Raw genomic sequence first — 70293 nt, forward strand, 5'->3', positions numbered from 1 at the left:
CTGATTGGGGAGATGTAATTGCTGCCTCCCGGAGGATGTGAGATCTTTGATAAGACAGGAGGCAGATCAGAGAGATCAGATGTGGGGATGGGTTGGGAAGAACCTGGGAATGAGGTCGTGGGTTGGGGTGGAGCTCAGAGGGACCTGCACCCCAAAAGTCTCACTCCTGACTCATTCCCTGCCCCTCTTCTGGTCCTGCAGGTCCAGGAGCAGAAAAAGCTCCATTTCCACGAGGGGTTCAGGGAGGGATTTCCACCTGCTGAAGATGAAGGACAAATTGTCACTTGTTTTAAGGAAAGGTTGGAGAATTCCAGAATCACTGAGGTGGGGAAAGACCTCCAAGTTGGAAATCAACCTTTGCCCCATCCCCACCTTGTCTCTCAGTGCCACCTCCAGGTGGTCCTTGGGCATCTCCAGGGGTGGAGACTCCACCACCTCCCTGGGCAGCCCCTTCCAAGGTCTCCCCACCCTTTCCACAAAGAAATTCCTCCTCATGTCCCACCTGCCCCTCCCCTGGCACAGCCTGAGGCCCTTTGCCCTTGGCCTGTCCCTGTTCCCTGGCAGAAGATCCCACCCTTGCCCTGGATCCCTCAGGGATTGCAAAGCCAGAAGGTCCCCCCTGAGCCTCCTTTTCTCCAGCCTGAGCCCCCCCAGCTCCCTCAGGAGTTCTCCAGACCCTCCTCCTGCTGCTCCAGCCCCTCAGTGTCTCTCTTGGAGAACCACCACAAGACTCTCATCCTTCTTCTTTCATTTTCTTTCCTCTTTCCACACCATGGGAACCCTCCTGGGTCTCTTCTCCCCTTCATGTCCATCCCTGGGGAGCTCCTGCTCACCAAACCCATTTGGATCCCTCAGGGGGTTGCAGAGCCAGAAGGTCCCCCCTGGGAGAAGATCCCACCCTTCCCCTGGATCCCTCAGGGATTGCAGAGCCAGAAGGTCCCCCCTGAGCCTCCTTTTCTCCAGGCTGAGCCCCCCCAGCTCCCTCAGGAGTTCTCCAGACCCTTCCCCAGCTCTTCTCCCTTCCCTGGATTTTCTCCATGACCTTCCTGAATTCAGGAACTCAGACCTGGACACAGCACTGGATGTTCCCTCCTCAGTGCCCAGCCCAGATGGACAATCCCTCTGGTCCTGTGGCCACACCATGGCTGGTCCAACCCAGCTGCCATTGGCCTTTTTGCCCCCTCAGCTGCTCCTCAGAGGACAGTCTGGACATCACATACAAGTCTTTGCACACCTGGGACACACCATGCCCACAAAATGCCACCTTGGCTCTTCCTGAGCGTGGAGCTTCTTGCACAAGGCAATGTCTGCCCTCCCAAAGCCTCACTGAGGTTTTTTGGAGAAGAACCATCAGCCTTTCAGCCAAGAACTTGGAGCTTGTTCCCTTTTGGATGAAGCTGATCCCTGTTGGTTGCACTGCCTGAAGCACAGCCACGTTTTTTGGGGGTCCTTCAGCATTTATTGCCCCGTCACACCTTCAAACAACCCCCAACCTTCTCCACCTAAACCAAATTTTGAGATGTTTTGATTTCCAGCCTGAAAAACTGAGAGTTTCTCAAATAGTGCTGCAACCTCCTGCCAGTTTGGCCTTTGCTGCTGCTCTTTCCTCCTTCACCTGCCCTTTGAGAGCCTCCCACAAGACATTTCCCACCTTTCTCCCTCAGAGTTTCCCTTTTTGCCTCTCTGAGTTACTCCTCTGCCTTCTCCCTCTGTTCTGGTGCTTATCATGGAATGCTTTGGACTGGAAGGGACCTCAAAGACCATCCAGGTACCTCATTTCCTTGCCAAGGTAACACCCCCCATGCCCTTGCCAACCTACTTTCTCTTGGCACCACTAATTATCATTGATTAGGGATAACTGGTGCCCCAAAGTGCCCCAACCTGTCTAAGGCCACTCCATCCACAAGGGTGGATCTAAGCCTTGGCCACACCTAATTATTATTAGTCTCATTACTCACAACCTCTCATTAGAGTGCCAATATTGCACAGTAAGCTGAATTTCTGATGAGGGCAGGGAGACCAGGGCATGGCACAGCCACGGTGGCTTTGAAGTGTTGGAATCCCTTCTCAGGGTGTGATGGAAGTTGGAATCATGCAATGGTTGGGTTGGAAGGATCTTAAAGATCAGCCATGGGCAGGGAGACCTTTCACTGTCCCAGGTGGCTCCAATCTGGCCTTGGACACTTCCAGGGATGGGGCAGCCACAGATTCTTCTCTGGGCAACCTGTGCCAGGACCTGCCCACCCTCACAGGGGTGGGTTTTTCCCCAATATCCAATAGAACTCAGCTCATGGAATCCTGGAATGCTTTGGAATGGAAGGGACTTTAAATCCCATCTCATCCCACTCCTTGCCATGGGCAGGGACACCTTCTGGTGTCCCAGGTGGCTCCAGCCTGGCCTTGGACACTTCCAGGGATGGGGCAGCCACAGATTCTTCTCTGCCCAACCTGTGCCAGGGCCTGCCCACCCTCCCAGGACAGGATTTATCCCCAATATCTCATCTAAACCAGCACATGGAATCTTGGAATGCTTTGGGTTGGAAGGGACTTTAAAGCCCATCTCATCCCACTCCTTGCCATGAGCAGGGACACCTTCTGGTATCTCAGGTGGCTCCAATCTGGCCTTGGGCACTCCAGGGATGGAGCAGCCACAGCTTCTGTGCCCAACCTGTGCCAGGGCCTGCCCACCCTCATGGGGAGGATTTATCCCAATATCCCATCTAGACCAGCACATGGAGTCCTGGAATGGTTTGGGTTGGAAGGAACATTAAAGATCATCTTGTCCCACCTCCTGCCATGGGCAGGGACACCTTTCACTATCCAAGGTTGGTCCAACCTGGCCTTGGACACTTCCAGGGATGTGGCAGCCACAGCTTGTCTGGGCACCCTGTTCCAGGGCCTGCCCACCCTCACAGGGAAGAACTTCTTCCCAAAATCCAGCCTAAAATTCCCCTCTTTCTGCTTGAACCCATTCCCCCTTTTTGTATCATTCCAGGTCCTGATGAAGTTACTGGAAACCAGGAGCACTTTTTACTCCAGCTCAAGTTTCACCCTCGTTGACCTGAGCTGGACAAATCAGCCCCAAACCAACATTTGAAGCTGGAAAGAACCTGCCACCACAGTTCCAAAATTTCCTCTGGAGAACAGGACTCTGGGATAAGAACCTTCTTTCCCTCTCTAAGCTCAGCCATAAATTCATTTCAAAGTGTTCTGTGCCACCAACTCAGCATTAATTCAGTTTAACAGCCTTGAAGGAGCTCCAAGTCAAGAGCCAATTTCTCTTGCCAAGATTAGCAGGTTTAATGAGGTCATTTAATTAATATCCTTAGAATTAATGGATTGTTAAGTGGGATCTCAGCACCACACCTGTGTGAGCCAATGAGGTGCCACAGGAATGGGAATCCACTCAACAGGATCTGCACATGCCACGGCCACCAACAAAGGCTTCACAAGGATTCTTTGCAAGGGTGGAACTTCTCAAACACTCCCCACCAAATAACCCCAAACCAGGACTTGTGAGCACCCACCTTATTAAGAAACTCTCTCATGGGCATCTCTTCCATACCTGGATTTGAAGGAGATCCTGCTCAACCCCAACCCCTTCTGCCCCCTCTGAGGGGCACAGAAATGCTGTTCCAGTACCTGAACATGCAGCTGACACTGCCAAGAGTGTGTCACACCAGGCCCTGGTCACCTCTGCAAACCTCTTGGTTCCAGCTGAGGTTCCTCCTCATGTTGGAATCCCAGAATCATTGGAAAAGCCCTCCAAGGTCACCGAGTCCAAACTGTGCCCCATCCCCACCTTGTCACTCAGTGCCACCTCCAGGTGTTCCTTGGACACCTCCAGGGGTGGGGACTCCACCACCTCCCTGGGCAGCCCCTTCCAAGGCCTCCCCACCCTTTCCACAAAGAAATTCCTCCTCATGTCCCACCTGCCCCTCCCCTGGCACAGCCTGAGGCCCTTTGCCCTTGGCCTGTCCCTGTTCCCTGGCAGAAGATCCCACCCTTGCCCTTGGCCTGTCCCTGTTCCCTGGCAGAAGATCCCACCCTTGCCCTTGGCCTGTCCCTCTTCCCTGGCAGAAGATCCCACCCTTGCCCTTGGCCTGTCCCTCTTCCCTGGCAGAAGATCCCACCCTTGCCCTGGATCCCTCAGGGATTGCAGAGCCAGAAGGTTCCCCCTGAGCCTCCTTTTCTCCAGCCTGAGCCCCCCCAGCTCCCTCAGGAGTTCTCCAGATCCTCCTCCTGCTGCTCCAGCCCCTCAGTGTCTCTCTTGGACAATAAACACCCACCACAAGACTCTCATCCTTCCTCTTTGGTTTTCTTCCCTCTTTCCACACCATGTGAGCCCTCCTGGGTCTCTTCTCCCCTTCATGTCCATCCCTGGGGAGCTCCTGCTCACCAAACCTGTTTGGATCCCTCAGGGAGTGTCAGAGAGCCAGAAGGTCCCCCCTGGCAGAAGATCCCACCCTTGCCCTTGGCCTGTCCCTGTTCCCTGGCAGAAGATCCCACCCTTGCCCTTGGCCTGTCCCTCTTCCCTGGCAGAAGATCCCACCCTTCCCCTGGATCCCTCAGGGATTGCAGAGCCAGAAGGTCCCCCCTGAGCCTCCTTTTCTCCAGGCTGACGCCCCCCCACCCCTCTCAGGAGTTCTCCAGACCCTTCCCAGCTCTTCTCCCTTCTCTGAACACCCTCCACCCCCTCAATGCCTTCCTTGACATCTTCTCAGCAGCTCCGACACACGAAGAAGGTTCAAATCTCCTTGTCAAAGTCTCCATCTCATGGGGAGGGTTGGGTGGGGCTGAGCTGATTCATTGAACCTTATCAAAGCTCCTCCATCAGCCTTTCCCACACCTGGGGGCTTCAGGTGACCCAGTAGCTCTCAGGATCCTCCAACCTTTTGCTTGGTCAAGGTGACTCTGACCTGGAAAACACATTTGAGGGGCATTTGAAGCCCAAGAGGGCCACATTGTCCTGCTTTTATACAAGTGCAAATCACACCCAGGCAGCCACCCCATAATTCCAGCTTGGGCTGCAATTCCACATCCCCTCAGGTTGGGTTGAGGGCATTAAAGACCATTAGTTGTGGTCTGTTTGGAAGATGAAAGGTGACATTGTCATCCTTCCTGAGCCCATTTGGTGGTGGGGAGGAATTCTCCAGTTTCAGGGTTGTTTGGGGGTGTAATTAGTTAATCAGCACCTTCATTAAACTGGAGTTGGAAAATATCCCCAAACCCCTGCAGAGGAAAGGAAATCACAGAATCCTAGAATGGATTGGGTTGGAAAAGACCTCTGAGATCATCAAGTCCAACCCTTGGTCCAACTCCAGTCCCTTTACCAGATCATGGCACTCAGTGTCACGTCCAGTGTCACCTTAAACACCTCCAGGGATGGGGAATCCACCAACAGAGAATCATAGAATGGATTGGGTTGGAAAAGACCTCCAAGATCATCAAGTCCAACCCTTGGTCCAACTCCAGTCCATTTACCAGATCATGGCACTCAGTGCCACGGCCAAGCTCAGCTGAAAAACCTCCAGGGATGGGGAATCCACCCCCTCTCTGGGCAGCCCATTCCAATCCCTGAGCACTCTCTCTGCAAAGAAGTTTTTTTCTGATCTCCAACTTCAATTTCCCCTGGCAGAGCTTGAGCCCATCGTGCCCCCTTGTCCTATTGCTGAGTGCCTGGGAGAAGAGACCAACCCCCAGCTGGCCACAACTTCCCTTCAGGCAGTTCCAGACAGTGCTGAGGTCACCTCTGAGCCTCCTCTTCTCCAGGCTGAGCCCCCCCAGCTCCCTCAGCCTCTCCCCACAGCACTTGTGCTCCAGTCCCTTCTCCAGCCTCGTTGCTCTTCTCAGTTGGGTTGGGAGAGACCTCTGAGGTCATCAAATCCAACCTTGATCCAACCCCACTGGGATCACTCTGGCACTCTGTGCCCTGGGCTGGTGATCACAGTGGGGTTGGATCAAGACATGGTGGATCAAGACATGGTGGATTCTCTGTCCCTGGAGGTGGGTTCTCTGTGTCTGGCCCCGCTCCAGCCCCTCAATCTCTTTCCTCACCTGAGGGGCCCAGAACTGAACACAACACTCAAGGTGTGGCCTCCCCAAGGCAGAGTCCAGGGGAAGGGTCACTGCCCTGTCCCTGCTGGCCACGCTGGTTTGGATCCAGGCCAGGATCCCATTGGCCTTCTTGGCCACCTGGGCACACTCTTGGCTCCTGTTGAGTTTCCTGTCCCTCAAGTCCCCCCAGGTCCCTCTGCCTGTCCCTCTCCAGCCACTCTGTGCCCAGCCTGGAGCGCTGCAGGGGTTGGGGTGGCCAAAGGGCAGGACCTGCACTTGGCCTTGTTGAACTTCATCCCATTGGAATCAGCCCATCCCTCAAGTCCATCCAGATCCCTCAGCAGAGCCCTCCTGCCCTCCATCCTGTCCAGGTCCCTCTCCAGATCCCCCCATCCTGCCCAGGTCCTTCTCCTGATTTTTTCAGCCTGTCCAGGTCCTTCTCCAGATCCCCCCATCCTCTCCAGATCCTTCTCCAGATCCCCACATTCTGTCCAGGTCCTTCTCCAGATCCTTCTCCAGATCCCCCCATCCTGTCCAGGTCCCTCTCCAGATCTCTCCATCCTGTCCAGGTCCTTCTCCAGATCCCCCCATTCTGTCCAGATCCTTCTCCAGATCCCCCCACCCTGTCCAGGTCCTTCTCCAGATCCCCCCATCCTGTCCAGGTCCTTCTCCTGATCCCTCCATCCTATCCAGGTCCTTCTCCAGATCCCCCCACCCTGTCCAGGTCCTTCTCCTGATCCCTCCATCCTGTCCAGGTCCTTCTCCAGATCTCCCCATCCTGTCCAGGTCCTTCTCCAGATCTCCCCATCCTGTCCAGGTCCTTCTCCTGATCCCCCCATCCTGTCCAGATCCTTCTCCAGATCCTTCTCCAGATCCCTCCAGCCGGTCCAGGTCCTTCTCCAGATCCCCCCATTCTTTCCAGGTCCTTCTCCAGGTCCCTCCAGCCTGTCCAGATCCCTCTGCAGATCCCTCCTCCCTTCCACCAGGTCAACACTCCCTCCCAACTTGGTGTCATCAGCAAATTTGCTGCTGATGGACTCAATCCCCTCATCTAAATTTTTTTTTTTTCTCTTCCAAGCCTGGAATTGCCCTGATCAAACCTATGGAAAAATTAATTTTTTTTTTCCTCTTCCAAGCCTGGAATTGCCCTGATCAAACCTATGGAAAAATTAATTTTTTTTTCCACTTCCAAGCCTGGAATTGCCCTGATCAAACCTATGGAAAAATTAATTTTTTTTTTCCTCTTCCAAGCCTGGAATTGCCCTGATCAAACCCACGGAAAGATGAAGGTTGAGGATGATGTTCTGCTCCAAAGTGTGGCAATAATGCAGAGTATTTCCTTCCAGCCAAGTGATCTTGGAGGCCAATTATGACAAATTATAGCCCAGGTAGGAGCAGGAGCAGCAACTTCCTGGGGGAGATTTAATCTCATCATGCAAAGCATCTCCCTGAGGATCAGAGCCCAGAATGGCACCTCTAAAACCAGAAAATCAATTTGCCGACAACAACAACAACAACAACAACAACAACAACAACATCAACAACATCAACATCATCATCAACATCATCATCATCATCATCTTCATCATCAACACCATTTTCATGCCAGGAAAAGAAAAAAAAATTGAGGAATTTTTCCAAGAGGGTTTGGAAATGGTTGATGGGAGGTGAGTTTGGGGCTCCTCAGCTGCTTTCCTGGATGAGGAGCAATAAATTGTTGGGAGGAAAAAAGCAAAATCCCTGAGGGGTTTTTTGGTTTGGGCTTTCAGGAGGGGTTTGTCTTTCAGCCCAGGAGGGAGGATGAGTTTGGGTTATCTTTGAAAGATCCCTTTGATGGGAGGCAGGAGGAGCTTCAAGGGTTGGGAAAGGAGCTGTTGGACTTTCGCCAGTCGGGTTTGCATTTCAGGTCTTGCATTTCTGAGAGGGTTTCAGAGGCCAAAAAAAAGGTGTGAGATTCCATCAAATTTCAACTTTCAGGGCAAAGCCCCAGTTGGAGAAGCCAAACTGGAGGGATGGACAAACCACCGGGGGGTTAAAAACTTGATTCCCAAGCGTGTTTTTTTTCTCTGCCCTGGAAAAGCCTCAAAGGCAACGGAATGAAGTTCTTGGGAGCTTTCCTGAAATATTTGGGTTTGGTAACTCCTTTAATTGCTTCAGCTGCCAAGCACTGTAATTAGTAGTTGCTTTGAATTCCCACAAATTAAATGAGTCACCTTGGCCCGAGCAGTTTCCTGTCATTGGCTGTGCACATTCCTCTGGCCATTATATCGATTCCATGGGCAGGAAATGGAAATAAAATCATTTGTTTGGGGGTTTTATGTATGTATTTATTTATTTATTTATTTATTGGTTTGTCTATCTATCTATCTATCTATCTATCTATCTATCTATCTATTTATATATTTTATTTATCTATCTATTTATTCAATTTATTTATCTATCTATTTTATTTATGTCTTTATCTATTTATCTATTTATCTTATTTATCAATCTATTTATCTTATTTATTTATCTATAAAGTTTATCTATCTATCAATCTATCTGCTTATCTATTTTATTTATCTATTTATCTATTTTATTTATTTATCTATCTATTTATTTAATTTATTTATCTATCTATTTTATTTGTTTCTTTATCTATTTATCTATTTATGTTATTTATTTATTTATCTATATATCTATTTACCTATTTATCTATTTTATCTATCTGTCTATCTATTTATCTATTTTATTTATTTATCTATCTATCTATTTATTTATTTATTTAATCTATCTATTTATTTAATTTATTTATTTATCTAATTTTTTATTTATTTATTTATTTAATTGATTTATTTGGCTATTTATCTATTTATCTTTTTTATTTATCTATATATCTATTTATCTATTTATCTATTTTATTTATCTATCTATTTATCTATTTTATTTATTTACCTATCTATTTATTTATTTGTCTATTTATTTATTTATTTATCTTATTTCTGTATTTATTTATTTGGCTAATTATCTATTTATCTTATTTATTTATCTTATTTATTTATCTTATTTATCTATCTATTTACCTATTTTATGTGGGTGTTTATTTATCCATTTATTTATGTGGGTATTTATTTATTTATTTATTTATTTAGCTTTTATTTATTTGGCTATTTATCTATTTATCTTATTTATTTATCTATATATCTATATATCTATTTATCTATTTTATTTATCTATCTATTTATCTGTTTTATTTATTTATCTATCTATTTATCTATTTATTTATTTATCTTATTTCTGTCTTTATTTATTTATTTGGCTAATTATCTATTTATCTTATTTATTTATCTTATTTATTTATCTTATTTATCTATCTATCTATTTACCTATTTTATGTGGGTGTTTATTTATTCATTTATTTATGTGGGTATTTATTTATTTATTTATTTGGCTATTTATCTATTTATCTTATTTATTTATCTATATATCTATTTATCTATTTATCTATTTTATTTATCTATCTATTTATGTATTTGTCTATTTATTTATTTATTTATCTTATTTCTGTATTTATTTATTTATTTTGCTAATTATCTATTTATCTTATTTATTTATCTTATTTATTTATCTTACTTATCTATCTATCTATTTACCTATTTTATGTGGGTGTTTATTTATTCATTTATTTATGTGGGTATTATTTATTTATTTATTTATTTATTTATTTATTTATTTATTTATGTGGGTGTTTGTTTGTTTGTTTATTTATTTATTTATTTATTTATTTATTTATCTGCCCAAAGCTCAATTCCAAGACACAAATCCAAGTCCCCAAACCTCAGAGAAGTGACCACACAAGGACCAAAGGGGAACATCTGCCCAAAAATCAATCCCAAGACACAAATCCAGTCCCTCAAACCCCAGAGAAGTGACCAAAGGGGAACATCTGCCCAAAAATCAATTCCAAGACAAAAATCCAGTCCCTCAAACCCAGAGAAGTGACCACAGAAAGACCCAAATGAGAAAATCTGCCCAAAACTCAATTCCAAGACACAAATCCAGGCCCCAAACCTCAGAGAAGTGACCAAAGGAGAAAATCTGCCCAAAGCTCAATTCCAAGACACAAATCCAGTCCCTCAAACTCAAAGAAGTGACCACACAAGGACCAAAGGAGAAAATGTGCCCAAAACTCAATTCCAAGACACAAATCCAATCCCAAAAACTCAGAGAAGTGACCACACAAAGACCAAAGGAGAAAATCTGCCCAAAAATCAATCCCAAGACACAAATCCAAGTCCCCAAACCCAGAGAAGTGACCAAAGGAGAAAATCTGCCCAAAACTCAATTCCAAGACACAAATCCAAGTCCAGAACCCCAGAGAAGTGACCACACAAAGACCTTCTGCCCAAAGCTCAATTCCAAGACACAAATCCAAGTCCCCAAACCCAGACAAGTGACCACACAAGGACCAAAGGGGAACATCTGCCCAAAGCTCAATTTCAAGACACAAATCCAGGCCCCAAACCCAGAGAAGTGACCACAGAAAGACCAAAGGAGAAAATCTGCCCAAAACTCAATTCCAAGATACAAATCCAGTCCCAAAAACTCAGGGAAGTGACCACACAAAGACCAAAGGAGAAAATCTGCCCAAAACTCAATTCCAAGACACAAATCCAAGTCCCTCAAACTCAAAGAAGTGACCACACAAAGACCAAAGGGGAACATCTGCCCAAAACTCAATTCCAAGACACAAATGCAGTCCCAAAAATCCAGAGAAGTGACCACACAAGGACCAAAGGAGAAAATCTGCCCAAAACTCAATTCCAAGACACAAATCCAAGTCCCCAAACCTGGAGAAGTGACCACACAAGGACCAAAGGGGAAAATCTGCCCAAAAATCAATCCCAAGACACAAATCCAGCCCCCCAAGCCCCAGAGAAGTGACCACAGAAAGACCTGCCCAAAGCTCAATTCCAAGACACAAATCCAAGTCCCCAAACCCAGAGAAATGACCACAGAAAGACCCAAATGAGAAAATCTGCCCAAAACTCAATTCCAAGACACCAATCCAGTCCCTCACACCCAGAGAAATAACCACACAAAGACCTTCTGCCCAAAACTCAATTCCAAGACACAAATGCAGTCCCAAAAACTCAGGGAAGTGACCACACAAAGACCAAAGGGGAAAATCTGCCCAAAACTCAATTCCAAGACACAAATCCAGTCCCTCAAAGCCAGAGAAGTGACCACAGAAAGACCTTCTGCCCAAAGCTCAATTCCAAGACACAAATCCAAGTCCAGAACCCCAGAGAAGTGACCACACAAAGGCCTTCTGCCCAAAGCTTAATTCCAAGACACAAATCCAGTTCCTCAAACCCAGAGAAGTGACCACAGAAAGACCAAAGGAGAAAATGTGCCCAAAACTCAATTCCAAGATACAAATCCAGTCCCAAAAACTCAGGGAAGTGACCACACAAAGACCAAAGGGGAAAATCTGCCCAAAGCTCAATTCCAAGACACAAATCCAAGTCCCCAAACCCAGAGAAGTGACCACACAAAGACCAAAGGGGAAAATCTCCCCAAAACTCAATTCCAAGACACAAATCCAAGTCCCCAAACCTGGAGAAGTGACCACACAAAGACCTTCTGCCCAAAACTCAGTTCCAAGACACAAATCCAAGTCCAGAACCCAGAGAAGTGACCACAGAAAGACCAAAGGGGAACATCTGCCCAAAGCTCAATTCCAAGACACAAATCCAGTCCCTCACACCCAGAGAAATGACCACAGAAAGACCTTCTGCCCAAAACTCAATTCCAAGACACAAATCCAGTCCCTCAAACCTCAGAGAAGTGACCAAAGGGGAACATCTGCCCAAAACTCAATTCCAAGACACAAATCCAGTCCCTCAAACTCAAAGAAGTGACCACACAAGGACCAAAGGAGAAAATGTGCCCAAAACTCAATTCCAAGACACAAATCCAATCCCAAAAACTCAGAGAAGTGACCACACAAAGACCAAAGGGGAACATCTGCCCAAAGCTCAATTCCAAGACACAAATCCAGTCCCTCAACCCCAGAGAAGTGACCACACAAGGACCAAAGGAGATAATCTGCCCAAAAATCAATCCCAAGACACAAATCCAGTCCCTCAAACCCCAGAGAAGTGACCACACAAAGACCAAAGGAACACTCATAAAGCGTTGAAGGCAAAATCAGCCCCAGCCCATGGTGAGACCTTCATCAAAGGCCCAGGATGGGTGAAGCACCTTCATCACATTGTGTGGGATGGATTGGAAATTATCTCCTGATCATAAGCTGGAATCAAAACAGTTGCAACAAGGGAAGGCCTTGGCAGGGGGAAAACATTTGTGTTTCCCAAGGCCGGTTACGCAAAGGTGGCTCCCAATTTCTCTTCTCTATGACAGCCTATAAAAGTGCTCGTCACTCACAGCCCTGGAGCTGCCTCTGCTGATTTGCTCTTCTTGGTGACTGGGTAAGTTCAGCTTTACCTGAATCAGCTCATAATGACACACCTGGATTTATGGGGAGCTTTAATGTGACGTGGTGGATCCTCCGCCGAGTTAGGGCAGGTGGTTGTTCTTCCAAAATGCTTCGCTTGGGAAGGTGCAAATCAAGGGATGAAAGAGGAAGGTGGTTGTGGTGGGGAAAAGGGATGGGAATGTCCAAAGGGTTGAGCTGAGGAATTTCTAGGAATTGAGATGTGGAGAAAGGTCATTCCAAAAGCAGGATGGGCACAGGATTGGCACAGGATTGGCTTCCAACTGAAATGATGGGAGAGAAGGACAAAGAGATGTTCATCAAGAGAGATGCTCATCCAAGAGAGATGTTCATCAAGAGAGATGTCCATCCAAGAGAAATGTTCATCAAGAGAGATGCTCATCCAAGAGAAATGTTCATCCAAGAGAGATGTTCATCTAAGAGAGATGCTCATCCAAGAGAGATGTTCATCTAAGAGAGATGTTCATCCAAGAGAGATTTTCCAGTTTGGGAATGGACTTCAGGGCAATTATTTACTGTAAATTCTCTCCCTGGGAGGGTGGGCAGGCCCTGGCACAGGTTGGGCAGAAAAGCTGTGGCTGCTCCATCCCTGAAAGTGTCCAAGGAGAAGTTGGAGCAATCTGGGACAGTGGAAGGTGTCCCTGACCCTGGCAGGGGGTGGAACGAGATGGGCTTTAAGGTCTCTTCCAACCCAAGCCATCCCATGATCCCATGATGGGCTGAAGTCTGTGAGGCCTGACCAGCACTGGGGCAGCACCAAGGGCTGTTCCACAGGTGGCATGAGATGATCTTTAAGGTCCTTTCCAACCCAAACCATTCCAGGATTCCACATCCTGCTTTAGATGGGATATTGGGATGGAAATCTTCCCTGGGAGGGTGGGGAGACCCTGGCAGAGGTTACCCAGAGACATTGTGGATGTGCCATCCCTGGAAGTTGGTCAGGGCTTGGACCACCCTGGGACAGTGGGAGGTGTCCTTGTCCATGGCAGGGGGTGGAACTGGATGATCTTTAAGGTCCTTCCAACCCAAACCATTCCATGATTCCATGGAGCACTAGAGAGGAGTGGGAGCAGCCTCAGAAGCCTCTCCCCAACCACTCATCCATTTGACTGATCCACTTTAGAGTTGAATGGTTTGAGCCTTAGAAATGATGATTATTTTCCATTAGTTTATTGTTAATCACTAATTTAAATGTTCCGATGACCCCAACATGTCCACCTGCACTTGTCCATCTGAAAACCACCCGAGACACCTCCACAACCCACAGCTTGTTCTTTTTCATCTCTGGCTGTGGCTTGACCAGGGTTGTGCCCTCCTTGCCCTCCAGGTTGACTTGCTGTGTGGCACCATGTCCTCCTACGGGCAGCTGATCAGCGCCCGCTGCTCCTCTCCTTGCGAGGTGACATGTCCTGAGCCCTACGTCAACTGCTGCAACGAGCCCTACATCACCTCCTGTGGGGACTCCAGGGCCATTGTCTACGCTCCACCCGTGGTCGTCACCTTCCCGGGGCCCATCATCAGCTCCTGCCCCCAGGAGAGCATTGTTGGAACGGCCATCCCTCACATTGAGGGAGGGATGGGCTCTGGAGGGGGTGGGATGGGCTCTGGAGGTGGTGGAATGGGCTCTGGAGGTGGAGGGATGGGATCTGGAGGAGGTGGAATGGGATCTGGAGGTGGAGGAATGGGATCTGGAGGTGGTGGGATGGGCTCTGGAGGTGGTGGGATGGGCTCTGGAGGTGGTGGGATATGTTCTGGAGGGGGTGGGATGGGATATGGAGGTGGTGGGATATGTTCTGGAGGGGGTGGGATGGGCTATGGAGGTTCCTGTGGTGGAGGTGGCTACGGGATGGGCTCTGGCAGCTCTTGTGGGGGCATTGGTGGGGAGAGCTCATGTGGTGGTGGCTTCTCACGCCTGGGAAGCATCTACAGGAACTCCTATTTTTCAGGCTATGGCAGGAATTATTCCCCCTATTTTTCCCGAGGGTATTACAGGTATCGCTACGGGAACTATGGGCCTTTTTAACCCTCTGAGAGAGCAGAATGTCCAAAGGAAAAATAGGATACAACCAGTAGTTGACATAGACAAGCCAAGCAGCTCCTGCTCCAGCTGATGTTCCTCCAGAGCTGGGGCTGCTTCAGACCTCGTTGTGCTTTACCCAAGGCTTAGGATCCCAATGTTTGCCTCACTTTGTCTCTTCCTCATGTCATGTTTTGTACTTCCTGAACCTGAAGAAAGTAAACCAAGCCATGGGACTTGACTGTGGAAGTGTCCAGCTGAAAAAAAACAACCCAAAGAATGTCTCAGGAACACCGAACTCCCCGTGCAAAGGGAGGGTCCATTGTGATGGAAATGACGTTCTTTGTCTCCGCGTTGCCTCATCCTGCAAGAATGTAATCCCACTTTGTGTCGGTATTAAAGCCCTGCTGCATCACAGCCCTGTCTTCTGCCTTTCATTTCACCCCCTTTCTCAGGGTTGCCAAGAAGTCCACTCGGTGCACCAGTTCTCGTGTGGTGACCGAGTGTCACCAGGAGAGGAGAATTCATTCTGCTGCGTGGCAAAAAAAATGCCAGAGGTTCTTCAATAAAGTATTTCCCCCCCCCCCACTTTTTGGTCTATGCCAAGGTTTCCATACTAATAAAAGGGATAATTTAGGTTGGAAGGACCTCTGGAGATGGTTTGGTGCAGCTCCCACTCAGAACCAAAGTACCTTTGGAGTGAGAGCAATTCCTTGAGGGCATTACCAGTTCCTTGGGGTCATTATTAGTTCCCTTGGGTCATTACCAGTTCCTTTGGGTCATTACCAGTTCCTTGGGGGCATTACCAGTTCCTTCGGGTCATTACCAGTTCTTTGGGGGCATTACCAGTTCTTCGGGGGCATCACCAGTTCCTTGGGGACATTACCAGTTCCTTGGGGGCATCATCAGTTCCTTGGGGGCATTACCAGTTCCTTGGGGTCATCACCAATTCCTTGGGGGCATTACCAGTTCTTTGGGGTCATTACCAGTTCCTTGGGGTCATTACCAATTCCTTGGGGGCATTGCCAGTTCCTTGGCGGCATTATCCATTCCTTGGGGTCATTACCAGTTCCTTTGGGTCATTACCAGTTCCTTGGGGGCATTACCAGTTCCTTTGGGTCATTACCATTTCCTTGGGGGCATTACCAGTTCCTTGGGGGCATTACCAGTTCCTTGGGGGCATTATTAGTTCCTTGGGGGCATTACCAGTTCCTTGGGGTCATTATTAGTTCCTTGGGGGCATCACCAGTTCCTTGGGGTCATCACCAGTTCCTTGGGGTCATCACCAATTCCTTGGGGGCATCACCAGTTCTTTGGGGTCATTATACATTCCTTGGGGGCATTACCAGTTCCTTGGGGTCATTACCAATTCCTTGGGGTCATTGCCAGTTCCTTGGGGTCATTACCAGTTCCTTGGGGTCATTATTAGTTCCCTTGGGTCATTACCAGTTCCTTTGGGTCATTACCAGTTCCTTGGGGGCATTACCAGTTCCTTCGGGTCATTACCAGTTCTTTGGGGGCATTACCAGTTCTTCGGGGGCATTACCAGTTCCTTGGGGACATTACCAGTTCCTTGGGGGCATCATCAGTTCCTTGGGGGCATTACCAGTTCCTTGGGGTCATCACCAATTCCTTGGGGGCATTACCAGTTCTTTGGGGTCATTACCAGTTCCTTGGGGGCATTACCAGTTCCTTGGGGGTATTACCAGTTCCTTGGGGGCATTACCAGTTCCTTCGGGTCATTACCAGTTCTTTGGGGGCATTACCAGTTCCTTGGGGTCATCACCAGTTCCTTGGGGGCATTATTAGTTCCTTTGGGTCATTACCAGTTCCTTGGGGGCATTACCAGTTCTTTGGGGTCATTATCCATTCCTTGGGGGCATTACCAGTTCCTTGGGGACATTACCAGTTCCTTGGGGTCATTACCAGTTCCTTGGGGTCATTACCAATTCCTTGGGGGCATTACCAGTTCCTTGGGGTCATCACCAGTTCCTTGGGGTCATCACCAGTTCTTTGGGGTCATCACCACTTCTTTGGGGGCATTATCCATTCCTTGGGGTCATTACCAGTTCTTTGGGGTCATCACCAGTTCCTTGGGGTCATTACCAGTTCCTTGGGATCATTACCAGTTCCTTGGGGGCATCACCAGTTCCTTGGGGTCATCACCAGTTCTTTGGGGTCATCACCAGTTCCTTGGGGGCATTACCAGTTCCTTTGGGTCATTACCAGTTCCTTAGGGGTATTACCAGTTCCTTGGGGTCATTACCAATTCCTTGGGGGCATCGCCAGTTCTTTGGGGTCATCACCAGTTCCTTGGGGTCATCACCAGTTCTTTGGGGTCATCACCAGTTCCTTGGGGTCATCACCAATTCCTTGGGGGCATCACCAGTTCTTTGGGGTCATTATCCATTCCTTGGGGGCATTACCAGTTCCTTGGGGTCATTACCAATTCCTTGGGGTCATCACCAGTTCTTTGGGGTCATTACCAGTTCCTTGAGGTCATCACCAGTTCTTTGGGGTCATCACCAGTTCCTTGGGGTCACTGCCCTGGGGTCACTCTTTGAATACCCCTGAGGAAATCCATTTGACCTCCAGCAGGGGTTGAAAGAACTGCCCAAGTCCTGACCCCACCAGGATAGAAAACTGTGCTCTGCTTTATCTGGTCTTGATGATCAAATCCTTCATCTGATGGCAGATAAGTGGGTTGGTTTGGATCTGAATGGCTTTGGCAAACCAGGCCAAGAGAAAGGGGAAGAAATTCTCTGGATGAGACTTGAGACTAAAAGTCTCTCAAGTGCTGCAAAGTCTGAGGTTCACCCCGGCAGCTGAGTCAATATTTCTCTTTGGGAGTTGTTTCCTTTGTGCTGCTCTTCGTGACAGGAGAGGACTCAGCAAGTGCTGCTGTGCCAAGGGAAACATTCCTTTCCTTCCTTTGATTGTCTTAATCCTTGTGGTTTGTCAACTTAATTGAAGCGTTAATGCAGTAAATGATCTGAGCTCGTTAAGCATCACTGTGGCGTCCCTCGGGCAACAGGGACAGGGGTGCCCATCTGCTCTCCACAACTTAAGGGTCACAAAGTGCTTCATGAAAAACCTCCCCCAGAACTGTCTGAGAAACAGATTCAAGGTGTGTTCTTCATGTCCAGAATCATGGAATGCTTTGGGTTGGAAGGGACCTTAAAGCCCATCTCATTCCACTCCTTGCCATGGGCAGCGACACCTTCTGGTATCCCAGGTTGCTCCAAGCCCCATCCAAGCTGTCCTTGGACACTTCCAGAGGGGATGGAGCAGCCACAGATTCTCTGCCCAACCTGTGCCAGGGTCTTCCCCCCCTCACAGGGGAGGGTTTATCCCTAATATCCAACATAGCTCATGGAATCTTGGAATTGTTTGGGTTGAAATGGACTGTAAAGCTCATTCCACTCCTTGCCATGAGCAGGGACATCTTCTGCTATCTCAGGTTGCTCCAAGCCCCATCCAAGCTGTCCTTGGACACTTCCAGAGGGGATGGAGCAGCCACAGCTTCTCTGGGAAACCTGTGCCAGGGTCTTCCCCCCTCACAGGGGAGGGTTTATCCCTAATATCCAATAGAACGCAGCTCATGGAATCTTGGAATTGTTTGGGTTGGAAGGGACTTTAAAGCTCATTTCACTCCTTGCCATGAGCAGGGACACCTTGTTGCTCCAAGCCCCATCCAAGCTGTCCTTGGACACTTCCAGAGGGGATGGGGCAGCCACAGATTCTCTGCCCAACCTGTGCCAGGGTCTTCCCCCCCTCACAGGGGAGGGTTTATCCCTAATATCCAACATAGCTCATGGAATCTTGGAATTGTTTGGGTTGGAAGGAACTTTAAAGCTCATTCCACTCCATGCCATGAGCAGGGATATCTTCTGGTATCTCAGGTTGCTCCAAGCCCCATCCAAGCTGTCCTTGGACACTTCCAGAGGGGATGGAGCAGCCACAGCTTCTCTGCCCAACCTGTGCCAGGGTCTTCCCCCCTCCCAGGGGAGGGTTTATCCCTAATATCCAACATAGCTCATGGAATCTTGGAATTGTTTGGGTTGAAATGGACTGTAAAGCTCCTTTCACTCCTTCCCATGGGCAGAGACACCTTCTGCTATCTCAGGTTGCTCCAAGCCCCATCCAAGCTGTCCTTGGACACTTCCAGAGGGGATGGAGCAGCCACAGATTCTCTGCCCAACCTGTGCCAGGGCCTGCCCACCCTCCCAGGGGAGGGTTTATCCCTAATATCCAACATAGCTCATGGAATCTTGGAATTGTTTGGGTTGGAAGGAACTTTAAAGCTCATTTCACTCCTTGCCATGAGCAGGGACACCTTGTTGCTCCAAGCCCCATCCAAGCTGTCCTTGGACACTTCCAGAGGGGATGAGGCAGTCACAGATTCTCTGCCCAACCTGTGCCAGGGCCTGCCCACCCTCAGAGGGAGGAATTTTTCCCTAAAATCCAAACTAACTCCCCTCGCTGGCAGGTTTGAGCCATTCCCTCTCATCCTGGCCCAGAGTGCAGCACCTACCCAAGATGTCCCTCAGCTCTGAAGGGTTTTGTAGGTCCAGCCTTGGCTTAGACTGCAGAGAAGGTGGTGGCAGAGAAGGTGGTGGCAGAGAAGGTGGTGGCACCAATGACCCACCAATCTCCACTCTCATTACCCAACCTTTGCTCTGCAGCCTCTTGAGCAAGACCCGTGTGGGTGAAACTGCCCTTTATAAATTGGGAAGTGTCACCTTCCCTGAGGTCACATGAACATGGACAGTCCTGGATCAGCCTCAGCATCCCTGACTCTGACCCTCTGAGTCCTGTGGGAGTCCACCTGTGTGGAGATGAGTGTGGGTGCATCTCCCACCCCCCCTCTGCAAACCACATTGTCCAGAGTTCTCCTTGTTATCCGGAATTCTCTGAAATGTGGAGAAACTCTTCCCTTCCCGTGAGGTTGGAAGGCTCAGGGGTGACCTAATTGTGTGGAGATCACTCCATGGTTGGGCTTGATGATTTGGGGAGTTCTTTTCCAACCTCAGTGATTCTGTGCAAAGGAAAAACCAGAAAGCCACTCATGCAATTCAACAAGAGTTTTAATTGGACATGAAAAGAGTGGGATGGGGTGGGATAGTGCTGGTTCTGTGGTCCTGAGGCAGCTGCTGACCAAAGGCACTGCAGGTCACAAGGTCCAGCTGAAATCTTGGCAGCAAAGTCCCACTTGCCATTCTGAAGCATTTCCACCCCACCAGGAAGGACACAGTGCAAGAGGAAGGAGAGTTCAAGGAGAGACACCATCCCATGGATCTGCCTTGGGTAGAAGGTACGAGAAGGAGGAGTGGGGCTGGTTGTCAGGCAAGGGTGGCTCCTGTTGATGGAATGACCTTTCACCATCTCTGAACACCAGCTGAGCATCTGGATCCTGAATTTTCACCTCCTGAGTTGCTGTGGGCCTGTCTTAGGATGAGGAGCCCAGGTGGGATCCTCAGTGGGTGCCATAGAACTTCCTGCTGGCAAAGCCCCCCAGTCCTGGGGAGCCTCCAGACCCAAAGGAGCTCCCAGAGCCAAAGGAAGCCCCAGATCCAAAGGGACCCTTCACCCCCAGAGTTCCTCCATACCCACAGGACCCCCCAGATCCAAAAGGACCCTTCCCTCCCAGAATTCCTCCATACCCACAGGAGCCTCCAGATCCAAAGGGACCCTTCACCCCCAGAATTCCTCCATACCCACAGGAGCCTCCAGATCCAAAAGGACCCTTCCCTCCCAGAATTCCTCCATACCCACAGGACCCCCCAGGTCCAAAGGAACTCCATGTTCCTGAGCCCCCAAAGGAGCCCCCAAACCCTGAGGAACCTCCATACCCAAAGCAACCCCCAGACCCAAAGGACTCCCCAGGTCCAAAGGAGCTCCCAGACCCAAAGGAGCCTCCCAGCCCTGACATTCCCCCAGAAGCAAAGGAACCTCCCATCTCATTGCACTCATTGGAGCTGTTTGGGGTCAGAGCACCAAAGGATGGGGGAAAGGATGTTCCCACGATGCTCTCCTGGGAGCAGCTGCTGAGAGTTGGGCCTGGGAAGGTGAGGACAACTGGTGGGGCAAAGACCACAGCTCTGGAGTCCCCACAGGAGGCAACACAGGGCTCGAGGTTCCTGCTGTAGGCACAGGGCTGGGAACAGGTCACCTCCAGGCACTCAGGGCTCGTGTTGTTCACCATCATTCCTGGAGATTTGAGGCAAATCTGGGAAAGACAACCTGCAGTCAAGAAACCACCACAATCAAGTTGGCAGCAGGTTCTCCAGTCCCTGGAGCACCTTGTCCTTCTCCTCCAGCTTCTCATCTACTCACAGTTCAACCCTCCCTCAGAGATTCCATTTTCCTTCCTCACTGACCTGTTTTAAGGCCCCTCAGTTGTTCCTTTCCTACCACCCACATCTCTTATTCTTCTGAATCTGTCCCCAAAACCTCCCTCTTTTCTCTGGGACTAAATTTCCTGATCCTTGTACAATTCCTTGCTCAGAAAAGTCCCATTAATTGTCTTTTCCAAGTAGATCTACGAGAAGGTTTGGCTGTAACCTCAACAAGCCTCCAAGGAAAATCTCCCTTGGTCTGTTCTTCCCTCTCTCTCAGATTTTCTAAGAGTTCTTGCTAAATCTACTCTTCTGTACCTCAGTTTTTCTAAAACTGCCAGAATTCTGCAAGATAAAACCCCAAAGAAGTGAGTTTCAAGCATTCTGTAGCTGCAGAGAAGGGCAATGAAGTCAGACTTACCCTCTTGTGTTGGAGGAACAAGTCAGTGGAGGTGCAAGAATAGAAGATTTCTCAGTTCTCTCCCCTTTTATGCAGATTTTAGACAATAAGGAGGACGTGAGATCATCCATTATTTATTAACTCTGTGCACCTTACAAAGCAAAAAGATCCTCTTTTAAGCCTTGTGCTTCTTTCATTTCAGCTCAGATTTGTTGCTTCATTCACAGCCCTGCTTTGAGTGACACGACTCCAACCCCCAAACTTCATAGAAAATCAAGTCCTTTTGGCATCATTCTGGTTCCAAACAAAGCAGGAGATGATCTCTGGGTTTACTCCTCTTTAATGACTCGAGGGAAGGCAACTCCTGATGTGTCACTCACATCTCTGGTGTTTAATCCCTCCTAAAGGAATCATTGACCCCACCTTGGATGGGGGTCAGGATCCTTTGCAACCCTTTCTTCATCCAGTGGCCAAAGGGATGATGCAGCAAAACAAGGAGATAAATGGGCTTGAGGTGACACCTGACATGAGCTCTGAGCCCTCTGAGGAGTTTCACCCAGTTATGTATCATAACTCATTTTGGGGTGTTGTACTCAGAGCCTTGGCAAGAAGATGCCGGTGGAGCCATCCAAAAATCACCAGGTCTTTGTGCTCCAAGGTGGATCTCAAACTCAGCATCAAAGAATCCTTGAGGTTGGAAAAGATCTCCAAGTCATCAAGTCCAATCTGTGACCCAACCCCACCTTGTCACTCAGTGGCACCTCCAGGTGTTCCTTGGACACCTCCAGGGATGGGGCAGCCACAAGGATGGATTTAGGCTGGAAAACCTCCAAGGTCACCAAGTCCACCCTGTGTCCCATCCCCACCTTGTCACCCAGTGCCACCTCCAGTTGTTCCTTGGACACCTCCGGGGATGGGGCAGCAACAGGGTTGGATTTAGGCTGGAAAAGTCCTCCAAGGTCATCAAGTCCAATGTGTGACCCATCCCCATGTTGTCACTCAGTGCCATATCCAGGTGTTCTTTGGACACCTCCAGGGATGGGGCAGCCACAAGGATGGATTTAGGTTGGAAAAGTCCTCCAAGGTCACCGAGTCCACCCTGTGTCCAACCCCACCTTGTCACTCAGTGCCAGCTCCAGGTGTTCCTTGAACACCTCCAGGGGTGGAGCAGCCACAAGGATGGATTTAGGCTGGAAAAGGTCACCAAGTCCACCCTGTGTCCCATCCCCACGTTGTCACCCAGTGCCACCTCCAGGAGTTCCTTGGACACTTCCAGGGATGGGGCAGCCACAGGGTTGGATTTAGGCTGGAAAAGTCCTCCAAGGTCACCAAGTCCACCCTGTGTCCAACCCCACCTTGCCACCCAGTGCCAGCTCCAGGAGTTCCTTGGACATCTCCAGGGATGGGGCAGCAACAAGGATGGATTGAGGCTGGAAAAGGTCACCAAGTCCACCCTGTGTCCCATCCCCACCTTGTCACTCAGTGCCATGTCCAGGAATTCTTTGAAAACCTCCAATGGTGGAGACTCCACCATCTCCCTGGGCAGCCCCTTCCAAATATTTAACCACCTTTTCCATGAAAAAAATCCTTTCTGAAATTCACCAGAAATGAGGTTGAACTTCAAAGCCACCTCGTGTTGCTCAACATCAGGTCAGGCCATTGCTGAGAGGAGATTGAGGAGGTTGGTCTTTCTGGACCTCACATGGTATCCCAAATATTTAACCAAATATTTAACCACCTTCCCAATATTGAACCACCTTTTCCATGAAAATAATCCTTTCTGAAATTCACCAGAAATGAGGTTGGACTTCAAAGCCACCTCGTGTTGCTCAACATCAGGTCAGGCCATTGCTGAGAGGAGATTCAGGAGTTTGGTCTTTCTGGACCTCACTTGGTACCCAAATATTTAACCAAATATTTAACCAAATATTTAACCATCTTCCCAATATTGAACCACCTTTTCCATGAAAAAAATCCTTCCTGAAATTCACCAGAAATGAGGTTGAACTTCAAAGCCACCTCGTGTTGCTCAACATCAGGTCAGGCCATTGCTGAGAGAGATTCAGGAGGTTGGTCTTTCTGGACCTCACTTGGTATCCCAAATATTTAACCAAATATTTAACCACCTTTTCCATGAAAAAAATCCTTTCTGAAATTCACCAGAAATGAGGTTGAACTTCAAAGCCACCTCGTGTTGCTCAACATCAGGTCAGGCCATTGCTGAGAGGAGATTGAGGAGGTTGGTCTTTCTGGACCTCACTTGGTATCCCAAATATTTAACCAAATATTTAACCAAGTATTTAACCATCTTCCAAATATTGAACCACTTTTTCAAAGAAAAAAATCCTTCCTGAAATTCGCCAGAAATGAGGTTGGACTTCAAAGCCACCTCGTGTTTCTCAACATCAGGTCAGGCCATTGCTGAGAGGAGATTCAGGAGGTTGGTCTTTCTGGACCTCACTTGGTATCCCAAATATTTAACCAAATATTGAACCACCTTTTCCATGAAAAAAATCCTTCCTGAAATTCACCAGAAATGAGGTTGGACTTCAAAGCCACCTCGTGTTGCTCAACATCAGGTCAGGCCATTGCTGAGAGGAGATTGAGGAGGTTGGTCTTTCTGGACCTCACTTGGTAAATCATTATGGAAGAATAACAAGCAGGGGTCACCTTCCCCTGTAAATGCAGTGGAGTCATCACAGTGATATTGCACAGGAATTGGGCTGTAAAATTTCAACACAATGAAAACCTCAAATTTATGATATGAGAGTCAGATTGTTTATGTCTGGGGTTGATTTGCTAATTGGGAACTATGAAAATAATTACAGGCACCAGAGGAGACCCATAGGGAAAAAAAAATCATTATTTGGTAAGTGCTGGAGATTTTATGAGATGTTTCACATCCCTTCAACTGCCTGCAAAGGGGTATAAAAGCAGGAGCATCTCAGGAGTCTCCTCAAACCTTCTGTGCCTTCTCCTGCCTCTCCAGGTGAGTTGATTGAAGCTGATATTTGCTGTCTGTGGTTGTCTCTGTTTAGCTGAAATGAAGATTCTTTCCTGGGTCCTTGGTGATTTAAGCCTTGAGATGTGGCAGTGAAGTCCTGCTTATAGCAGGAGACTCACTGCAGTTCCTTGGAGATGGTGGGAGAAAGGAGTTTGGTGTTGGACACACCCCGAGGGCTGTGCCCAGTTCTGGGCCCCTCATGGCAAGAGAGACTGAGGGGCTGGAGAGTGTCCAGGCCAGGGAAGGGGTTGGAGTAGCAGGAGGAGGGTCTGGAGAACTCTTGAGGGAGCTGGGGGGGCTCAGCCTGGAGAAAAGGAGGCTCAGGGGGGACCTTCTGGCTCTCTGCAACTCCCTGATGGATCCAAATGGGTTTGGTGAGCAGGAGCTCCCCAGGGATGGACATGAAGGGGAGGAGAGACCCAGGAGGGTTCCCATGGTGTGGAAAGAGGGAAGAAAACCAAAGAGGAAGGATGAGAGTCTTGTGGTGGGTGTTTATTGTCCAAGAGAGACACTGAGAGGCTGGAGCTTGGCCAAGGATAAGAACGGGGCTGGAGCAGCAGGAGGAGGGTCTGGAGAACTCTTGAGGGAGCTGGGGGGGCTCAGGCCTGGAGAAAAGGAGGCTCAGGGGGGACCTTCTGGCTCTGCAATCCCTGAGGGATCCAGGGCAAGGGTGGGATCTTCTGCCAGGGAACAGGGACAGGCCAAGGACAAGGGTGGGATCTTCTGCCAAGGGAAGAGGGACAGGCCAAGGGCAAAGGGCCTCAGGCTGTGCCAGGGGAGGGGCAGGTGGGACATGAGGAGGAATTTCTTTGTGGAAAGGGTGGGGAGGCCTTGGAAGGGGCTGCCCAGGGAGGTGGTGGAGTCCCCACCCCTGGAGGTGTCCAAGGAACACCTGAATGTGGCACTGAGTGACAAGGTGGGGATGGGACACAGGTTGGACTTGATGATCTCAGAGGTCTTTTCCACCCTCAATGCCTCCAGAATTCTGTGACTAGGAAGGCCAAGGATCTATTTTGTCCCCCTCACCCCACCAATGCCCTGTGTGTGGTGGACACCCACCAGCACTTTCCCATGGTTGTTTCCTGACTCCCTTTCTTGTCTTTCCCAGGTCCACCTCAAAACCCCGAGAACAATGAGCAGCATCAGCTCCCGGTGCCTTCCTGGCTGTGAGGTGACCTGCCCTGAGCCCTGTGCCTACAGCAGAAGCCTTGGACCATGTGTGGCATCGTGTGGTGACTCCACAGCCATCATTTATCCCCCTCCAGTTTTCCTCACCATCCCAGGTCCTGTTCTCACCAGCTGCCCTGTGGATACCATGATGAAACCATCCTTTCCTCAGCCCTCTCCTGCTTTGACCTCCTCCAGCCCCAGGATGGGAAGGTCTTATGGCTCTTATAGCTCTGGAAGCTCCTATGGCTCTGGGGGCATCTCAGGGATGGGGGGATCCTCTGGATCTGGAGGTTCCTACGGTTCTGGGGGCATGTCAGGAATGGGGGGATCCTCTGGGGGTTGCATCCCCTACAGCTCTGGAGGCTCCTCAGGGCTTGGGGGGTGTTACAGCAAGAGGTTCTACAGCAGCACCAGCCGAGGGTCCCGTCTGGGAAACTGAGGCTCCTTTCAAGGCACCTGAAAAGCCACAGACCACTCAAGAAACCTGAAGATGAAAACCCACAACCCACGTCCTCACCTGGGACCTGCTCCCAGAGGCACCAAAAGCACCAGTGGGAGCCACCCTCTCTTGGTGCCTCTGGAAACTCAGCCCACACCTCCCTCCTGCTTTTTTGCCTTTGTCTGCTATCAATGACAGCCTCTATAATCATCCTGCTCTGCCTGATCCCTCTTTAATTGGGCCCACAGAAGACAAAAGATAAAGAGCTGAAAGGCCTGTCATGGAGTTTGTGACAGGAGAAGAACAGAGGGTGGGAGTTGGACTCTTCCTGGACAGTGAACTGGGAGGAGTGTCTGCTTTGTGTCATGTGTCACCTGATTGTCCCAGTGCATCCCAATAAAACCCTCCTGCATCATCACGTTTTGTGGAGCTTTTCTTCCTCTGCAGGACCTTTTGGGTCTGTTCCTTTTCACTGATGACACTTCCTTGAGTTGGTTCTGGAGCCTGAGAGCAGCAATGATGTGGGTTTATGTTAATATCATGCTAATTGATGAAGTAATCAGGGAGTTGTGAAAGGGAGGGTGGAATGAAACGTTCCAAGTGGAAGCCCAGAAGAGTTCAGTGGCTTTCTGGGGGGCTCAGAGATTTCTGGAGGGAGTCACACGATGCCCTGTGTTGGTGTAGGAACAGGAGAGGGGTGAGATGTGGTCAGCTGAAGGGCTTTTTGTTTTACACTCTGGGGTTTAGCCCAGCTCTGCCCTTCTGGAGGATTCTGTTTGTTCACAGAATCATAGAATAACATCCTTGAGGTTGGAAAAGACCTCCAAGGTCACCAAGTCCACCCTGTGCCCCATCCCCACCTTGGCACTCAGTGCCACCTCCAGGTGTTCCTTGGGCACCTCCAGGGGTGGGGACTCCACCACCTCCCTGGGCAGTCCCTTTCAAGGCCTCCCCACCCTTTCCACAAAGAAATTCCTCCTCAAGTCCCACCTGCCCCTCCCCTGGCACAGCCTGAGGCCCTTTGCCCTTGGCCTGTCCCTGTTCCCTGGCAGAAGATCCCACCCTTGCCCTTGGCCTGTCCCTGTTCCCTGGCAGAAGATCCCACCCTTGCCCTTGTCCTGTCCCTGTTCCCTGGCAGAAGATCCCACCCTTTTCCTTGTCCTGTCCCTGTTCCCTGGCAGAAGATCCCACCCTTGCCCTTGTCCTGTCCCTGTTCCCTGGCAGAAGATCCCACCCTTGCCCTTGTCCTGTCCCTGTTCCCTGGCAAAAGATCCCACCCTTGCCCTTGGCCTGTCCCTCTTCCCTGGAGCAGAGCTCGACCCCATCCATTCTATCACCAAACTTCATTTCAAATGAGTTAATTGGAATTCTTGTGGCTCCCTGCAGGTGTCTGAGCTTTAGCCCACTTGAACCCATTATCAGGAGTGCCTGAAGAATGCAAATGAAGTACAAACCCCACATTTCTCTGAGGAGTGGGAATGAGAACCACAGAAACTCCAGCAAAGGAACTCAATTTGTCACCTTGAGCTCAGAGTGGGAAACACTTGAAGACACGTGGAAACTCCTTTTGACTGTGGCCCCATCAAAGGGCTGAGTTTGGATCACAGCAAAATGGGCTTTCACGTCACCAGGGTGTGCAAGAATTTCCTAAGGGGTGGGTGACACAACACCAGGAATCACACCTTGGGTTGTTGTTCTTTGTAGCTACACCTGAGAGTGGAAACACAAAGAGACCGACGGGTGAGTCTCCAAGTCCATTCAAGGCTAAAGAGGAATTTAAATCCTGGCTCTACTCCCTCTGCTGCTCCTTGGGAAACACATGAGGGAGATCAGGAAAACAAGAAGGGATTTTATAAAAATTTTTTAATGCTTTTAAAACTTTTAATTAATTTTTAAAACTTTTATAAAGTTTTGAATGCTTCATGTTGAACCACGGAATTTTTAATGTTCCAACAGGACGAATGGAAACAAAAAAATCCTTATGGAAGATTCTTGACTTGGAAAAAATCTAATTGTTCTCTCTCTAAAACTAAGGTGAAAATGGCAATAAAAAAAAAAAGATTTTAATTGACAGCTTCTCTGGAGGTAGAAAAAAAAAATTAGATGACACTCACACAGCTCAGTAATTGCTGGAGTTCCCAGGGTTTAAAGAATTAAGGACTTTTAATCTGTGAATAATAATTGCAGACAATAAACTCATCAGCTCCCAGCAAACTCTTAATGGGGCTGAGGAAACCAGCTCAATTGGAAAACAATTAGATAATTTGCTTGAAATCATGATGAAGCTGCACAGTGAGGAGAGAAAACCCCACCCTGTGGAGAGATGGAATTCCAGTTCAGCCACGTGGAAATGTGTCAGATGGTGCAACATTTCCCAAATAAATTCCTGCTCTCAGCTAAAAGGGACCTGCTGGTGCCTCAAGGACTTAAAGGCAGAAGGTTTGGAGGTGAAAAGGTGAAAAAAGAAAACATTAGGCAAAAAAAATTAGTGATGCAAAAGAACTTTAATGAGAGGGAAGCACAGGGGAGGTTTGGGGGTTCAGTCCCATGGGGGAGATTTGGGGGGTTCAGTCCCACAAGAGGTTTGGAGAGTTCAGTCCCATGGGGGAGGTTTGGGGAGTTCAGTCCCATGGGGGAGATTTGGGGGGTTCAGTCCCACAGGGGAGGTTTGGGGGGTTCAATCCCATAGGGGAGATTTGGGGGTTCAGTCCCACAAGAGGTTTGGGGAGTTCAGTCCCATGGGGGAGGTTTGGGGGGTTCAGTCTCACAGGGGAGGTTTGGGGGGTTCAGTTCCACAAGAGGTTTGGGGGGTTCAGTCCCATGGGGAAGGTTTGGGGGGTTCAGTCCCACGGAGCACAGAGGGTGTTGCCAAAGGATTTGGGAAGTGCTGCAGCTCCACGTGGACCAGGACAGGGTTGAAGCTTCTCCAGGAGCTCAGAGCAGCCCAGGGGCTGCTGGGCTGGCACAAGTTGGCACCTCAGTAGCCACAGTTTCCTCCACTTCCTCTCCTAAACCTCCTGTAGCCAGAGCTGCTCCCCCCATAGCAGCTGCCCCCTCCAAAGGAACCACCCCCATAGGAGCTGCCTCCTCCAAAGGAGCCCCCGAAGCCACCACCAAAGGACCTTCTGCCTCCAAAGGAGCTCCCAATGCCAAAGGATCTACCCCCTCCATAGGAGCCCCCCATGGAACTGCCTCCATAAGAGCCACCAAATCCCCCCATGGAGCTGCCCCCATAAGAGCCACCAATTCCCCCCATGGAGCTGCCCCCATAAGATCCACCAATTCCTCCCATGGAGCTGCCCCCATAAGATCCACCAATTCCCCCCATGGAGCTGCCTCCATAAGAGCCACCCATTCCTTCCATGGAACTTCCTCCACCATAAGAACCCCCAGCAGAGCCCCCTGAGCTCCCAGAGCCCCGAGGGAATATTGGCTCTGTGGTGCCCACGATGCTCTCCTGGGGGCAGGAGGCCATGATGGGGCCTGGGAAGGTGATGACCACAGGAGGAGGGTAGACAATGGCTCGGGAGTCCCGGCAGGAGGTCAGACAGAGCTCATTACAGGCATCCACGCAGGGCTGAGGGCAGGTCACATCACAGGGGTTGGAGCAGCCACTGCTCACCAGAGCTTCTGAAGACATCTTTGGGAATGGAGATAGACCTGCAGCAGGACACAAATCATAAGTGTAAATGCTCCAAATGTCAGAGAGCACCAAATCTTGCTCTGGTGCCTTTCATGAGCATGAAAAAAGGGTGAAGGAAGAGATGAGAAAGACTCAGGTTTGTCCCTCTCCTGCATTTTTCTCAATGTGTTTCCACCAAACTCTGGCACTGCCCAAAGTGTTTTGTGCTGCTCTGGCAATGCTGGGAATCATGGAGAGCAAAACCAAACTCCCTCTGGGTTTGGAAGTTGCTCATCTTCAAGATTTTGTTGGGTTATGATGGACATATGGTGGTGGGAAAGGACAATATTGAATTGGTCCAAGTGCCTGAGGAAATCCAGGCTCACAATTCATCAACTGTCTAAAAATTCAGACATTTAAATGACTATAAATTTTAAAAGTGTGGAAAGACAATCAGAGGTTCTGCAGGAGAACAAGCCCTCAGCTAAAGACAGCAAAAATTTCCTTATAGAAAGCAAAGAAGGTCCAGCTCATGAGGGTTGGAGAAGAGGAGACAAAGAGCTGTGAGCAAAGAAGGTCCAACTCATGAGGTTTGGAGAAGAAGGTCCAGCTCATGAGGGTTGGAGAAGTGGAGACACAGAGCTGTGAGCAAAGAAGGTCCAGCTCATGAGGGTTGGAGAAGAGGAGACAAAGAGCTGTGAGCAAAGAAGGTCCAGCTCATGAGGTTTGGAGAAGTGGAGACAAAGAGGTGTGAGCAAAGAAGGTCCAGCTGACAAGGTTTGGAGGAGTGGAGATGAAGAGCTGTGAGCAAAGAAGGTCCAGCTCATGAGGTTTGGAGAAGATGGTCCAACTCATGAGGTTTGGAGAAGTGGAGACAAAGAGGTGTGAGCAAAGAAGGTCCAGCTCATGAGGTTTGGAGAAGTGGAGACAAAGAGGTGTGAGCAAAGAAGGTCCAGCTCATGAGGTTTGGAGAAGAAGGTCCAGCTCATGAGGTTTGAAGAAGTGGAGACAAAGAGCTGTGAGCAAAGAAGGTCCAACTCACAAGGTTTGGAGGAGTGGAGACAAAGAGCTGTGAGCAAAGAAGGTCCAGCTCATGAGGTTTGGAGAAGATGGTCCAGCTCATGAGGTTTGGAGCAGTGGAGACAAAGAGCTGTGAGCAAAGAAGGTCCAACTCACAAGGTTTGGAGAAGTGGAGACAAAGAGGTGTGAGCAAACAAGGTCCAGCTCATGAGGTTTGGAGAAGATGGTCCAACTCATGAGGTTTGGAGAGGAAGGTCCAGCTCATGAGGTTTGGAGAAGCGGAGACAAAGAGCTGTGAGCAAAGAAGGTCCAGCTCACAAGGTTAGGAGAAGTGGAGAAGATCTGTGACCAAAGAAGGTCCAGCTCATGAGGTTTGGAGAAGAAGGTCCAGCTCATGAGGTTTGGAGGAGTGGAGGCAAAGAGCTGTGAGCAAAGAAGGTCCAACTCATGAGGTTTGGAGAAGATGGTCCAGCTCATGAGGTTTGGAGAAGTGGAGACACAGAGCTGAGAGTAAAGAAGGTCCAACTCATGAGGTTTGGAGAAGATGGTCCAACTCATGAGGTTTGGAGAGGAAGGTCCAGCTCATGAGGTTTGGAGAAGTGGAGACAAAGAGCTGTGAGCAAAGAAGGTCCAGCTCATGAGGTTTGGAGAAGATGGTCCAGCTCATGAGGTTTGGAGAAGTGGAGACACAGAGCTGAGAGTAAAGAAGGTCCAACTCATGAGGTTTGGAGAAGATGGTTCAACTCATGAGGTTTGGAGAAGTGGAGACAAAGAGCTGTGAGCAAAGAAGGTCCAGCTCATGAGGTTTGGAGAAGATGGTCCAGCTCATGAGGTTTGGAGAAGTGGAGACACAGAGCTGAGAGTAAAGAAGGTCCAACTCATGAGGTTTGGAGAAGTGGAGACAAAGAGGTGTGAGTAAAGAAGGTCCAGCTCATGAGGTTTGGAGGAGTGGAGACAAAGAGCTGTGAGCAAAGAAGGTCCAACTCATGAGGTTTGGAGGAGTGGAGACAAAGAGCTGTGAGCAAAGAAGGTCCAACTCATGAGGTTTGGAGGAGTGGAGACAAAGAGCTGTGAGCAAAGAAGGTCCAACTCATGAGGTTTGGAGAAGTGGAGACACAGAGCTGAGAGCAAAGAAGGTCCAGCTCATGAGGTTTGGAGAAGATGGTCCAACTCATGAGGTTTGGAGAAGTGGAGACACAGAGCTGAGAGCAAAGAAGGTCCAGCTCATGAGGTTTGGAGAGGAAGGTCCAGCTCATGAGGTTTGGAGAAGCGGAGACAAAGAGCTGTGAGCAAAGAAGGTCCAGCTCACAAGGTTAGGAGAAGTGGAGAAGATCTGTGACCAAAGAAGGTCCAGCTCATGAGGTTTGGAGAAGATGGTCCAGCTCATGAGGTCTGGAGAAGTGGAGGCAAAGAGCTGTGAGCAAAGAAGGTCCAACTGACAAGGTTTGGAGAAGTGGAGAAGATCTGTGGGCAAAGAAGGTCCAACTCACCAGGTCTGGAGAAGTGGAGACACAAAGAGCTGTCGTTGATGGGACTGAGGAGATGGGAGAGCTCTTTTATAGCTGCCCAGACCACCAGTGGGACGTGAGCCAAACTTTGTGCAAGAGCTTCTTCCGCGTTACCAAAGCGTGTTTTGCTCTCTGGATTATTCCCTTAATTGGTCTAATCGGTCTGGAAGTGGCGTGATAACTTTATTAATTATTCCAAGTCACGTTACAAGCCCTACACACCTTGTGTTTGATCTCCTCCTCCGACCCCACAGCTGATGTTGTCCTTGCTCCTCACTGGGATCAAAGCTGGAGTGAGTGTAGGTGCACGTGAGGGTTTCATTGATCTGATAAACGGGTTTTGTCCCCAACATTTCAGTTTTTCCTCCTCAAATCTGGGTTGATGAAGTTCTGCCTCTTGCCTGTGGTGCTGCAATGGGACAACCAACAGCAGGGCCTGAGATCCTTCATGCACATTGAGATTTCTCAACCCAAGGGTAGGAAAGCAGAAGGTTTCACATTAATTGAGGAGTCAACCCAGAATTGCTGACAGGCAAAGCTGTCAAATCCAGTCCTGACAGGGCTTGTTCATGTTCTGTTGCAAGATCTTAATCACAACAGCTCCCTGTGCTCTACTTTCTGATTGGGTATTGGAAGAGCAGAAATCTGGGAATGTCAGTTATGGAAACACTGAGGGAGGATCAAAAAATGAAACATGGAGAGAGCACAGAATTGTTGAGGTTGGAAAAGACCTCCAAGGTCATCCAGTCCAACCTTGGGATCCATCCCCACCTTGTCCCTCAGTGCCATGTCCAGGTGTTCCTTGGACACTTTCATGGATGGGGCAGCCACAAGGATGGATTTAGGCTGGAAAAGCTCTCCAAGGTCACAGAGTCCACCCTGTGCCCCATCCCCACCTTGTCACCCAGTGTCACATCAAGGACACTTTCATGGATGGGGCAGCCAGAAGGATGGATTTAGGCTGGAAAAGCCCTCCAAGGTATTGAGTCCAACCTGTACCCCGTCCCCACCTTGTCACCCAGTGCCACATCCAGGTGTTCCTTGGACACCTCCAGGAATGGGGGAGGATTTATCCAAGGATGGATTTAGGCTGGAAAAGCCCTCCAAGGTCACCAAGTCCATTTTGTGTCCCATCCCCACCTTGTCACTCAGTGCCATGTCCAGGCATTCCTTGGACACCTCCAGGGGTGGGGACTCCAAACCTCCCTGGGCAGCCCCTTCCGAGGCCTCCCAACCCTTTCCAAGAAGATCATGGAAACCCAACCCCTTCCTCTCAGTCCCCTCAGCTCTGCCTGGGGGTCAAATCCAGAATAGCTTCACTTGACTTTTATTTGGAAACAAACCACTCCAGTTGGGGTTTGGTGTCCCCAATGTTTGTGTGTGATGTTTGTCTGCCATAACCACAGAAAAATAATCATCATATCCAAAGTTCTCATGAAGTTTCTGGTTAGGAATGAAGGAAACTGCTGAGAGATCTCTCTTCCTATTTATGCTTTTGTATCTCTGTCTCCATAAAAAGGTTTTTAAATCCACTGAGGTTCTCAAAAAAAAAAAAAAACCAACAAAAAAAAACCCCAAAAAACCAAACCAAACAACCCAATCCTTGCCATTCTTGAGCCTCTTTTATCTTGTTTTAGATCAAAACACCTTTATATTCTCTACATGCAGCCAAAAATATGTGGGTTTTTTTTTTTCCTCAAATGATGCCACCTGGACAACAACTCTGTGTCCAGCTGGAGCTCCTGAATGGTGGCAAAAGGAGGATTAGGAGAATCCAATTATTTCTGACTCTCCCTTCCTTGTGCTTCCTCGGGTGACAATGAACATCCAATGGATTCATTGGATTAAGCCCCAGCGTAGGAAGCTCCTTAGATGGATGTTCAAAGGGAAACCAAAGACCTTTCCCCACCAAAGAAAAAATTTGCACTTTTCCCAACACTTCCCAACTCTAAATTTCAATTTCTTCTGCAGAACAGAAAATATTTCTCCTCAGGAAACCAAACTCAGGTTGAAATGTTGCTTAAGAGAAGACCTGATGCCTTTGCCCCACAAAGCCAACACTCCAAAAGTCAAACGAGGTCGACAAAGGGCCCCAGTCACAGAATTCATACAAAAACTATTTAGGGATTAAAGGAATACAGAGGGTGTGTTGCCCAGATTGAATGATGAGGAGCTGATTTACTAATCATTATTAATTATCAAGGCAATAATTACAATTAGAAGTAGCTTATACAGCAAAATTCGTGTCCCCAGAGTGTGTTGCACGTCCTGGAAGCTCTTGGGAGGAGTATAAAAACCCAGAGTTTCCTCCAGGTTCTCCAGCGACTTCTCCTCAGTCTGAGTTTCTCAGCCAGCCTGGTGAGTTCTGTGTCTTTAATTGCCTTTATGTTAATTGAGATGTCGTTGTCAGTGCTTGATTTGGGAAACAATTCTGTGTCAAACTCAGCAATGAGCAGCAACGTGGACTTGGGGATCTTAGAGGTGTTTTCCAACCCAAAGGATTCTGTGATTCTGTGATATCAGACTGGGAATTTCTGTGTCTTTAATTGCCTTTATATTAATTGAGATGTCACTGATAGTGTTTAATTAGGGAAAGAATTCAATGTCAAACTCAACAATGATCTGCAATATGGACTTGATGATCTTAGAGGTGTTTCCTACCCAAAGGATTCTGTGATTCTTTAATATCAGTTTTATTTTCCAACCCAAAGGATTCTGTGACATCAGACTGGGAATTTCTGTGTCTTTAATTGCCTTTATATTAATTGAGATGTCACTGATAGCCTTTAATTAGGGAAAGAATTCGATGTCAAACTCAGCAATGATCAGTAATGTGGACTTGGTGATCTCAGAGATCTTTTCCAACCCAAAGGATTCTGTGATTCTTTAATTTCAGTTTTATTTTCCAACCCAAGTGTTTTTGTGACTCTGTAATATCAGACTGGGAATTTCTGTGTCTTTATTTGCCTTTATATTAATTGAGATGTCACTGATAGTGTTTAATTAGGGAAGGAATTCAATGTCAATAATCAGCAATGAGCAGCAATGTGGACTTGGGGATCTTAGAGGTGTTTTCCAACCCAAAGGATTCTGTGATTCTGTGACATCAGTTTTATTTTCCAACCTAATTGTTTCTCTGATTCTGTGATATCAGACTGGGAATTTCTGTGTCTTTAATTACCTTTATATTAATTGAGATGTCACTGATAGTGTTTAATTGGGGAAACAATTCAAACTCAACAATAATCTGCAATATGGACTTGATGATCTCAGAGATCTTTTCCAACCCAAAGGATTCTGTGATTCTTTAATATCAGTTTTATTTCCCAACCCAAAGGATTCTGTGATATCAGACTGGGAATTTCTCTGTCTTTAATTGCCTTTATATTAATTGAGATGTCACTGATAGTGTTTAATTGGGGAAACAATGTCAAACTCAGCAATGATCAGTGATGTGGACTTGATGATCTCAGAGATCTTTTCCAACCTCAAATGACTCTGTGATTCTTTAATATCAGTTTTATTTTCCAACCCAAGTGTTTTTGTGACTCTGTGATATCAGACTGGGAATTTCTGTGTCTTTAATTGCCTTTATATTAATTGAGATGTCACTGATAGTGTTTAATTAGGGAAAGAATTCAATGTCAAACTCAACAATGACCAGCAATATGGACTTGATGATCTCAGAGATCTTTTCCAACCTCAAATGATTCTGTGATTCTTTAATATCAGTTTTATTTCCCAACCCAAAGGATTCTGTGATATCAGACTGGGAATTTCAGTGTCTTTAATTACCTTTATATTAATTGAGATGTCACTGATAATGTTTAATTAGGGAAGGAATTCAATGTCAAACTCAGCAATGACCAGCAATATGGACGATGATCTCAGAGATCTTTTCCAACCTCAAATGACTCTGTGATTCTTTAATATCAGTTTTATTTCGCAACCCAAGTGTTTTTGTGACTCTGTGATATCAGACTGGGAATTTCTCTGTCTTTAATTGCCTTTATATTAATTGAGATGTCACTGATAGTGTTTAATTAGGGAAGGAATTCAATGTCAAACTCAACAATGATCTGCAATATGGACTTGATGATCTCAGAGATCTTTTCCAACCCAAAGGATTCTGTGATTCTTTAATATCAGTTTTATTTTCCAACCCAAAGGATTCTGTGATATCAGACTGGGAATTTCTCTGTCTTTAATTACCTTTATATTAATTGAGATGTCACTGATAGTGTTTAATTAGGGAAGGAATTCAATGTCAAACTCAGCAATGAGCAGCAATATGGACTTGATGATCTCAGAGATCTTTTCCAACCTCAAATAACTCAGTGATTCTTTAATATCAGTTTTATTTTCCAACCCAAGTGTTTTTGTGACTCTGTAATATCAGACTGGGAATTTCAGTGTCTTTAATTACCTTTATATTAATTGAGATGTCACTGATAGTGTTTAATTGGAGAAACAATGTCAAACTCAGCAATGAGCAGCAATGTGGACTTGATGATCTCAGAGATCTTTTCCAACCTCAAATGATTCTGTGATTCTTTAATATCAGTTTTATTTTTCAACCCAAGTGTTTTTGTGACTCTGTAATATCAGACTGGGAATTTCTGTGTCTTTATTTGCCTTTATATTAATTGAGATGTCACTGATAGTGTTTAATTAGGGAAGGAATTCAATGTCAAACTCAACAATGACCAGCAGTGTGGACTTGATGAGCTCAGAGATCTTTTCCAACCTCAAATGATTCTGTGATTCTGTGACATCAGTTTTATTTTCCAACCTAATTGTTTCTCTGATTCTGTGATATCAGACTGGGAATTTCTCTGTCTTTAATTGCTTTTATATTAATTGAGATGTCACTGACAGCCTTTAATTAGGGAAAGAATTCAATGTCAATAATCAGCAATGATAAGCCAGGTGGACTCCAAGGTGTTTCCCCAACACTTCAGGTGTTTTCCAACCTAAATTATTCTGTAACATGAGTTTGGGTTTGTTTCTTAGATAATTAAGCTTTTCATAGTCATTGACAGTAATTATTTGTAGATGCAGATCTTAAAATGTGAACCACAGAGGGAAAGTGGCAATTAAATCCTGACTGTTTGATGAGGAGGTTACAACTCAACAACTCCCAGCTTGGCTTTGGGTCAGGGTGGAGTAAAGTTGGAGCAAAGATCTCTCCTCGAGTTGTTCTCACCTTTATAAGCCAATAATTCCTTCCATTATTAGTGGGGTCATCAGGGTGATTGTGGAAAGACTCAGAGCTGCACAGACAGTTGAATTTTACTCCTCTGTCTGTGCTGCAGGTTTGTCTCCATCCCAAAAGGGGTTTCACCACAGCAGAAACTTTGGGCAGTGCCAGAGTTTGGTGGAAACACATTGAGAAAAATGCAGGAGAGGGACAAACCTGAGCCTTTCTAAACTCTTGTTTTACCCTTTTTTCATGCTCCTGAAGGACACCAGAGCAAGATTTGGTGCTCTCTGACATTTGGGACATTTACACTTATGATTTCTGTGCTGCTGCAGGTTTGTCTCCATCCCAAAAGGTGTCTCACCACAGCCCATGAGCAGTAGATGCTCCTCACTTGGATCAGTTCAATATTGTCCTTTACCACCACCATATGTGTGTCATAACCCAACAAAATCTTGAAGATGAGCAACTTCCAAACCCAAAGGGAGTTTGGTTTTGCTCTCCATGATTCCCAGCATTGCCAGAGCAGCACAAAACGCTTTGGGAAGTGCCAGAGTTTGGTGGAAACACATTGAGAAAAATGCAGGAGAGGGACAAACCTGAGTCTTTCTCAACTCTTCCTTCACTGCTTTTCATGCCCCCTGAAGGACACCAGAGCAAGATTTGGTGTCCTCTGGTATTTGGGGCATTTGCACTTATGATTTCTGTGCTGCTGCAGGTTTGTCTCCCTCCCAAAAGGGGTTTCAACCACAGCCCATGAGCAGTAGATGCTCCTCAATTGGATCAGTTCAACGTTGTCCATTCATTGCTGTCTTTGGCTGAGGGTTTGTCCTCCTGCAGAACCTCTGATTGTCTTTCCATACTTTTAAAATTTATAGTCATTCAAATATCTGAATTTTTAGACAGTTGATGAATTGTGAGCCTGGATTTCCTCAGGCACTTGGATCAGTTCAATATTGTCCTTTCCCACCACCATAAGTCCATCATAACCCAACAAAATCTTGAAGATGAGCAACTTTCAAACCCAAAGGCAGTTTGGTTTTGCTCTCCATGATTCCCAGCATTGCCAGAGCAGCACAAAACACTTTGGGCAGTGCCAGAGTTTGGTGGAAACACATTGAGAAAAATGCAGGAGAGGGACAAACCTGAGCCTTTCTAAACTCTTGTTTTACCCTTTTTTCATGTCCATGAAGGACACCAGAGCAAGATTTGGTGCTCTCTGGTATCTGGAGCATTTGCACTTATGATTTCTGTGCTGCTGCAGGTTTGTCTCCATCCCAAAAGGTGTCTCACCACAGCCCATGAGCAGTAGATGCTCCTCACTTGGATCAGTTCAATATTGTCCTTTCCCACCATCATAAGTCCATCATAACCCAACTAATCTTGAAGATGAGCAACTTCCAAACCCAAAGGGAGTTTGGTTTTGCTCTCCATGATTCCCAGCATTGCCAGAGCAGCACAAAACACTTTGGGCAGTGCCAGAGTTTGGTGGAAACACATTGAGAAAAATGCAGGAGAGGGACAAACCTGAGTCTTTCTCATCTCTTCCTTCACTGCTTTTCATGCCCCCTGAAGGACACCAGAGCAAGATTTGGTGCTCTCTGGTATTTGGAGCATTTACACTTATGATTTCTGTGCTGCTGCAGGTTTGTCTCCATCCCAAAAGGTGTCTCACCACAGCCCATGAGCAGTAGATGCTCCTCACTTGGATCAGTTCAACACTGTCCATTCTTTGCTGTCTTTGGCTGAGGGTTTGTCCTCCTGCAGAACCTCTGATTGTCTTTCCATACTTTTAAAATTTATAGTCATTAAATGTCTGAATTTTTAGACAGTTGATGAATTGTGAGCCTGGATTTCCTCAGGCACTTGGATCAGTTCAATATTGTCCTTTACCACCACCATAAGTCCATCATAACCCAACAAAATCTTGAAGATGAGCAACTTCCAAACCCAAAGGGAGTTTGGTTTTGCTCTCCATGATTCCCAGCATTGCCAGAGCAGCACAAAACACTTTGGGCAGTGCCAGAGTTTGGTGGAAACACATTGAGAAAAATGCAGGAGAGGGACAAACCTGAGTCTTTCTAAACTCTTCCTTCACTGCTTTTCATGCCCCCTGAAGGACACCAGAGCAAGATTTGGTGCCCTCTGGTATTTGGGGCATTTGCACTTATGCTTTCTGTGCTTCTGTAGGTTTGTCTCCATCCCAAAAGGTGTTTCACCACAGCCCATGAGCAGTAGATGCTCCTCAATTGGACCAATTCAATATTGTCCTTTCCCACCACCATAAGTCCAACAAAACCCAACAAAATCTTGAAGATGAGCAACTTCCAAACCCAGAGGGAGTTTGGTTTTGCTCTCCATGATTCCCAGCATTGCCAGAGCAGCACAAAACACTTTGGGCAGTGCCAGAGTTTGGTGGAAACACATTGAGAAAAATGCAGGAGAGGGACAAACCTGAGCCTTTCTAAACTCTTGTTTTACCCTTTTTTCATGTCCATGAAGGACACCAGGGAAAGATTTGGTGCTCTCTGGTATCTGGAGCATTTGCACTTATGATTTCTGTGCTGCTGCAGGTTTGTCTCCATCCCAAAAGGTGTCTCACCACAGCCCATGAGCAGTAGATGCTCCTCAATTGGACCAATTCAATATTGTCCTTTCCCAGCACCATAAGTCCATCATAACCCAACAAAATCTTGAAGATGAGCAACTTCCAAACCCAAAGGCAGTTTGGTTTTGCTCTCCATGATTCCCAGCATTGCCAGAGCAGCACAAAACACTTTGGGCAGTGCCAGAGTTTGGTGGAAACACATTGAGAAAAATGCAGGAGAGGGACAAACCTGAGTCTTTCTCAACTCTTCCTTCACTGCTTTTCATGCCCCCTGAAGGACACCAGAGCAAGATTTGGTGTCCTCTGGTTTCTGGAGCATTTACACTCATGATTTCTGTGCTGCTGCAGGTCTATCTCCATCCCCAAAGATGTCTTCAGGAGCCATGATGAGCAGTGGCTGCTCCAACCCCTGTGACGTGATCTGCCCTCAGCCTTGGGCGAACGCCTGGAACGAGCTCTGTCTGACCTCCTGCCGGGACTCCCGAGCCATTGTCTACCCTCCTCCTGTGTCCATCGTCTTCCCAGGCCCCATCATGGCCTCCTGCCCCCAGGAGAGCATCGTGGGCACCACAGAGCCAATATTCCCTCGGGGCTCTGGGAGCTCAGGGGGCTTTTTGGGGGGTTCTTATGGTGGAGGAAGTTCCATTGAAGGAATGGGTGGCTCTTATGGAGGCAGCTCCATGGGGGGAATTGGTGGCTCTTATGGGGGCAGCTCCATGGGGGGAATTGGTGGATCTTATGGGGGTGGTTCAATGGGGGGAATTGGTGGCTCTTATGGTGGCAGCTCCATGGGGGGATTTGGTGGATCTTATGGAGGGGGCAGCTCCATGGGGGGCTCCTATGGAGGGGGTAGATCCTTTGGCATCGGGGGCTGCTATGGAGGGAACAGGTATTCTGGGAGCTCCTATGGAGGCAGAAGGTCCTTTGGCTCCAGCTCCTCTGGTGGTGGCTTCAGGGGCTCCTTTGGAGGAGGCAGCTCCTATGGGGGCGGTTCCTTTGGAGGGGGCAGCTGCTATGGGGGGAGCAGCTCTGGCTACAGGAGGTTTAGGAGAGGAAGTGGAGGAAACTGTGGCTACTGAGGTGCCAACTTGTGCCAGCCCAGCAGCCCCTGAGCTGCTCTGAGCTCCTGGAGAAGCTTCAACCCTGTCCTGGTCCACGTGGAGCTGCAGCACTTCCCAAATCCTTGGGCAACACCCTCTGTGCTCCGTGGGACTGAACCCCCCAAACCTTCCCCATGGGACTGAACTCCCCAAACCTCCCCTGTGAGACTGAACCCCCCAAACCTCCCCATGGGACTGAACTCCCCAAATCTCCCCTGTGTTTCCCTCTCAGTAAACTTCTGTTGCATTCAAACTCAATGTTCAGATTTTTCTTTGTAACTCCTCTTTTCAAGGGATATTTTTGTGTAATTCAGCAATTGAGAAAGATTTGAGGGTTCTGGAGGAGAATCAGGATCTTGGGAGTCCTGGAGGAGAATCAGGATCTTGAGAGTCCTAAGGGAGAATGAAGATCTTGAGACTCCTGGGAGGGGAATCAGAATCTTGGGAGTCTTGCAGGAGAATCAGGATCTTGAGGGTCCTGGAGAAGAACCAGACTCTTAAGGGTCTTAGAGGAGAATTAGGATCTTGAGAGTCCTGGAGGAGAATCAGGATCTTGAGGGTCCTGGAGGAGAATAAAGATCTTGGGAGTCCTGGAGGGGAACCAGGATCTCGAGGATCCTGGAGGAGAACCAGGCTTTTGAGAGTCCTTGAGGAGAAGAAGGATCTTGAGGATCTGGGAGGAGAATTAGAATCTTGAGGGTCCTGTAGGAGAATCAGGTTCTTGAAGGCCCTGAAGGAGAATTAGGATTTGAGAGTCCTGGAGGAGAATCAGAATCTTGAGGGTCCTGGAGGAGAACAAGGATCTTGAGGGTCCTGGAGGAGAATCAGGTTCTTGAAGGCCCTGAAGGAGAATTAGGATTTGAGAGTCCTGGAGGAGAATCAGAATCTTGAGGGTCCTGGAGGAGAACAAGGATCTTGAGGGTCCTGGAGGGGCATCAGGTTCTTGAAGGCCCTGAAGGAGAATCAGGATTTGAGAGTCCTGGAGGAGAACAAGGATCTTGAGGATCTGGGAGGAGAACAAGGATCTTGAGGGTCTGGAGGAGAATCAGAATCTTGAGGGTCCTGGAGGAGAATCAGGTTCTTGAAGGCCCTGAAGGAGAATTAGGATTTGAGAGTCCTGGAGGAGAATCAGAATCTTGAGGGTCCTGGAGGAGAACAAGGATCTTGAGGGTCCTGGAGGGGCATCAGGATCTTGAGGGTCCTGGAGGGGCATCAGGATCTTGAGCTACTGGAGGGGCATCAGGATCTTGAGCTACTGGAGCAGAATCAAGCCCCTTTATGACTTTGCAGCAATAGCTTTGAGGGGAAGACCAGAAATTTTGCACCACATCCTTCTAATTAATAAATCCTAAATAACAGCATTTCATCTTGGTGTGACCTGGCAGAGAATCCAAGGGGTAAATCAGCTGATGCCTTCCTGGAAACACAACCCTGTGTCAGCCACTCCCCTCTCAATCCAGGAACAAGGGCAGTTTTCATTGGAACATGCCGGGTCCTGCCCTTTGGCCACCCCAACCCCTGCAGTGCTCCAGGCTGGGCACAGAGTGGCTGGAGAGGGACAGGCAGAGGGACCTGGGGGGACTGAGGGACAGGAAGCTCAACAGGAGCCAAGAGTGTGCCCAGGTGGCCAAGAAGGCCAATGGGATCCTGGCCTGGATCCAAACTAGCGTGGCCAGCAGGGTCAGGGCAGTGACCCTTCCCCTGGACTCTGCCTTGGGGAGGCCACACCTTGAGTGTTGTGTTCAGTTCTGGGCCCCTCAGTTGAGGAAAGAGATTGAGGGGCTGGAGCGGGGCCAGAGAAGAGCAACGAGGCTGGAGAAGGGACTGGAGGTGGCACTGAGTGTCCTCTGAAACACCTCGAGGGACAGAGAATCCACCATGTCTTGATCCAACCCTACTGTGATCACCAGCCCAGGGCACTCTGTGATCACCAGGGCTGGTGATCACAGTAGGGTTGGATCAAGGATTGATGATCTCCGAGGTCTCTTCCAACCCAACTGAGAAGAGCAACGAGGCTGGAGAAGGGACTGGAGGTGGCACTGAGTGTCCTCTTGAACACCTCCAGGGACAGCGAACCCACCAGGTCTTGATCCAACCCCACTGTGATCACCAGCCCAGGGCACAGAGTGCCAGAGTGATCCCAGTGGGGTTGGATCAAGGGTTGGATTTGATGATCTCAGAGGTCTCTTCCAACCCAACTGAGAAGAGCAACGAGGCTGGAGAAGGGACTGGAGCACAAGTGCTGTGGGGAGAGGCTGAGGGAGCTGGGGGGGCTCAGCCTGGAGAAGAGGAGGCTCAGAGGTGACCTCAGCACTGTCTGGAACTGCCTGAAGGGAAGTTCTGGCCAGGTGGGGGTTGGTCTCTTCTCCCAGGCGCTCAGCAATAGGACAAGGGGGCACGATGGGCTCAAGCTCTGCCAGGGGAAATTGAAGTTGGAGAGCAGAAAGAAATTCTTTGCAGAGAGAGTGCTCAGGGATTGGAATGGGCTGCCCAGAGAGGGGGTGGATTCCCCATCCCTGGAGGTTTTTCAGTTGAGCTTGGCCGTGGCACTGAGTGCCATGATCTGGTAAAGGGACTGGAGCTGGACCAAGGGTTGGACTTCGGTGATCTGGGAGGTCTTTTCCAACCCAATCCATTCTATGATTCTGTGATTCTAATCCTTTCTCCTGAAGGCCTCTGGGTTTCAGGTTCCTCTGAAGGAAACACTGAGGCTTTGGGATTCTGTGAACACAGAGCCTTCAGCTCTCCCTGTGCCTCTTCACTACTCTGAAGACACTTTCCCACAGCAACGTGACTCATCCCTCTGGATCTGGTGGGACGACTCTGCTGAGTAACCTGGACGTGTCCCTGTGAGACCTGACTGTGAAGAAGAGAAGAGGCAAAAATAGAGACAAAGATAATAATGGGATTTCTCACAGGGTGATTTCTTTAAGCCCTTGGCAATGCTCAGCTCTGCCAAGAAGAAGCTCAGGATTGCTGAGGTTGGAGAAGACCTCCAGGATCATCGAGTCCACCCTGTGCCCCATCCCCACCTTGTCACTCAGTGCCACCTCCAGGTGCTCCTTGGACACCTCCAGGGCTGGGGACTCCACCCCCTCCCTGGGCAGCCCCTTCCAAGGCCTCCCCACCCTTTCCACAAAGAAATTCCTCCTCATGTCCCACCTGCCCCTCCCCTGGCACAGCCTGAGGCCCTTTGCCCTTGGCCTGTCCCTGTTCCCTGGCAGAAGATCCCACCCTTTGCCCTTGGCCTGTCCCTGTTCCCTGGCAGAAGATCCCACCCTTGCCCTTGGCCTGTCCCTCTTCCCTGGCAGAAGATCCCACCCTTGCCCTGGATCCCTCAGGGATTGCAGAGCCAGAAGGTCCCCCCTGAGCCTCCTTTTCTCCAGGTTGAGCCCCCCCAGCTCCCTCAGGAGTTCTCCAGACCCTCCCCCTGCTTCTCCAACCCTGTTCCCATCCTTGGCCAAGCTCTAGCCCCTCAGTGTCTCTCTTAGAGAACCACAACAAGACTCTCATCTTTCCTCTTTGGTTTTCTTCCCACTTTCCACACCATGGGAACTCTCCTGGGTCTCTCCTCCCCTTCATGTCCATCCCTGGGGAGCTCCTGCTCACCAAACCTGTTTGGATCCCTCAGGGAATTGCAGAGCCACAAGGTCCCCCCTGGGAGAAGATCCCACCTTTGCCCTTGGCCTGTCCCTCTTCCCTGGCAGAAGATCCCACCCTTGCCCTGGATCCCTCAGGGATTGCAGAGCCAGAAGGTCCCCCCTGAGCCTCCTTTTCTCCAGGCTGAGCCCCCCCAGCTCCCTCAGCTGCTCCTCACAGGACTGACCCTCCAGCCCCTTCCCCTTCTCGAGCTTCTCCAGCAGTTCATATTCATTTAACTCTTCACATCATTTGTCAGTTCACCAGTTTGACATCCAAAATCCTTTACCCTCAGTGATTCTCTACAATTACTTCCTTATCCCTTGATTTTATGCATGGAAATAAATAAATATTTTCATTTATCCTTGTGAAAGTTGAATTTATTCAAAAGCTCCCTCTGGAGCCGCTCTGGAGAGGGCACCTGGTGCCAGGGGAGGGAGAGATGCCCTTCCTGCTGCCCTGATCCTGCCAAGGGGCTCTGTGGGAAGTGCCTGGGGCAGAAACAGGGCAAAGAAGGAACATCTGGAGCTGGAAAGGCATTTTAGGAGGGATCAAAGCTACGGGAGGGGAAGGAGCTGCCTGGAGAGCTGAGCCTTGGGGAGGGCACAGGAGGAGTCACCCTGGCAGGGCTGGCACCGCTGAAAGGGGCTGGAAATGAGTGCCAGTCACTCCTTTGTTATCCAGAGCTGACAGAGGATGGTTCCAGCTCCAGCTCTGAGGTCCCAGCTCCAGCTCCAGCTCTGGGGGCCCAGCACAGGAAGGACCTGGAGCTGCTGGAGCAGCTCCACAGGAGGTGACCAGAGGGCTGGAGCAGCTCCACAGGAGGTGACCAGAGGGCTGGAGCAGCTCCACAGGAGGAGACCAGAGGGTTGGAGCAGCTCCACAGGAGGTGACCAGAGGGTTGGAGCAGCTCCACAGGAGGTGACCAGAGGGCTGGAGCAGCTCCACAGGAGGTGACCAGAGGGCTGGAGCAGCTCTGCTGTAGGAAAGGGCTGGGACACTTGGGATTGTCCAGCCTGGAGAGGAGAAGCTTTGGGGGGACCAAACTGTGGCCTTGCAGGACCTGAAGGAGCTACAAGAAACACGAGGAAAGGGGCAGTTCATCAGGAATTGGAGTAACAACACAAGGGGAAGTGGCTTCACACTGAAAGAGAGGAGGGTTAGGTGGGATATTGGGAAGGAATCCCTCCCTGTGAGGGTGGGCAGGCCCTGGCACAGGTTATTCCATGGATTGCCCATCCCTGGAAGTGTCCAAGGACAGGTTGGAGCAACCTGGGACAGGGGGAGGTGTCCCTGCCCATGGCAGGGGGTGGGACAAGATGATCTTTAAGGTTCTTTCCAACCCAAACCATTCCAGAATTCCATGTGCTGGTTTAGATGGGATATTAAGGATAAATCCCTCTCTGGGAGGGTGGGCAGGCCCTGGCACAGGTTATTTCATGGATTGCCCATCCCTGGAAGTGTCCAAGGACAGGTTTGGGCAACCTGGGACAGTGGGAGGTGTCCCTGCCCGTGGCAGGGGGTGGGACAAGATGATTTTTAAGGTTCTTTCCAACCCAAACCATTCCAGAATTCCATGTGCTGGTTTAGATGGGATATTAAGGATAAATCCCTCTCTGGGAGGGTGGGCAGGCCCTGGCACGGGTTTTTCCATGGGTGCCCCATCCTTGGAAGTGTTCAAGGCCAGGTTGGAGCAACATGGGGACAGTGGAGAGTGTCCTTACCCATGGCAGGGGCAGCATTTGATGACCTTTAAGATATTTTCCAACCCAAATCTTGGCAGAATTCCACGCTTGGATCCAAACCCTCTCACAGTGGGGTGGAGGGTCTGGTTGGGTGCCAGGGTTTGGTTGACACCTCAATTTCAGGACCTTCCAACCCAATCAAACAGGCCATGAACACACTGAAGGATTTTTGGGGTCATCTCCCTCATTTCTGCTCCTACACAACATTATTTTTGCCATTTCTGTGCCATCAAAGGACCTCCTGGAAACACCAATTTCAGAGCGAGAAAAACCCCACTTTATTTTGGGTGTTCTGAGGAAATGCTTCTGGATAGTTTTGCAAAACACCTCCTGATGTTTTACACATGCAAAATGTTGTGGCTTTGTGGTGTTTAATGACAGGCTGATGGGATTAAACTCCCCGGGACTGAGTCAGAGCGTCGCTGGAAAAAAAGAACTATGTCAGGGCCAGCCACGTGACCCCGTGAGTCAGAGGGTGAGAAAACACCTCGGGAATTCGCAGCCCTTCGGCTCTTTTTGATTAAAAGCTCTGCCTGTGTTTGTTATCCCAAGGATATTATTGAAATCAGCCTCTCCAGATCGGGGCATGGTTGGGGAATTCAGTGGGATGCTCTGACCCTGAGGGGTGACAACGTGCTGTGAGTTGAGGTCGAGCTGGGACCAAACTGGGGCTGGAACTCTGTGTCTCCAGGTGTCCTGAGCAACCCCAAATAAATGAACTGTTCCTCTTTTCCCTGCTCCTCTTTTCCCTGCTCCTTTTTTCCCAGCTCCTCTTTTCCCTGCTCCTCTTTTCCCTGTTCCTCTTTTCCCTGCTCCTCTTTTGCCAGTTCTTCTTTTCCCTGCTCCTCTTTTCCCAGCTCCTCTTTTCCCAGCTCCTCTTTTCCCTGTTCCTCTTTTCCCTGCTCCTCTTTTCCCTGCTCCTTTTTTCCCAGCTCCTCTTTTCCCTGCTCCTCTGTTCCCAGCTCCTCTTTTCCCTGCTCCTCTTTTCTCTGCTCCTCTTTTCCCAGCTCCTCTTTTCCCTGCTCCTCTTTTCCCTGTTCCTCTTTTCCCTGCTCCTCTTTTCCCTGCTCCTCTTTTCCCAGCTCCTCTTTTCCCTGTTCCTCTTTTCCCTGCTCCTCTTTTCCCTGTTCCTCTTTTCCCTGCTCCTTTTTTCCCAGCTCCTCTTTTCCCTGCTCCTCTTTTCCCAGCTCCTCTTTTCCCTGCTCCTCTTTTCCCTGCTCCTCCATGTGTGAAACAGGAAAGGAGCAGTTTTTGTGGCTTTGTGCTGCTCCCTCCCTGTGAATCTCCCACGTTCTTCCCCAAGTTCATGAACATTTTTCTGGTCCAGCTGCGACCAAACCCACCATGAACTGGGTTGGGGATTGAGGGATTTATTCCATTCCAGGATCTGGGTTGGGAATGGAGGGATTTATCCCATTCCAGGATCTGTGCTGGGGATTGAGGGATTTATCCCATACCAGGATCAGAGTTGGGAATGGAGGGATTTATCCCATTCCAGGATCAGAGTTGGGAATGGAGGGATTTATCCCATACCAGGATCTGGGTTGGGAATGGAGGGATTTATCCCATACCAGGATCTGGATTGGGAATGGAGGGATTTATCCCATTCCAGGATCTGGTTTGGGAATGGAGGGATTTATCCCATAACAGGATCTGTGCTGGGGATTGAGGGATTTATCCCATACCAGGATCAGAGTTGGGAATGGAGGGATTTATCCCATACCAGGATCTGGGCTGGGGATGGAGGGATTTATCCCACACCAGGATCTGGGTTGGGAATGAAGGGATTTATCCCATACCAGGATCAGAGTTGGGAATGGAGGGATTTATCCCATACCAGGATCAGAGCTGGGAATGGAGGGATTTATCCCATACCAGGATCTGGGTTGGGAATGGAGGGATTTATCCCATACCAGGATCTGGGCTGGGGATGGAGGGATTTATCCCATTCCAGGATCAGAGCTGGGAATGGAGGGATTTATCCCATACCAGGATCTGGGTTGGGAATGGAGGGATTTATCCCATACCAGGATCTGGGTTGGGAATGGAGGGATTTATCCCATACCAGGATCTGGGTTGGGAATGGAGGGATTTATCCCATTCCAGGATCAGAGTTGGGAATGGAGGGATTTATCCCATACCAGGATCTGGGCTGGGAATGGAGGGATTTATCCCATACCATGATCTGGGTTGGGAATGGAGGGATTTATCCCATACCAGGATCTGGGCTGGGAATTGAGGGATTTATCCCATACCAGGATCTGGGTTGGAAATGGAGGGATTTATCCCATACCAGGATCTGAGTTGGGAATGGAGGGATTTATCCCATACCAGGATCTGGGTTGGGAATGGAGGGATTGATCCCATTTCAGGATCAGAGTTGGGAATGGAGGGATTGATCCCATACCAGGATCAGAGTTGGGAATGGAGGGATTTATCCCATACCAGGATCTGGGCTGGGGATGGAGGGATTTATCCCATTCCAGGATCAGAGTTGGGAATGGAGGGATTTATCCCATTCCAGGATCTGGGTTGGGAATGGAGGGATTTATCCCATACCAGGATCTGGGTTGGGAATGGAGGGATTGATCCCATACCAGGATCTGGGTTGGGAATGGAGGGATTTATCCCATTCCAGGATCCCTCTGACCACCTCATGTTTCCCAAAATGAACTTTCTCCCCTTTCTTCCCTTCCAGGAATTGAGTTGCAGAGGAGGAGACACCTCCTACCAAACTCCTGCTGCCACATCAAGTCCTTGTGCTGTTTCATATCCCACAATCCCAGAACAGTTGGGACCTCTGGAGATCTCCCAGTGCAGCAACTGAGTCACCCAGAGCAGGTGACACGAGGCCACATCCATTGGCTTGAGAATATCCCCAAAGAGGAGACTCCAAGCCCTCCTTGGGCAACTGTCCCACCCTCCAAGGAAAGAAGTTCTTCCTCACGTTGAGGTGGAGCTTCTTGTGGTTTATTTTCTGCCCATAAAACTGGGACCTGCTGTATTCTTGGATGTGAAATGAGGAGCCAGAACACCACGGGCACCAACTGTGCCAGGACTGGCTCTTGGAGGCAATTTGAGCACAACAGTCACGCCGTGACTCTCTGTAAACACGTCCTAACAAGCTTTAAACCAGCCAGAACACTCAGGACTAATATTAGGTTAGACTCTCCTGCATTCTTGAAGGCCATGATGTTCAAGCAGGAAAACAAATCCCTGGATTTGAAGGACTGGGAGAAGAGCTCTGGGAGCTCCAGCACAGACTGAGCTCCCACTAAGCCAGACTTAAATTTACCTCCACACCAACAGAGCTGCAGGATTGGAGTTTGAGGCTCAAAAGTGGGCAATGAAAGGAATCCAGAGCCAAGACATTGCGAGTCAGGTGCTGCCAAGAACGGGGTAATCAACACAAACAGTAAGCAAAGCGAAGCAATTACTGTAATTAACCTCCAAATTGGGTTTGGGGAGTAATGGAGCCTTAATGCCCAAATATGACGTTCTTTTCTTGCATCAGCCTGGTGGTCCAGGCAGGGATATAAAACCATTCCTGCCTCAGGAACCTCCCAGCAGGTGCTCTTGGCTTCTCCTCGGTGAACTGAGTAAGTTGGACTCTGATAGAACCTTTTTTTTTTTTTTTCCCCTAAACTTAAAAAGAAGAAACAAAACGAGGATTTTCTCGACGGTCGCGGTCGATTCGGGGCCAAATTTGGGATTCGTGTTCTGCAATTCTGAGCAGCATTTGGGAGTTTATTTGCATGGAAGAGCCACTTGTTAATTAATTTTATTTGGATTCTAGATGGTATTTGGAGTCTAAATGGTATTAAAAGCATCTCTTCCCATGAGTTTAGGGAAATTTAATGTAGATATCCTTTAGGAGGCTCAGAATAGCTCAGCCAACAAGGTCCATGTGGTGGAAGTGGCTCTGACCTTGTGGCTTCTGATCTTTGCCTCATTCATGTTCTGCAATTCTGAGCAGCATTTGGGAGTTTATTTGTACGGAAGAGCCACTTGTTAATTAATTTTATTTGGAGTCTAGATGGTATTAAAAGCATCTATTTCCATGAGTTTAGGGAAATTTAATGTAGATATCCCTTAGGAGGCTCAGAATAGCTCAGCCAACAAGGTCCATGTGGTGGAAGTGGCTCTGACCTTGTGGCTTCTGATCTTTGCCTCATTCGTGTTCTGCAATTCCGAGCAGCATTTGGGAGTTTATTTGCAAGGAAGAGCCACTTGTTAATTAATTTTCTTTGGATTCTAGATGGTGTTTGGAGTCTAGATGGTATTAAAAGCATCTCTTCCCATGAGTTTAGGGAAATTTAATGTAGATATCCCTTAGGAGGCTCAGAATAGCTCAGCCAACAAGGTCCATGTGGTGGAAGTGGCTCTGACCTTCTGGCTTTTAATCTTTGCCTCATTCATGTTCTGCAATTCTGAGCAGCATTTGGGAGTTTATTTGCACGGAAGAGCCACTTGTTAATTAATTTTAGTTGGATTCTAGATGGTATTTGGAGTCTAGATGGTATTAAAAGCATCTCTTCCCATGAGTTTAGGGAAATTTAATGTAGATATCCCTTAGGAGGCTCAAAATAGCTCAGCCAACAAGGTCCATGTGGTGGAAGTGGCTCTGACCTTGTGGCTTCTGATCTTTGCCTCATTCGTGTTCTGCAATTCCGAGCAGCATTTGGGAGTTTATTTGCAAGGAAGAGCCACTTGTTAATTAATTTTATTTGGATTCTAGATGGTGTTTGGATTCTAGATGGTGTTTGGAGTCTAAATGGTATTTGGATTCTAGATGGTGTTTGGATTCTAGATGGTATTTGGATTCTAGATGGTGTTTGGAGTCTAAATGGTATTAAAAGCATCTCTTCCCATGAGTTTAGAGAAATTTAATGTAGATATCCCTTAGGAGGCTCAGAATAGCTCAGCCAACAAGGTCCATGTGGTGGAAGTGGCTCTGACCTTGTGGCTTCTGATTTTTGCCTCATTTGTGTTCTGCAATTCTGAGCAGCATTTGGGAGTTTATTTGCACGGAAGAGCCACTTGTTAATTATTTTTATTTGGATTCTAGATGGTATTTGGAGTCTAAATGGTATTAAAAGCATCTCTTTCCATGAGTGTAGGGAAATTTAATGTAGATATCCCTTAGGAGGCTCAAAATAGCTCAGCCAACAAGGTCCATGTGGTGGAAGTGGCTCTGACTTTGTGGCTTCTGATCTTTGCCTCATTCGTGTTCTGCAATTCCGAGCAGCATTTGGGAGTTTATTTGCACGGAAGAGCCACTTGTTAATTATTTTTCTTTGGATTCTAGATGGTGTTTGGATTCTAGATGGTGTTTGGAGTCTAAATGGTATTTGGATTCTAGATGGTGTTTGGATTCTAGATGGTGTTTGGAGTCTAAATGGTATTTGGATTCTAGATGGTGTTTGGATTCTAGATGGTGTTTGGATTCTAGATGGTATTTGGATTCTAGATGGTATTTGGAGTCTAGATGGTATTAAAAGCATCTCTTCCCATGAGTGTAGGGAAATTTAATGTAGATATCCCTTAGGAGGCTCAGAATAGCTCAGCCAACAAGGTCCATGTGGTGGAAGTGGCTCTGACCTTGTGGCTTCTGATCTTTGCCTCATTTGTGTTCTGCAATTCTGAGCAGCATTTGGGAGTTTATTTGCACGGAAGAGCCACTTGTTAATTATTTTTCTTTGGATTCTAGATGGTGTTTGGATTCTAGATGGTATTTGGAGTCTAAATGGTATTTGGATTCTAGATGGTGTTTGGATTCTAGATGGTATTTGGATTCTAGATGGTGTTTGGAGTCTAGATGGTATTAAAAGCATCTCTTTCCATGAGTGTAGGGAAATTTAATGTAGATATCCTTTAGGAGGCTCAAAATAGCTCAGCCAACAAGGTCCATGTGGTGGAAGTGGCTCTGACCTTGTGGCTTCTGATCTTTGCCTCATTTTGGGCAGAGAAATTGTGCAAACCTCGATCCAGGTTAGAGAAATACTGAGGTGCTGAGATAGTTGCAGTCCCTTTTGGGATCAGTGAACTCCTTTGGGAAGTTGCTTTGGGTGGTTTTATTCTGTTTATGCAAAGCAATGAAATTATGGAAAACACTCCCCAGGTTGTGTGGGAATAAATTATCCACCGGGAATTTTGGGGCTCTGTGGTTTGTGTTTGGGTCTGGGTTTTATTTCTCTTTTTTCCCTCTTGTTTGGTCTCTGCTGCTGGTCAGAATTAATTGTTGTGGTTGGTTTAAAGGGTGGAACCTGAAGCAAAGTGGTTGGATGGAGGTTTAAGGGCAGGAGAAGTTTGGGTGAATAATGGATATTTTGACATTGTGTGTAGAAAAAAAAACAAAGAAAACAAGAATTGCTTGAGTCAAACTCCAGCCCCACCCAGGCTTTCCCCAATGTGCAGCTCTGAGACAATAAATAATCACCTGGGCTGAACCCAAAATATTCCATTTAATCTCAAACAACAGATTAAGTGGCTCCTTCCTTTAGTGCTTTGAGTTGGAATTTGGATATATTTGAATGACAACTTGAAAGGTGTTTTTTGTGATATTCTCCCAATCACATCCCCACCCTGAAAGTTGTTTCAAAAGGTGTGGAATTCAGTCCAGTTTTGGGAATGATTTTACTCCCTCTGAGATTTAAATTCAGGGACCTGCTGACAGTTTTTTGCTGTGTTTCAGTTTTTCCTTTGTGATCTTTCAGAAGTTCTTTGGTTTAATTTTCCAAGGGAGTTTGATGCTAAATATCTTTATTAAAGCCTCCTGTTGCAGACTGAGTGCACTAAACCCAGAGTTATTTAGATCCTTTGGGGATCCCTCAGAGGGATGATATTCTTCCTTCTCCCTTTTCTCTGCCTATTCCAGACTTCTGCAAACTCAGTGCAGTAAAACACATCTTGTGTTTTGCATTCCTGAGTGCTTGGGGCTGTCTCACCTTCATTTCACTGAAGTCCAAATTACAGAGGGGAAAACAGAGGTTGCTCAAGAAGCAGCCCCAGAGTGGTGGTTTGGTGTCTGCAGGGAGGGTTTGGGCTCTGAAAGGTCACTGAGAAGAGCAAAGCAAAGCAGGGCAGGGTGGTTGTCACCTCATAGGCAGGAGGGCTCTGCTGAGGGATCTGGATGGACTTGAGGGATGAGCTGATTCCAATGGGATGAAGTTCAACAAGGCCAAGTGCAGGTCCTGCCCTTTGGCCACCCCAAGCCCTGCAGAGCTCCAGGCTGGGCACAGAGTGGTTGGAGAGGGACAGGCAGAGGGACCTGGGGGGACTGAGGGACAGGAAGCTCAACAGGAGCCACCAGTGTGCCCAGGTGGCCAAGAAGGCCAAGGGGATCCTGGCCTGGATCCAAACCAGCGTGGCCAGCAGGCCCAGGGCAGTGACCCTTCCCCTGGACTCTGCCTTGGGGAGGCCACACCTTGAGTGTTGTGTTCAGTTCTGGGCCCCTCAGTTGAGGCAAGAGATTGAGGGGCTGGAGCGGGGCCAGAGAAGAGCAACGAGGCTGGAGAAGGGACTGGATGTGGCACTGAGTGTCCTCTGAAACACCTCCAGGGACAGGGAACCCACCATGTCTTGATCCAAACCTACTGGGAGAATCCACCATGTCTTGATCCAACCCCACTGTGATCACCAGCCCAGGGCACAGAGTGCCAGAGTGATCCCAGTGGGGTTGGATCAAGGGTTGGATTTGATGATCTCAGAGGTCTCTTCCAACCCAACTGAGAAGAGCAACAAGGCTGGAGAAGGGACTAGAGGTGGCACTGAGTGTCCTCTGAAACACCTCCAGGGACAGAGAATCCACCAGGTCTTGATCCAACCCCACTGTGAACACCAGGCCAGGGCACAGAGTGATCCCAGTGGGGTTGGATCAAGGGTTGGCTTGGATGATCTCCAAGGTCTCTTCCAACCCAACTGAGAAGAGCAACGAGGCTGGAGAAGGGACTGGAGCACAAGTGCTGTGGGGAGAGGCTGAGGGAGCTGGGGGTGTTCAGCCTGGAGAAGAGGAGACTCCGGGGTTGTAGGATGTTGTAGCCAGGTGGGGATTGGTCCCTTGTCTAAGGCAACCAACAGTAGAACAAGAGGGGCTGAAGCTCTGCCAGGGGAGGTTTAGGTTGGATATCAGGAAGAAATTCTTTGCAGAGAGAGTAATCAGGAATTGGAATGTTCTACCCAGAGAGGGGGTGGATTCTCTGACCCTGGAGGTTTTTAAGGTGAGATTGGATGTGCAACTGAGTGCCCTGGGCTGGTGATCAAAGTGGGGTTGGATTAAGAGTTGACTTGATGATCTCAGAGGTCTCTTCCAACCCAACTGATTCTATGATTCATCTACCAACTTGTGTCCTTTCAGAGCCAAGCAAAGCAGGGCAGGGTGGTTATCAACTCATCTCCCAACTCTTGTCCTTTCAGCTCAGGTGATGGTCTTGTCCTACCACCTCCTTTCATGTGACTTTTGTTGATTCCTCGCAGGTCCAACAGCTCAGCCCAAGATGTCCTGCGAGAAAACCGTGTGTGTGGATCCCTGTGCCGTGCCCTGTGCCCAGCAATGCCCCGACCCCCGCGCCGCCGCCTGCACCGAGCCCTGTGTCATCACCTGCCCCGACTCCAGGGTGATCATCTTCCCCCCTCCTGTGGTGGTCACCTTCCCAGGGCCCATCCTCACCACGTACCCGCAGGACACTGTGGTGGGTTCCACCGAGTCTGCCGAGCTGGCGGGGGCGCTGGAGGCGGGCACGGCCATCGGCTCGTCCTCGCAGAAGGGCCTCGAGTGTCTGGAGTCCTGCTGTGGCACCAAGTTTGTCACCAAGTGTGAGCCCGTGTGTGTCCCTCAGTGTGCCCCGTGTGCCCCACCGTGTGCCCCACCGTGTGCTCCGTGTGCCGCTCCGTGTGCTCCCTGTGCCCCACCGTGTGCTCCGTGTGCTCCACCATGTGCTCCACCGTGCACCACCAAGTGCGCCCCACCGTGTGCCACCCCATGCGCCGCCAAATGTGCCACGCCTTGTGCCACCCCCTGCGTCGCCAAGTGCGCCACTCCATGTGCCACCCCCTGCGTCGCCAAGTGCGCTCCGCCTTGTGCCACCCAGTGCGCCCCACCGTGTGCCACCCCGTGTGCCACCAAGTGTGCCCCACCGTGTGCCACCCCGTGTGCCACCAAGTGTGCTCCTCCGTGCCCCACCCCGTGCCCGGCGCCCTGTGCCACCGCCTGTGCCACCAAGTGTGTCACCAAGTGTGTGCCTGCCTGTGCCTCGCCCTGCGCTCCCCAGTGTGCCACCAAGTGCGTGCCCGAGCGCTCCTACACCTACTCCACCCGCTGGAAGCACCCGTGCCAGAGGGGCATCTGCAAGAAGGCCTAAGCATCTCCAAAGGCAACAGCCATGGCAAGGAAACAAGGCAAGAAATTCAGGAATACGGACCAGGATCCGGATGCCAGCGGAGAGGGAAGCGCCGCTGGGCACCAGGACCCTGCATCGAGCTCCTTGTAGTGCTTTAGCTTTTAGATTTCTTCACTCTCGTGGCTTTGGCATCTCTTAAAGTCTGTGCTTTTCCCTTCCCCTCCCCAGTGTGACGCTGAGAACGGTTTGGGAAGGAAAGGATTGAGTGTGGAATGGGAAGGATTTGGTTTGGGAAGGAAAGGATTCGAGAGGGACTCGGCAAGTGTGAGGGAAGGGAACGTCGCAAGGAAAGGGTCACGCTGGAGGAACTGGGGGGTTTGGGTTTAGCTCTTCTTGGCTCTAGAAAAATGCTCCTTCTCGTCTGCATGATTCTCTCTGCAAATGTTCACTCCCACTTGGCGTTGACATTAAACTGCTGCTGCATCAAACCATTGGCCTTCTGAATCTCCTTTCGCCTCTCTGCTCCTTGGTGGCATCGCTCTCTGGGTGACACTCAGGTTGGGAAAGATCTTGAGGGGCTGGAGTAGGTCCAGAGAAGAGCAACGAGGCTGGAGAAGGGTCTGGAGCACAAGTGCTGTGGGGAGAGGCTGAGGGAGTTGGGGTTGGTTATCCTGGAGAAGAGGAGGCTCAGGGGGGACCTTCTCACTCTCCACAACCCCCTGGAGAAGAGGAAGCTCAGGGGGGACCTTCTCACTCTCCACAACCCCCTGGAGAAGAGGAGGCTCAGGGGGGACCTTCTCACTCTCCACAACCCCCTGGAGAAGAGGAGGCTCAGGGGGGACCTTCTCACTCTCCACAACCCCCTGGAGAAGAGGAGGCTCAGGGGGGACCTTCTCACTCTCCACAACCCCCTGGAGAAGAGGAGGCTCAGGGGGGACCTTCTCACTCTCCACAACCCCCTGGAGAAGAGGAGGCTCAGGGGGGACCTTCTCACTCTCCACAACTCCCTGGAGAAGAGGAGGCTCAGGGGGGACCTTCTCACTCTCCACAACCCCCTGGAGAAGAGGAGGCTCAGGGGGGACCTTCTCACTCTCCACAACCCCCTGGAGAAGAGGAAGCTCAGGGGGGACCTCAGCACTCTCCAGAACCCCCTGAAGGGATGTTGTACCCAGAGGGGGGTTTGGTCTCTTCTCTCAGCCAACCAGCAGCAGAACAAGAGGGGCTGAAGCTCTGCCAGGGGAGGTTTAGGTTGGAGATCAGGAAGAAATTCCTTCCAGAGAGAGTGGTCAGGCCTTGGAATGTTCTGCCCAGAGAGGGGGTGGATTCTCCATCCCTGGAGGTGTTTAAGGTGACACTGGAGGTGGCACTGAGTGCCCTGGGCTGGTGATCCCAGTGGGGTTGGATCAAGGGTTGAACTTGATGATCTCAGAGGTCTCTCCCAACCCAATCCATTCTGTGATTCTATGATTTATTATGGTGGATTCTCCATCCCTGGAGGTGTTTAAGGTGACACTGGAGGTGGCACTGAGTGCCCTGGGCTGGTGATCACAGTGGGGTTGGACCAAGTGGTGGATTCTCCATCCCTGGAGATGTTTAAGGTGAGACTGGAGGTGGCACTGAGTGCCCTGGGCTGGTGATCTCAGTGGGGTTGGACCAAGTGGTGGATTCTCCATCCGTGGAGGTGTTTAAGGTGACACTGGACATGGCACTCAGTGCCCTGGGCTGGTGATCACAGTGGGGTTGGACCAAGGGTTGGACTTGATGATCTCAGAGGTCTCTTCCAACCCAACTGATTCAATAATTCAGCCTCGTGGAGACAACCAGGGGACACTCCCTGGGTCCCTCCAGACTCGATGCCCAGTTCAGATGAAGGAGGTGGTTCTGCTCTGTGCCAAAGTGAGATGTCCAGGAGACCAGTGAGCAAAGGTCTAACTCAGAGAGGAACCTGGTTCTGCCTTTTCTGGGCTAAAACCTCTGAATTTTAACAAAACACCTGTTTTCAGAACATCCTAACACAGAACCAGCCCTGCTTGGAGACTTCCTTCTCTAGAAATGAACTGAGCCACCATGAAGTTCTTCTCCTTTCTGCCCCAAAACCTTTGCTGAGCTGCTTTGGCACAGAACTCTTTTCCCCTTCTCAGTGGTGAAGGTCACAGGTGGACCTGGAGAACCAGTTCTCCTGGTCAGAGCCTCCAGCATCTCCCAGTTGGTGCCACCAGTTGGTCCCTTCAGGCTGGCTGGGCCACCAGGTGTGTCCTGCTCATGCCAAGCAGTTTCCAGGTGGTGTTTTTATCCTGAAGGTGATTTTCATTCCACCCTTCCCTAATGGCTCCAGGCAGGTGTTTGCTCCTGGGGTTCCTCTGGAATTCCGTGTTGTTCCTGCAGTGACACCCACCCAGAAACATCCCAGGACTTCCTCAGAACAAAGGGAGCTGAGAGGCTTCCAAACACTCCCTGATGTCTTGCACCTGGAATGTTAATTTAATGTTAATTATTATTATTTGGGTGACATTCCCCAAGACTCTGTAAGGGCTGATGAAGGAAAAGGTCATTATTTCACACACGTTTATTTCAATATATTCTCAAAATAGTTTCTTTATATTTATTTTTTTTTTTAGTAAAGTGATGATTTTTCACTGTAAAGTTGCTTTTCTTTTGTTTTGTGATTTATGATTTATTTTGTTTTATGATGCCTTTGATGAAGACAAAAGGCTGTTTTCAATCAGCCCCAAGTTTAAAAGAGGGGTTGGCAAAATACATTTGAATTCTTCATTTCAGTCAGTCCAGAAGTTCACTCTCCACGTGGCCTCATTTGAAATCAGGCTGTGGGGTTTTTAACATAAAATAAAATAAAATAAAATAAAATAAAATAAAATAAAATAAAATAAAATAAAATAAAATAAAATGAAATAAAATAAAATGAAATGAAATGAAATAAAATAAAATAAAATGAAATGAAATAAAATAAAATAAAATAAAATAAAATAAAATAAAATAAAATAAAATAAAATGAAATAAAATAAAATAAAATGAAATAAAATAAAATAAAATAAAATAAAATGAAATAAAATAAAATAAAATGAAATGAAATAAAATAAAATAAAATAAAATGAAATAAAATAAAAATAAAATAAAATAAAATAAAATAAAATAAAATAAAATAAAATGAAATGAAATAAAATAAAATGAAATAAAATAAAATAAAATAAAATAAAATAAAATGAAATAAAATAAAATAAAATAAAATGAAATAAAATAAAATGAAATAAAATAAAATAAAATAAAATAAAATAACATAAAATGAAATGAAATGAAATAAATTGAAATAAAATAAAATGAAATAAAATAAAATAAAATAAAATAAAATAAAATGAAATAAAATAAAATAAAATAAAATAAAATAAAATAAAATAAAAATGAAATAAAATAAAATAAAATAAAATAAAATGAAATAAAATAAAATAAAATAAAATAAAATAAAATAAAATAAAATAAAATGAAATAAAATAAAATAAAATAAAATGAAATAAAATAAAATAAAATGAAATGAAATGAAATAAAATGAAATAAAATAAAATGAAATAAAATAAAATAAAATAAAATAAAATAAAATAAAATAAAATAAAATAAAATAAAATAAAATAAAATGAAATAAAATAAAAATGAAATAAAATAAAATAAAATGAAATAAAATAAAATAAAATGAAATGAAATAAAATGAAATAAAATAAAATGAAATAAAATAAAATAAAATAAAATGAAATAAAATAAAATAAAATGAAATAAAATGAAATAAAATAAAATGAAATAAAATAAAATAAAATAAAATAAAATAAAATAAAATAAAATGAAATAAAATAAAAATGAAATAAAATAAAATAAAATAAAATGAAATAAAATAAAATAAAATAAAATAAAATGAAATAAAATAAAATGAAATGAAATAAAATAAACCAAAATAAAATAGAACAAAATAAAATAAACCAAAATAAAACAGAACAAAATAAAATAAAGCAAAATAAAATAGAATAAAATAAAATACACCAAACTAAACTAAACTAAAATGAATAAAATAAAATAAAATAAAATAAACCTATAAAATAGAACAAAATAAAATAAACCAAAATAGAACAAAATAAAATAAACCAAAATAAAATAGAATAAAATAAAATACACCAAACCAAACTAAACTAAAATGAATAAAATAAAATAAAATAAAATAAACCTATAAAATAAAATAAACATATTAAATAGAACAAAATAAAATAAACCCAACTCAACTAAACTAAAGTAAAATAAACCAAAACAAAATGAAACAGAACAAAATAAAATAAAGCAAAATAAAATAGAATAAAATAAAATACACCAAACTAAACTAAACTAAAATGAATAAAATAAAATAAAATAAAACTATAAAATAGAACAAAATAAAATAAACCAAAATAAAACAGAACAAAATAAAATAAAGCAAAATAAAATAGAATAAAATAAAATACACCGAACTAAACTAAACTAAAATGAATAAAATAAAATAAAATAATATGAAATAAAATAAAATTATAAAATAAAATAATATAAAATAAAATAGAATAAAATAAAATAAAATAAAATAAAATAAAATAAAATAAAATAAAATAAAATAAACTAAAATAAAATAAAATAGAACAAAATAAAATAAACCAAACTAAACAAAACTAAATAAAAATAAAAGACGTGGCTCTGGTCACCCAGTTCCTTGCTGGGACCCAACTGCGATGAGGGTCTGGTCACCCAGTTCCTTGTTGGGGCTGCAGGACCCAACTGGGATGAGGGTCTGGTCACCCAGTTCCTTGTTGGGGCTGCAGGACCCAACTGGGATGAGGGTCTGGTCACCCAGTTCCTTGTTGGGGCTGCAGGACCCAACTGGGATGAGGGTCTGGTCACCCAGTTCCTTGCTGGGACCCAACTGGGATGAGGGTCTGGTCACCCAGTTCCTTGTTGGGGCTGCAGGACCCAACTGGGATGAGGGTCTGGTCACCCAGTTCCTTGTTGGGGCTGCAGGACCCAACTGGGATGAGGGTCTGGTCACCCAGTTCCATGCTGGGACCCAGATGGGGTGTGGATCTATTGGTCCAGTTCCTTGTTGGGGCTGGAGGACCCAACTGGGATGTGTGTCTGGTGTCTCAGTTCTGTGCTGGAGCTGCTCCCTCCTGTGGAATCAGCTCAGACTGACTCAGCCACAACCTGGCAGTGACTCCAAAACCTCCCTGCAGGTCCAAGTCTATGCTCCAGACTAGTCCAGCTCCATGCTCAGGCTGAACCAGGTCCATGCTCCAGGCTAGTCCAGGTCCAGGCTAAACCAGGTCCATGCTCTGGGCCAGTCCAGGTCCATGCTCCAGGTTAGTCCAGGTCCATGCTCCAGGTTAGTCCAGGTCCATGCTCCAGGCTAGTCCAGGTCCATGCTCCAGGTTAGTCCAGGTCCATGCTCCAGGCTAGTCCAGGTTCATGCTCCAGGCTAGTCCAGGTCCAGGCTAAACGAGGTCCATGCTCCAGGCTAGTCCAGGTCCATGCTCCAGGCTAGTCCACGCTCCAGGCTAGACCAGATCCATGGTCCATGCTAGTCCAGGTCCATGTTCCAGACTAGTCCAGGTCCATGCTCCAGGCTAGTCCATGCTCCATGCTAGTCCAGGTCCATGCTCCAGACTAGTCTAGGTCCATGCTCCGGGCTAGTCCATGCTCCAGGCTAGTCCAGGTCCATGCTCCAGACTAGTCTAGGTCCATGCTCCAGGCTAGTCCAGGTCCATGCTCCAGGCTAGACCAGGTACATGCTGGTGCAGGTCCATGCTCCAGGCTAGTCCAGGTCCATGCTCAGTCTAGTCCAGGTCCATGCTCCAGGCTAGTCCAGGTCCATGCTCAGTCTAGTCCAGGTCCATGCTCCAGGCTAAACCAGGTCCATGCTCCAGGCTAGTCCATGTCCATGCTCAGTCTAGTCCAGGTCCATGCTCCAGGCTGGTCTAAGCAGGTTCTCCCAGCCAGGGTCATCATGAACCCGCCATAGAGTATCCTGGGTTGGTGTCTGGAGCCTTTCCTGCCAACCACACACCCAGGACTGCTCCTGGTACAACCACAACCTCTTGCAGAGTCCTCATCAACTCCTGTTCCTGAAGATCAGCCCATGGATAAGCCCGTGCTCGTCCCTCCCCTTCAGCTCTGTCTCTGTTCACAACCCAAGAGGCCTCCAATGACTTTCCCAGGTCTTCTGTTTGTCATCCCTTGTGGCCAACATTGATATTTGATGGAAAGCAGGTGGTTGTGATGTCACTTTTTAGAGAGAAGGTACTTGCTGTCCTAAAGGGGATCGATTTTCCTCCACGGAGGAGCTCAGATTAGACTCAGCTCTCAGTGTCTTGTGAAGTGTCTGACATGAATTACAGCATTTCCTGAACACCCCAAAAAAGTTCTGCCCTGACAGGAATGAAACAGCCCAGTTTGGGTCTGGCAGCAGGAAAAAGTGGGCAGGGAAAGGAGAAGACATTGCTGGGAGGAGAATTGATTCATGTTTCCAGGTGAGGGAGGGACAAACTTCCCAAAGAGCTGATTAAATATTCAATCATTGCAAAGTTTGGGCTTTGTGGGTCTGTTTGGGGCTCCAGAGGAGGTGAGGGTTGAAGTGACTCTTTGGGGTCACCTGGCCCTGAGCAGAGCAGCAGTAACTGTTCCTCTGTTGGTTCTCCACAACAGCTCCAGTTTGGTCCAAAAATGAATCCCAGGAGAGGGTTCAAAAGGTTGATAAATCCACAACAGTTCCAGTTTGCTCCAAAAATGAATCCCAGGAGAGGGTTCAAAAGGTTGATAAATCCACAACAGTTCCAGTTTGCTCCAAAAATGAATCCCAGGAGAGGGTTGTAAATCCACAACAGTTCCAGTTTGCTCCAAAAATGAATCCTGTGAGAGGGTTAAAAGGATTGATAAATCCACAACAGTTCCTGTTTGCTCCAAAAATGAATCCCAGGAGAGGGTTCAAAAGGTTGATAAATCCACAACAGCTCCAGTTTGCTCCAAAAATGTATCCCAGGAGAGGGTTAAAAATCCACAACAGTTCCAGTTTGCTCCAAAAATGTATCCCAGGAGAGGGTTCAAAGGTTGATAATTCCACAACAGCTCCAGTTTGCTCCAAAAATGAATCCCAGGAGAGGGTTCAAAGGTTGATAAATCCACAACAGTTCCAGTTTGCTCCAAAAATGAATCCCAGGAGAGGGTTAAAAAGGTTGATAAATCCACAACAGCTCCAGTTTGCTCCAAAAATGAATCCTGTGAGAGGGTTCAAAAGGTTGATAATTCCACAACAGCTCCAGTTTGCTCCAAAAATGAATCCCAGGAGAGGGTTGTAAATCCACAACAGCTCCTGTTTGCTCCAAAAATGAATCCCAGGAGAGGGTTCAAAAGGTTGATAATTCCACAACAGCTCCAGTTTGCTCCAAAAATGAATCCCAGGAGAGGGTTCAAAAGGTTGATAAATCCACAACAGCTCCAGTTTGCTCCAAAAATGAATCCTGTGAGAGGGTTCAAAAGGTTGATAATTCCACAACAGCTCCAGTTTGCTCCAAAAATGAATCCCAGGAGAGGGTTGTAAATCCACAACAGCTCCTGTTTGCTCCAAAAATGAATCCCAGGAGAGGGTTCAAAAGGTTGATAATTCCACAACAGCTCCAGTTTGCTCCAAAAATGAATCCCAGGAGAGGGTTCAAAGGTTGATATTCCACAACAGCTCCAGTTTGCTCCAAAAATGAATCCCCGGAGAGGGTTCAAAAGATGGATAAATATAAACATTTATTCCATTCTGAGCAAGCAACATTTTCCAAGCACTTCAGGAATGTTTCCCCACATGTTTGGGCACAGCCCTCCCAGTCCCTCAGCGAGATTTCATCTTTGCAGATGAATCAGCCCTGCAAATATTCCAGGCAATGCTGTTTGGTTGCCAAACCTTCAGGCAGCAAGACCTGCTGAGGAGCCAAAAGGTTTTGTTTTGTAAAAGAAATGCATAAAAGGAGGATAATCAGAGAATGGGTTGGGTTGGAAGAACCTTAAAGGTCATCCCATTCCACCTCCTGCCATGGGCAGGGACACCTCCCACTGTCCCAGGTTGCTCCAACTGGCCTTGGACACTTCCAGGGATGGGGCAGCCACAGCTTCTCTTCCCAACCTGTGCCAGGGCCTGCCCAACCTCCCAGGGAGGAATTTCTTCCCAAAATCCAACCCAAAATTCCCCTTTCTCAGTCTGAGCCCATCCCTTGTCCTGTCACTCCAGTTCCTGATGATCAGCCCCTCTCCAGCTTCCCTGGAGCCCCTTCAGATCCTGGAAGAGGCTTTTCCAGACATACAGATCCAAACCTGTTTGTGGAGGGGAAAAGCCACAGAGCCTGTGGAGAAATCAGGATGGTGAGAAGATTCCCAGAGATTGTGGTTGCACTTCCTTGGAGAAGGTCAGGATGGTGAGAAGATTCCCTGTGATTGTGGCTGCACTTCCTTGGAGAAGGTCAGGATGGTGAGAAGATTCCCTGTGATTGTGGCTGCACTTCCTTGGAGAAGGTCAGGATGGTGAGAAGATTCCCTGTGATTGTGGCTGCACTTTGGTGGAGAAGGTCAGGATGGTGAGAAGATTCCCTGTGATTGTGGCTGCACTTCCTTGGAGAAGGTCAGGATGGTGAGAAGATTCCCTGTGATTGTGGTTGCACTTCCTTGGAGAAGGTCAGGATGGTGAGAAGATTCCCTGTGATTGTGGCTGCACTTCCTTGGAGAAGGTCAGGATGGTGAGAAGATTCCCTGTGATTGTGGCTGCACTTCCTTGGAGAAGGTCAGGACGTGCCCTGGAATTACTCATTGCTCTTTGTCAGGGAGAACATTTGTGTTTCTGGGCTTAATCTGCTCCTGTTTTTCTCCTTGTTGACCAGTTTGCTGCCAGTGTGTCAAAAAGATCTGCAGATTGTGGTGAGTCACTGGGAGATCCCTGGAACAACAGCCTGGGAAAGCCTCAGGCTGGCTCAGAACTGGCATTTCAGGAGATGCCACCACCGATGGGGATGAGCAGGTTGTCACCCTCCTGCTAATTGCTGGAATAAAACACCCCAGTGTTGATTAATCCCCTCCAAAATGTCCCACTGGTGACGTTTCCCCGAGGAGGTTGTAAAACAGAAGCTCTGAAAGCTTTAAAATTGACGTTCTCATGAGTCAAACCCGAAGTCTCTGAGCTGGTTTTTCAACTCCATGGTCCAAATCCCCACCAACACATCCCTCCTGCCCTTCCCAAGGTGCTCAGAGGGTCTGACTTGGAAGAACAACACACATTTCCCCCCTTAGAACACCTCCTGCCCCTGCCACCAACCCCCAAACCACCATCAAAGCTCCTGCAAACTCCTCCCTAAAGTTCTATTTTCATGCTATAAATTATTCATTTCTTTTCCCTGTCGACTCACAGAGACCAAACCACGGACCAGAGGGAGGGGAATGTCAACAAAGGCAACTCCTGATGCCCTGAAAATCAGGATTAAGATGAGAATTGTTTCTTAACAGCCACTGCTGATATTAATTGTTAAATATAACTGGGCTGGTTGCATCTAGACAAGGTCTATCAATCTCTCTCCTGCCATTCCACAGGTTGTTATTTTATTCTTTTAAGGAAAAAAGCCCTCAGGAAACATCTCCTGGCCTGTGTTTGTGCTGCATCTGCCCCCTCAGGGTGTCCAAGACAACTGAAGCTTCTGACAATTACTGGAATTTATAGTCCATGTAAGAAGATAATGAGTCCATAATTGTTAATCCGAAATTTGATTCCTCAGGAGAGAATTAAAAGTGTCAAAGAGTTGAAGGAATTCTCTCCCTCCTGCCCTTTGTTTTTACTGATTTATCATTTGCTGCGTGTTTGGGGCTTACAGAGACTCAACTCTCCCTTCCCTCAGAGTCTCTCAGTGCAAAGTGAGACAAGATATGGGTTTTTTTAGAGATATTTTTGCTTTAGGCACCTCATTGAGGGCTGAGACAGCCAGGTGGGTTCCCTCTGCAGGGCACAGAAAAGATTTGGGACCTTCAACCTTCAACCTCTGGCTTCTCTCCTGGGTTTTTGGAGGGCTGTCCCACTCTCTCCCCTGGCTGCAGGGGGCAGTTTTGAACCAGTTTGGCAGGTTTGGGGTCAATGAGTCACAGAGGCCTCAAAGATTCTACTGGTGCAAAAAACTCCCTGCCTGCCCCGGTGGGTGGTTTGGTCACTTCTCTTTAACTTCTTGGTGATCACCAGAAGAACCAGCCCAGGGCAGGGATGTCAACACAGCCCTGGCAGGGCATGGGCACCTCATCATCCTTATCTGGTTTGGGGCTGCCTGAAGGAAAAGTCCCCTTGAGATCACAAAGGGTGATAAAAAACCCTCTTGGATTGCAAAAACAACTCACAGACACTTGAGCATGACCAGGATGGGAGGATGGAGCAGCTCTGCTGTGGGGAAGGGCTGGGAATGTTGGGATTGTCCAGCCTGGAGAGGAGAAGCTTTGGGGGGACCTAATTGTGGCTTTCCAAGACCTGAAGGAGCTACAAAGTCATGGGGAGAGACAATTTCCAAGGGCAACTGGACCTCAGAGTCCTTCTTGAAGTGACAAAAATACATTGAGATGTTGGAGCTTGTCCAGAGAGAAAACATTTGTTTTCAAAGCAAATGTATAAAACTTCTCATTAGATGTTGAGAATTGTGGCTTCAATGTCCATCTGTTGAAGAACTCCAGATCCTTCAGCTGGAAAGGAAATAAATCTCAATTTCTGCAGTGAATTGGAAATTCTTTCCACAGGAAAACAACAAGCAGGACCATCCCTGGTGAAGGAAGGCTTAGATAATTTGTGTTAAATATGTTGAATTAGGAGAGCTGAATTCCTCACACCACAAGGTTGGTTTCTAGAGCTTTTAAAAGCTTAAGCTGAGATTTGATGCAGGGAAATCCTCTCATGTATTTTCCCACTGATAGAAGAAATTTACACCAGAAGGTTTGTAAATTTAACATAAATTTAACATAAATTGTCTTTTGTGACAAAGATCTGCAGAGCCACAAAGGGTTTGCTCAGGAGGAGGGCAAGATTATGTTTCAAAGTGAAACTATTACTCATTATCAAGCCCTAAACCCTCAGCAACATGTAATTAATTTTATTACAGCAGAGCTCTGTACCTGCAACACGTTAATCACATGGAGGTGCTTTGAAGTCCTTCATTCTGGGACAAAAAAAAAAAAATAAATTTAGAACAACAGCAGGTTAAGTGTCACCTGGAGCTTCCTCATAACCAACCCACAGGAGTTAATCCAACCCTAAAGCACAGGGTTTAATTAGTGAAGGGTGTAAACAAGAGGGGAAGGAGCTGCAGCTGCTGCCGGTCCCACACACCAAGAATTCTCCTCCCTCCTGCCCAAACCAGAGGCAAAATGCCAGCTCAGAAAGTTGGCACTATCCCCCTTGGCATGGTCAGGGGTTGAATTTGCAGCCATGGACCTCACCCAAAGGCTGGGAGAAAAACACAGGAGAGTTTGGGGCTGGAGAAGGGAAGGGCTTTGCTCCAAGGGTTGACATGGAGACATGGAATGGGTTGGGTTGGAAGGGACCTAAAGAATCATTTTGTTCACCCACTGCCCTGGGCAGGGACATCTCCCACTGCATCAGGTTGGTCCAACCTGGCCTTGGACACTTCCAGGGATGGGGCAGCCACAGCTTCTCTGCCCAACCTGTGCCAGGGCCTGCCCACCCTCACGGGGCAGAATTTATCCCTGATATCCAATAGAACTCAGCTCATGGAATCTTGGAATGCTTTGGGTTGGAAGGGACTTTAAAGCCCATCTCATTCCACTCCTTCCCATGAGCAGGGACACCTTCTGGTATCTCAGGTGGCTCCAACCTGGCCTTGGACAATTCCAGGGATGGGGCAGCCACAGCTTCTCTGCCCAACCTGTGCCAGGGCCTGCCCACCCTCATGGGGAGGATTTATCCCCAATATCCAATAGAACTCAGCTCATGGAATCCTGGAATGCTTTGGGTTGGAAGGGACTTTAAAGCCCATCTCATTCCACTCCTTGCCATGAGCAGGGACACCTTCTGGTATCTCAGGTGGCTCCAACCTGGCCTTGGACACTTCCAGGGATGGGGCAGCAACAGCTTCTCTGCCCAACCTGTGCCAGGACCTGCCCACCCTCACAGGCCAGGATTTATCCCCAATATCCAATAGAACTCAGCATATGGAATCTTGGAATGCTTTGGGTTGGAAGGGACTTTAAAGCCCATCTCACTCCACTCCTTTCCATGGGCAGGGACAACTTTTGGTATCCCAGGTTGCTCCAGCCTGGCCTTGGACACTTCCAGGGATGGGGCAGCCACAGCTTTACTGCCCAACCTGTGCCAGGGCCTGCCCACCCTCACGGGGCAGAATTTATCCCTGATATCCAATAGAACTCAGCTCATGGAATCCTGGAATGGTTTGGGTTGGAAGGGACTTTAAAGCCCATCTCATTCCACTCCTTGCCATGAGCAGGGACACCTTCTGGTATCTCAGGTGGCTCCAACCTGGCCTTGGACACTTCCAGGGATGGGGCAGCCACAAATTCTCTGCCCAACCTGTGCCAGGGCCTGCCCACCCTCACGGGGCAGAATTTATCCCCAATATCCCATCTAGACCAGCACATGGAATCCTGGAATGGTTTGGGTTGAAAGGAACATTAAAGATCATCTTGTCCCACTCCTTCCCATGAGCAGGGACACCTTCTGGTATCTCAGGTTGCTCCAAGCCCCATCCAACCTGTCCTTGGACACTTCCATGGGGGATGAGGCAGCCACAGCTTCTCTGCCCAACCTGTGCCAGGTCCTGCCCACCCTTACAGGGAACAACTTCTTCCTAATTTCTGACTTAAACATCCACTCTGTTGGTTTAAAACTTGGCACTCAGTGCTCTGCTCTGGCTGCCAAGGTGGGAATGGTCCAAAGGTTGGAGGTGGGGATGGTCCAAAGGTTGGAGGTGGGGATGGTCCAAAGGTTGGAGGTTGGGATGGTCCAAAGGTTGGAGGTGGGGATGGTTCAAGGGTTGGAGGTGGGGATGGTCCAAAGGTCAGAGATGGGGATGGTCCAAAGGTTGGAGGTTGGGATGGTCCAAAGGTTGGAGGTTGGGATGGTCCAAAGGTTGGAGATGGGGATGGTCCAAAGGTCAGAGATGGGGATGGTTCAAAGGTTGGAGATGGGGATGGTTCAAAGGTTGGAGGTGGGGATGGTCCAAAGGTTGGAGGTGGGGATGGTCCAAAGGTTGGAGGTGGGGACGGTTCAAAGTGTGGAGGTGGGGATGGTTCAAAGGTTGGAGGTTGGGATGGTCCAAAGGTTGGAGGTGGGGACGGTTCAAAGTTTGGAGGTGGGGATGGTTCAAAGGTTGGAGGTGGGGATGGTCCAAAGGTTGGAGGTGGGGATGGTCCAAAGGTTGGAGATGGGGATGGTCCAAAGGTCAGAGATGGGGATGGTTCAAAGGTTGGAGATGGGGATGGTCCAAAGGTTGGAGGTTGGGATGGTCCAAAGGTTGGAGGTGGGGATGGTCCAAAGGTTGGAGGTGGGGATGGGTCAAAGTTTGGAGGTTGGGATGGTCCAAAGGTTGGAGGTGGGGATGGTCCAAAGGTTGGAGGTGGGGATGGTTCAAGGATTGGAGGTTGGGATGGTCCAAAGGTTGGAGGTGGGGATGGTCCAAAGGTTGGAGGTGGGGATGGTTCAAAGGTTGGAGGTGGGGATGGTCCAAAGGTTGGAGGTGGGGATGGTTCAAAGGTTGGAGGTTGGGATGGTCCAAAGGTTGGAGGTGGGGATGGGTCAAAGGTTGGAGGTGGGGATTGTCCAAAGGTTGGAGATGGGGATGGTCCAAAGGTTGAAGGTGGGGATGGTCCAAAGGTTGGAGATGGGGATGGTTCAAGGGTTGGAGGTGGGGATGGTCCAAAGGATGAAAGTGGGGATGGGTCAAAGGTTGGAGGTGGGAATGGTCCAAAGGCTGGAGGTGGGGATGGTCCAAAGGTTGGAGGTGGGGATGGGTCAAAAGTTGAAGGTGGGGATGGTTCAAGGGTTGGAGGTGGGGATGGTTCAAGGGCTGGAGATGTGGATGGTCCAAATGCTGGAGATGTGGATGGTCCAAAGTTTGGACTCCATGACCTTGCAGTTCTTCTCCCAGTGAAATGATTTCATGATTTCACGTCCTCCACACAACCAGTGATCAAGAGGAAGCCAAAGCACCAGCCAGATGGGTATCACTTCATGGGGCTCCCAACAACTACCCCTCAGAAAGGTAATTACAGCACTTGCCCGAGCCAACTAACAACGTCTGATTTGCATGTAAATGAGATAATCACCTACAAAGAAGTCTTTTACCCTCCGGCTGCTTGGAGGGATTCTATAAAAGCACTCGCAGCTCAAGGCTGTTTACAGCCATCTCCTGACTTTCCCTCTTCAGCGCATCGGGTAAGTCCGAGCTTATTTTGCCTGTTAGATCTTGGCTTTCAGTGCTAAACTTTGTTTCTCTGCTACGAACTGCCCGTTCTGGGCTTTGAGAGATGAGGATTTGGGGAGAT

General features: G+C 48.0%; 1 protein-coding gene and 4 long non-coding RNA genes across 7 annotated transcripts; 4 read left to right on the forward strand and 1 right to left on the reverse strand.

The window, feature by feature from the left end:
* The first annotated feature begins 7436 nt into the window (after window positions 1-7436).
* On the forward strand, window positions 7437-14990 carry LOC139683958 (uncharacterized). The gene is made up of 3 exons (XR_011699833.1): window positions 7437-7724; window positions 9840-12530; window positions 13884-14990. It is a non-coding gene; the product is annotated as an uncharacterized lncRNA (long non-coding RNA).
* Window positions 14991-24166: 9176 nt separating this feature from the next.
* On the forward strand, window positions 24167-26342 carry LOC139683971 (uncharacterized). The gene is made up of 2 exons (XR_011699836.1): window positions 24167-24300; window positions 25424-26342. It is a non-coding gene; the product is annotated as an uncharacterized lncRNA (long non-coding RNA).
* Window positions 26343-28409: 2067 nt separating this feature from the next.
* On the reverse strand, window positions 28410-32213 carry LOC139683949 (uncharacterized). The gene is made up of 2 exons (XR_011699829.1): window positions 32057-32213; window positions 28410-29584 (listed from the first exon to the last, which is right to left on the reverse strand). It is a non-coding gene; the product is annotated as an uncharacterized lncRNA (long non-coding RNA).
* Window positions 32214-34234: 2021 nt separating this feature from the next.
* LOC139683871 (uncharacterized) lies at window positions 34235-42240 on the forward strand. 2 transcript variants are annotated; one of them, XR_011699820.1, is made up of 3 exons: window positions 34324-34432; window positions 40231-41921; window positions 42226-42240. It is a non-coding gene; the product is annotated as an uncharacterized lncRNA (long non-coding RNA). The 2 variants fall into 2 exon arrangements; XR_011699819.1 differs by lacking the exon at window positions 42226-42240 and having other exon boundaries at window positions 34235-34432; window positions 40231-41235.
* Window positions 42241-49354: 7114 nt separating this feature from the next.
* LOC139683925 (uncharacterized) lies at window positions 49355-56192 on the forward strand. 2 transcript variants are annotated; one of them, XM_071579448.1, is made up of 2 exons: window positions 49355-49965; window positions 54842-56192. In XM_071579448.1, the coding sequence occupies exons 1-2, from the start codon at window positions 49848-49850 to the stop codon at window positions 55723-55725; spliced, it is 1002 nt and encodes a 333-aa protein (XP_071435549.1). In that variant the 5' UTR covers window positions 49355-49847; the 3' UTR covers window positions 55726-56192. The 2 variants fall into 2 exon arrangements, with proteins under 2 accessions (XP_071435549.1, XP_071435550.1); XM_071579449.1 differs by having other exon boundaries at window positions 49355-49781.
* Window positions 56193-70293: the final 14101 nt, after the last annotated feature.

Source organism: Pithys albifrons, chromosome 30 (genome assembly GCF_047495875.1).
Source record: "Pithys albifrons albifrons isolate INPA30051 chromosome 30, PitAlb_v1, whole genome shotgun sequence".
NCBI classification, from domain to species: Eukaryota; Metazoa; Chordata; class Aves; order Passeriformes; family Thamnophilidae; genus Pithys; species Pithys albifrons.

What these genes read in the sequence shown, in the direction of transcription:
- LOC139683925 (XM_071579448.1), top strand. Translation starts at nt 49,848, where the DNA reads ATGCCCAAATATGACGTTCTTTTCTTGCATCAGCCTGGTGGTCCAGGC. An exon ending in GCTTCTCCTCGGTGAACTGA is followed by an intron (nt 49,966 to 54,841) that starts GTAAGTTGGACT and finishes GATTCCTCGCAG; the next exon opens with GTCCAACAGCTCAGCCCAAG.